Below are 71,142 nucleotides of genomic sequence, written 5' to 3' on the forward strand. Positions count from 1 at the left end.
GAAAGAGATATTTAGTTTCATCTTGATATGGCCAACTGCCTAGGAAACATCACTGCAGTGGGGGTGGGGAGCCATAGTCTTATTTTTAACCACTGAGTCCAGTTGGTTGCAGTTTTTGGTTGGTAGTTTTTGACATGAGAGCTGGCACTCTATAGCCTTGCTTGGCTTTGAATTCACTATGTAGACCAAGCTGGCCTCTAACTCACAAAAATCTTCCTGCCTCAGCCTCCCAAATACTGTTTATTAGTATGGGCCACTACATCTGGCTTGGTTGTATTTTATGCATTCAAACATATTGTTCTTAGGTTGGGTGTAGTGGCATATGTCTTTAATCCCAACACTGGGAGGCATAGGGGGATGGACCTCTGTGTGTCCATGACCAGCCTGGTTTACATAGTAAGTTCCATGACAGCCAGAGCTGTCTCAAAAAAGCCAAATGAAGCAAAATAAAAAGATATTTTTCTTGCTGGCATATGCTTATAATCTCAACACTTGGGAAGCTAAGCCAGAAGGGTTGCAAATTCAAGTCCAGCCCAAGTTGCATAGTAAGAAGCTGTCGAGAAGCAAAGCAGGGAGGGAAGTGGGAAGAGGGAAGAAAAGATCTTTAAAAATCTATAGGTTTCATCACATACCATGGGTCCATGGTTGTTTAGCAACTGCTAAGAACCGTTGCCTGAGGTCCATGGAGATCTTCACTGGGTTTGAAAGCAATAGGCTCATACTGAGGATTTGAGTGACCTACCACAAAATCAGTGAGGCCACATCCCATTGACAAAAACTTAAAAATCTAGCTTTCTCTGGCTACATGGGAACTCAAGAAACGCAAGCTGAGCATCTTGCAGAGAAAAGCTAGTTGGGTAAGTTTCTATCTAGCTCTGCCTCAGGGGCAAAGCCTATTTATAGTTTCCCTCTCATTCCTCTCACTCCAGGGATTTAGTGCAAAGGACTCTAAGCTCTTGCTCCCCTAAAGTACAAGCTGAGAAAGAAGAGCATTTCCTCTTTTCTTTCTCAATCTTCTGTGTCATATATCTCTTCCTTTCTGTGATATAACTTCACTGTTTAGGAATCACAGACTAAAGAAAATCTTCCTCAAAGTATGAAAGATCTAAGGATCTAAGTTGGCTAAAGTTGGCTGTAGTTATGAGGGTGGTGGCTTTCTATTAGGTAGAGATTGCCAAAGAGAAAACATTTCAGTTTAATATACACACACCAACAAGCATCCTGTTACACAAGCAAGACTCAAAGTAGTAAAGGTAGATTGTCATCTTTATAACTAGAAGAGTTTGGGCCTCATTGAAGATGGTGTAGTCTGCAGAACAATACTAGATTCCATTCTGATTGAGCTGGGAACTTATGGAATACATGGATATGTCCATTTCACAGTGTATAACAGATATTCAGAAAGAAGTCTTGAAATAGAAAATTGGGCGGGGTTGGTGGTGCATACTTTTAATCTCAGCCCTTGGGAGGTAGAGGCAGGTGGATTTCTATGAGTTCAAGGATAGCCTAGTCTACAGAGATAGTTTCAGGGTAGCCAGAGATACACAAAGAAACCCTGCCTTGAGTAAAACAAAAAAGAAAGGAAGAAAGAAAGGAAGGAAGGATGAAAGAAAAGTGAATTTGGGATCATGAGCATTTATAAGCTCATGTGGAAAATCCTAACACTAAATAATGTGTTTAGAGAATATTACTGTGTGACTGCTTGTTCAGGAAGGCTGGTGACTAGTTATATATGTACAGCATGATCAGATGAGTAAGGAAAGGACCACCAGCACAGAGTGAAAGCAGAGGCCATGCCTTTCTGATGCACATCACTATGGTCCATGCCACCAGTATGTCGATAAGATAAAAGGAAAGAAACAGGCAGAAAATAAACACAGAAAGCTGGGAAGGATGCTATCATGCCATGGAAGCTGAATGTGGGAGAAAAATGCCCACCTCACAGGGACAATGCCCTCCCTACTCCTGGGATGGGTAGATAAGTTACCACACAAAGGGGACTCTGCAGAGGCCTGGAGATGAGGCTGAGAGTATCTTAGTTGTTTGATTGGGCCCTGTACTTGTCATTCAAAAAGAGTGGGTCAAAAGGGATGTGAGGTCAGGACTTCAAGGATCAATGTTGGCTTTAAAGATGTAGGATGGAATCCACGAGCTAATGGGCATCAGAACTGCTAGCAGACAGGGTCACTTTTCATCTGACAGCCAGAAGGAAAACCCATCTTGGTTGTACAAATAAAGTTTTAAGAGTTGTCCAACAGCTGCCCAAGTAGAAAGGACTTTCCTCAAGTGCCTTCAGGAGGGACAGCTTGAATTCAGACTCGGGAGACCCAGTCAAGATTTATGACCTATAGACTATACTAAGAAGTGTCACATTTTACCAGTAAGTGTGTAGTAGCCTGTTATTGAGCAATAGAAAGCAAATAGAGCGTGTGAAAGAAGGTGAGGAGAGGTCACTAAGGTAATAGGGAGGCAACACTCATCTCACCATTGGTTTAAGGCTGATAGTTCCATAAGGCGGCCAGTGCCCTGAAGAAGGAATCATGGTCAATAAGAAAGCTCATGGGCATAGGAAAGCTTCCCACTGTGGGGAACTTTACATATCCTTAAAAGTGTCCTAGAAACCCAAATTAAATAAAAGATACTTGAAAACAGGAATTTTTTTTCTTAAAATTCAACATGGAAGATAAAAAGCCCCACAGCTTCTAATCTTTTTTTCATTAAAAATGTGTGTGAGTGTGTGTGTGTATGTGTGTGTGTGTGTGTGTGTGTGTGTGTGTGTGTGTGTGTGTGTGTGATGTGTAGGTGGTGTATGTGCTATGACATGTGCATGGAGGTCAAGACAACTTTGTGAAGTTATTTCTCTCCTTTACATGTATTTGGGTTCTGGGGTCAAACTCAGCTTACACAGCAAGTGTTTTTACCTCTGAGCCATCTCTCCCATCCATCCTGTACTCTTAAATTATATATTCTTCTCCATTTGGAATTACATCCTTACCACCTTAGAAAACAAAATAACAAGAGAAAGGAGGAAAATCTGTTATAAAGGTTTTGTTTGATATGCTATGTCTTCTGCACAAGCCGAACAGGAGAATTAAAGGGAGATATAGTGAAATAAGCTATGTGTGCTGCAGAGGGAGGGTGAGGGAATGGAGCTGCACAGGCCCTTTGGACCCTGGAGAGTGATGAGCAAGACCCAGATGTCAAGCATTGAACTTTTCACACTGTTAAATTTAGGTTTCTTTTTTCTTTTTTTATATGCATTTATATTATTACATATATATACAATAAACTACCTATACCAAGAGGAACCACGACACAATCAAGAATTATATAAATTCATAGTGTTTTGGATATTTGTATTTGGCAGTCTTAAAGAAAACATCTTTCCTATCTTGGTGTGTCTAAAATTCTGAATGTAAGTCAATATCTATCGTATCTCATCTTTATCAACTTAAAACATCTATCTGGACCTAAAAACATCTTAACCCCTAAACAATTAAGCTTAATTGTAAAAACTAAACTCTCTGGTCTTCAACCCCATCAGAGACTTGAGAAGGAATAAAATTAATTACCTGAGTGGACAGGAAGTGCAGGTTAGCAGCTTCCTAAATGAGAAAATGACAGAGAAAGTTTGCTGCCTGAACAGTCACCCAAAACTCTATAACATTGGAGCATCATTTTCAGCCTTCTGGCCCAATATATCTGACAGACATATTTGTGAAGCAGGAACTATTGAGGACTTGCTTACCCTGTCTTGGCAGAGTTTTGCCATCAACTGTGCCTGCATCCAAGCTTGCCCATTTTTAGGAAGAATTCTGTCTGTGGCCAAAATGAGAACATTTTGCCCAGTGGCTGGTTTGCCACATATGAAGCCATTGATATTCATCATCTTCTTTGAGGTAGACTGGGTGTTGCCAGGAGTTTGCTTTGATTTGGTTGTGACTATGCCTGATTCTTCCATCTTGTACTAAGAAAATATTTAACTTTTTAAAAACAAGAATTAAGAGAACGGATATTTTAGAGAGAGAGTTTAGATATTTTGTAGGAATTCTGAATATTTTAAACTTTAGATGTTTTAAAGAGGCTTTGAACTTTGGAAGAGAACTTAGATGTTTTGTGTAAAAAAAAAAAGGAATATTTTAAGTGTTTGAGTTTTTAAAAACTGTGAGACATTTGTTGCCATTCTTTTTTTTAACACATTTTATTGAAAAATAAAATAATTTATATTACATCTCATTTGCTATCCCATCCCCTGCATCCTCCCATCCCTCCCTCCCTCTCTCCCTCCCGCTTTCACCCCATTCCCCTTCCCTATGACTGTGACTGAGGGGGACATCCTCCCCCTGAATATGATGCTAGGGTATCAAGTCTTTTTTTTGGTAGTCTGCTATCCTTCCTCGAGTGCCATTGGGCCTCCCCAACAAGGGGACATGGCCAAATATGGGGCACCAGAGATTGTGTGAAAGTCAGTCCCCAGTCTCCACTTAACTGTGGAGAATGTTCTGTCCCTTGGCTAGATCTGGGTAGGGGTTTGATGATGACTGCACGTATTGTCCTTGGACTGTGAGACTTTTAAAAGTTAAAATTTTCACGTGCTAGTGATATTAAGATGTTTATGGTTTAGTAGGGGTGTGTTTCTGTGCCTATTGTGCTGGTAGGTTTATGTCCATTTAGCATAAGCTAGCGTCGTTGGCGAGGATTCTCAGTAGTGAATATGCTTTACCTTAGGTTGAACTCTAAGGCAGTCTGTGCAGCATTTTCTTGATTGGTGTGGGCTGTGACACCCTTGGGCAGGTGGTCCTGGGATGAGCAAGCCATGAGGTATAAATCAGTGAGCAGCATTCTGCTATGGCTTCTGTTTCAGCTCCTGCCTCTGTGTCCCGGCCATGCTTGAGTTCCGGCCATGATTTTATTCATCCATGGTATCTGACCTGAGACTTGTAAGATTAAAAATAAGCCATTTCCTCTCCAAGTTGATTTTGGCCATGGTGTTTTATCAAAGCAATAGAAATCCTAATTAAGATATACCTGACTCCCTGGCAACAGGCAAAGAGATGGCTTATTGGTGGTGGTGTTCTTATATCAGTCAGGGGCAGAGCAGATGGCAGCCCCTTGTTCATCCTAGTTTGATGCCTGGCCTGGTGGCCAAACCTGTCTTATCCCTAGGACTCATAGGATTCAAATCAAGTCAAATCCAGGCAGTGCAGCACAGGAGGAAGAGAAAGACAGACAGCCGTGCAGACCTCCATACTGCCCACAGGCCTGCCCTCCAGCTCAAGGCACAGGGTGACCACAGATATCCACTTGCTACCAAGCCAGGCAGCACAAACAGAGGACATCCTCCCAGGGGCCCTCCATCCTTGTGTTCAGCCTGTAGCAGGAGACATCAGAGTGTGAAGTATGTGGTGGTCAGATGAGAGAGAGTGAGAAGTGCAGCCGCCTTAGCATTATAGAGAGATGGAATTGGAGGCTTGGGGGTGGAGAGAAGTAGCCTGTTTGTGAGTCACCAGCCCCACCATTGCAGGCCATGATGAGGTCTCAGCCCAAGGTGCAGCTTTGGGCCATGTCTGGGTCTGTGGCTACACAGTGGCAGGAGTCCATGTTGATGTCTATGGCTCATGTTACCACTAGGAAACATGGAAATTTCCCTGGCCTGGATAGTCTCTGGGGACTATGTGAATGTCCAGGGGTTGTGTCCTGCCCCTCGCTGGATGCAGCACTCTGGAGAGCTGACCCCGTTTTTCACTAGCAGCACACTGTGCCTTGCCTGGGTAGCACAGCAGAGGTGGCCCTAATGGCCAGGGTTGTGAGCACAAGAGATCTGGCCCAGCCACTTATCTGGCACAGATGTGGAGGAGGTGCTTTCCGCCCCCCCCCCATTCTTTGCCCCTCACCACTCGAGGCAGAGAGAGGGAAAGCTGGCCACATTTCTCACCAGTGGAAGCCATTGTGAGAGCAGGCCCTGCAGCTCATCTGTGAAGCACAGTAGATCTAGCCCTGGTGGTGAGGGTGTAGGTGAGGCAGCCCCAAGGGCCCGAGTGCCAGAGAGCTGGCCCTGCACTGGTCTGCCTTGAGTTAGCCTAGAAAGGGTGGGAGGGTGGGAGATGTTCCTCACCACTTGAGGCAGTTGGGAGAGATGACACTGGAATCATGAGAAGAGGAGAACTGCCCCTCACTGGCTGTAGAACTTGGGAGAGCAAGCTCTGCATCTCACCTGGGCAGCACAGTAGTTGAGCCATCCTCAAGGACAGAGTGAGGGTGAGCTGGCCCTCAGGGCATGAGAGCATGCCTCCTGCCTGTGGTGGCATTGGGTGGCCTAGCAAGAGCAGTGCTGGAGAGCTTGCCCAGTTGGAGGAGATAAGGGAAAGCCAGTAAGGTGATCACCTCAGCTACCACCACCCAGGCCTCTGAATTGGCCCACCCCCAAATCTGTATCATCTGCAAATAGTGGGAATGTGTGAAAGGGCCAACCCTGCTGTTCCAAAGCTACAGGATCACCACGACACAGGGCAACAGCAGGATAACCAGGCGGAGTCCTGATGAGGATCCATCATTGATGATGTCACAGAAGCCAAAGATCTCAGACCAGACCAGTGGCTCATTGCAATGAACATGCACAAGTGAGGATGTGTAGACAGAGGGACAGCCAGCGGGACACACTGTGACACACTACAGCTTCCACAATGAGATATTTTCTATGCTTTGGTGGTGATGGTTGGTTGGTTGGTTGGTTGGTTGGTTGGTTGGGTTTACTTTTGTTTGGTTGTGTTTTGACTGACTTTTTGTTTGATTGATTATTTTGATGGAGAAATTCCAAGGGTAAAGGGCAGGTGTAAGAGGATGAGAAGATGGGTGGAACTGAGGTACATGGTGTGAAACACACACACACACACACACACACACACACACACACACACTAAAAAGCTTTTTAAAAAAGGTATACTTGGATTAATAATAATTGTAGAACATAAAAAAAAACTCATGATAGAATTCTATCTTGAAATATAATGATTTATTAGCAGATAAATCTTTACACTTTCCGTGTGGCTGTAGAAGGGTACTTAATTTCTCTCTGCCTCGGCATTTTCATTTTAAACCCAGGTAAGACAGATGAGTTGTGACAGATTCTATCTTGAAGCTTTTTCCAGCTTAAATATCTATGATTCAGAGGCTGCCTACAAACACCACCCCAGCCCACAACCCACAAATGCACAGTTATTGTTATTGCAGACTATGATCCTATTGCAGAGAACAACCATGGCAGAATTGCATGTAATATCATTAAAGATGGGTCAGCTGCTTGCAGCGTGGGTCTAAGGAGAGGAAATTGGGTTTACCCAAAACATCGCTTCCAACTAGTTGACTGAGGCTAGCCTGAGTCCTGTGGGAAGAAGAATTCTGAGGCCAATTCCAGGTTAAGCAAATCTCGTGCTTTAATATTACCCATCAAGCCGGCTGAGAGACGGAAGCATGAGAAACCAGAGGATGGCCATGTGAACCCCATATTTACTGTCTCTGCAATGTGATTTCAGAATGATAAGGAAGGAAAAGATCTGTCATTGACATTGTTTGCTATTTCCTGGAGGAGGAGACATTTGAACTGAGCCTTGAAATGAGGAAGTAAAGTTTCAGAGGAGGAACAAGAGGGAAGATGCTGGGAAGGTAGGAAGAGATGGGTGTTAAAAACCATGACTGGCCTCTCAGGCTCTGCCTACCCAATTATTACCTGCTTTCTGTTCTCCGAGACTTCTTTGCAGCTAGGGTTCTGTAATATGGAATAAATGGCATGCCTTATATTTGGTGTCGAAAACTAACGCGAAGGAGAGCCTGCTTTTATATCCCTGTGGCTCTTCACTGCCGGTGACAGGCTATGGAAATATGAATTTAGGAGAATTTTCCCTAAAAACACATTCTGGTGGTGGTGGTGGTGGTGGTGGTGGTTTTTGTTTTTGTTTCTTTTTTTGTTGTTGTTGTTTTATTTTGTTTTGTTTTGGGGTTTTGTTTTGCTTTGTTTTGTTAATTGGGTTTTTTTTTTCCTTCTGTCCTCAAACTTCTTTCCTTAAGAGCTGCAATGATGGCAGAAGCCTTGCGTCTCTGAGTTGGTGCGCTAGCCATGTGTCCCGTGCCTAGTCATTTATACCTCAGCTCCCCTGAGTCTCTTTCCAGCCTCTGACACTGAAAGTATCCAATCTCCCATATTAAATCTTTTTCTACCTAAAATATCCAAAATGATGTTTGATTGTTACACGAAGCCCTCATGTGGGTCGTGGCAAAATAATCCAAGATGTAGAAGTAGAGACTGTGGTGGGAGAACATGAAAGAAAGCACATGGGCTAAATAAACAAGACTAGGGACTGACGGGAAACAGGGATACGCCAGTGAACAGGGTTGAGGCCGATCCTAGAATCTTCAGTGCAGTCACATGGAGTCCAAAGTCATCTTCTGAGCAAGAACTGCCACCGGGAAAGTGTCTCCACAGAGCCCAGAGACTAGAGGTAGGAGGGCCATTGAAAGTATTGATTGTACAGCACTCGGGAGGCAGAGGCAGGTGGATCTCTGTAAGTTCGAGGCCAGCCTGGTCTACAAAATGAGTCCAGGACAGCCAAGGATACACAGAGAAACCCTGTCTCGAAAAAACAAAACCAAAACCAAAAAAAGAAATGAAAAGAAAATATTGATTGCAGTTCCACGATGCGAGGTGACCTGAGATTAAGCATTCAAGCTGGGCATGGAAAGATAAACCGTCAAGGTATAAAGAGAGGCTGAAGGTTGCTTCTAAAATACAAAGGATGCAGTATTACTTACTGTTAAAAGCTTATTTAGTTACAAATACTAGTTTGGGGCCTCCAGAGAGAGCTCAGTTAGTTTGTAAAGCCCTTGCCTCACATATGTGAAGACCTGACTTCAAATGCCCAGAAGCTACATGAAAGCTGGGTGCAGTGGTGCACACTTGAATTGCCAGCAGTGGTGTCATGTGAGATGGAAACAAGCTGATCTCTGAATACTTGCTGCCCATTAGTCTAGCCTATGATGCAAAGTTCAGGCATATTTAAAGGGGGGGAAAAAGCTGTCTCAAAGGCATGGGGGTGGGCTGGAGAGATGGCTCAGTGGGTAAGAGCCATGCCTGCTCTTTCAAAGGTCTTGAGTTCAATTCCCAGAAACCACAGGGTGGCTCACAACCATCTATAATGAGATCTGGTGCCCTCTTCTGGCATGCAGGGGTATATGCAGGTGTAACACTTTACACATAATAAATAAATCTTTAAAAAAAAAAAAAAGGCATGGGAGTGGGAGTGGGAGGGGGAGTAGGGCCTAGGAGGAGGAGGGGAGCTACCTAAGGACTGACACCTAACGTCATTCTCTGACCTCCACATATGCATATGTGCCCTCCGCCATCCCACAAAGCACCCAGACACTCCAATACACAAAACTACTAGTTTGTCACAAAGTAGTTATAGCTATGATTAGGCCAGTGTCACAGACACAGATGGAATCCCAAATGTTCTTAGTCCACTTGAAGTGAAAACTTGTGTTTTTCTCATTTTATTTCTTTCTTCACAGATGGTGGGCAGAAGATTTCGTAAAATTGTATTAGTCAAGGATCCTATGGCTCTATCCACTGACAGTTATCTCCCATGGCTGAACCAATGCAGTCTAAGGAAAATTATACTTCCAATAACAGGAATATTTCCCTAGCCCACAGAAGAAGGGACAAAAGTAAAGAAATGTCCCTGAAAAGAACCACTGTCAAGCTACCACAGTCCCTGCCCTAGTTCACAGGCCTAATTCCCTTGAACTATGGGAAGTTGTACTTTGTCTCTGAAATCTCTACTAGGCCCAAACACTAAGCAAAGAATGGAACATCTATTGTTTTATTTCACTCTTCTGATAGTCTTTTTGATATTTACTTAACATACAACAAACGAGAAGATGGCAGCTCTGAAAGTTTACAAACATCTCATCAGAATACTCAGCTGATGTATTTCATCACTTGAAAATTTGAAACCAGGATGAGTTATAATTGGAAAAGGGCAATCAGCACATCATTTGTCCTATCTATAACTCACCCAAGTCTGATATGTCAATGGGATGACATTTTTGTACAGTTTTAGAAAATAGGTGAGTGAAATATTGAGATGTTTTTATAACCTTAAAGTTTTTTTATAGATCATCATCATATTGTGAATGTTTGGGGTTGACAAGATGGCTCAGCAGGTAAGTGAATACATCACATAACTTGGCAAATGGAACGTTGATCCCTTTGGTCCACATGGTGAAAAGAGAGAACCAAGTCCTTCGGGTTGTCCTCTGACCTCCACATGCCCACCATGGCATTCACATATAGGAAACGAATAATGTTTGAACAATTTTTTAAGTTGAGTGTTCTTTTCTTATAACAAATTAATCTTGTCTTGTTAAGATAAAATGTTTAAATAATTTCACAGTACTTTTCTGCCAAATTCTTCTGGAATTGATTCTCACTCATTGCCATGACAATTATAAATTGAAAACAGGGAAGGGAGGATTCACAAACAAAGAAGAATTTTGCCATGTCTACCATTTCAGGACAGTGGTTCATTACTACGAACATTTATAGCCTCCTTTCTTAGGCTTACAATGGTCAAGGACGTTAAGAAAAGTACAGCCTCGCCTGGTCTTATAACTTTGTCTAGGTCAGCCCTGTTATCACCTTACTTGGTAAAAAATAAAAAATAAAAAGAACAGTAAGTTTCACTGCATCCAAGAAGCATTGGGCAGGTTAATTAATAGCTATAAAATGCTTTCAAAAGTGGAATGCTATATCTGTACATGCTAACATTTTCAATAATCACATTAATACCCTATTCACTTCACTGGTAATTGTATAGCACCATCATAATGCAATGATATGTGCCACGAGGAAGTCAGGTGAGATGATCTAACGATGCTGAGATGAAATGCTGTCAGGGCAAGTCTATAAAGAACACGTAACACTGTCAAAATGGAAAGGAGATTATGGCACTGTAAGTTCTACTACCATTAAAAGTTGTTACAAGGAGAGGGTTCCACAATCTGGGGCAATGTCTGTTATGACAGATCTGCTCAAGCTTCTTAGAAGACACACCGGCATTCCTCTTCTGATTTTCTTTATCCAAAGGGTTTTTATGAAATTCTCTGTTAATTTCCTCCACGAACATCATCAGCCCAGAATAGGACAATGATTCTCAACAGCAATTTATGTTTGAAATGTTCATTGTTCCTTGGGTATGTGGCCCAACGTTAATTGTACCAAATAATCATTTCTTTTGCAGGGGCAGAGAGTGCATTTTTAAAGTTTTATGAGAAAGGGTACATTTTGCTCTTTGAAGAAGCTTTGGCAGAAGAAGAGATCTTTGGTATAGAGGCTGTATTTCAAAGGAGAAGAGACACGTCTCTCTACTGTGGGACCAGTTTAGAGAGAAGCATTTATACCCTCTCTATATATATAGTAGATTTTTAAAATCTTTAAGAAAATTCAACCTGAAAAAGAAAATGAAGCATCTCAGTATAATGTGAGCACTTGGAAGCCTTGGGTTTCCAGTCTTTGAAATAGTTTTCTATTATATAAGGCGAATTGTTTTCAGCAAGTTTTAAAAATATGGAGACATAATTTGTGCTAAGACTATTACATGATAAGCATAGGAAGTAAGGGATATAAAATCAGCCCTTATGAAAAAGCTATACTCAGAGGTTCCACCCATGTGTCCTGAGAATAGAAACTCCATCACTGACCTGAGCACATGGCTATGTAAGAACAGTATTCTCCTTCATCAGAGCAAACATGTGCAGCACACAACCTGCACAACCATGGGTAATAGTTGTGACCTTCACTATCCTCATGGGTAACAGGACATGTAGGTCAGTCCCTCAGAATCTAGAAAACTCTGTGCACTGTCGACCAGATAAATTTGCTGTGTTACTAGACAGAACTCTGTGGTGTGGCCCCTTAAAGGACTAGCGTGTTAGAAGTATATCACAAAATCAAGACTTGGCCAAGCCCTTTCCAGCTACCTGACTTCTGCTGTCTTAGAGGAGCCAGTGCCATCTCCTCTTCACTTCTAAAAGTGACCTGGTTAAGACATTAAGTTCATTGTCAGCCAACATATAACTTTGATTAAAAAAAAAGTAATGTGAAAATTGTATTATTATAATGTCTACATACATGTGTGAGGAATGTGTGTGAGTGTGATGAGGACAAGGCAAGAAGAAACAGATGGGCGTCCTGGCCTCCAGCTCTCTGCATGTTGGTGTTGGAACAGTCCTAGAGACCAGTGGCTCATGATGCTTAACTCCAACCATGGAGCAAAGTTTTCTCTTCATAAATATGTTTTTAATTTTTTTTAATTGACACACTAATTGTACATATTTGTGGGATATCATGAGACATCTCAATCCATATACGTAATATGCAATTAACAGATCAGGATAATTGGCATTTCCATCACCTTAGACACGTATCACTTCTTTATACTGAGAACATTCAAACTCTATTTAGCTATTTTTAAATTCGTGGTTAATCATTGTCTATCATAGCTATCCTATTGTGCTGCAGAGCATAGGAAACTTTTCCACCATTCCAACTGCACCCTGTACCTAAGCCATCCTCAACTCAGCCTTTTGCCTTCTCAGATTCTGCTACCCATTAATGCTTTATCTGTCTTCTATCAGAGCATCTTCCCTCAGCTTTCGCTTGTTCAAATTCTATTGGTCCCACGGTCTAGATGCACAGCATTATATCAACTCTGCTTTTTCTTACCGTGTTTTTTGTTTGTTTGCTCTTTTGAGACAGGGTCTCCCAGTGTGGCCCTGGCTGTCATGTAATTTGCTCCACCAGGCCTAATCACACTCAGAGAGATTCACCTGCTTCTGTCTCCTGTGTGTTGCGATTAGAGGCGTGAGTTACAATGCTGGGTTCAATTCAGTGTCCTAATTCAGTGGATGCTAATATCCACCACTTTCATCCTAAAGAAAGAAATGAGAGTAAAGGAAAATGAAACTGTGGCCTTAAACAACCATTGTCAGCATATGCAGCTCTATTGTACGTGTTTAAGAGGAGAAGAGGAGATAAGCAACAGAAATGTTATTTTAGTGTCTAAGGATAGACACCCAGGATGTCAGAGACTTTTCATGCAATCAGCTTACTTGCAATGGACTCATAATTAAGTCTCTTGGCCTCTTTGTCTCTCATTCTTCTACAACATGGGATAGTGGGGACCTTGACTCTTATAATAGCAAAAAAAACAAAAAACAAAAAACAAAAAACCAAGAAAATAGTACATATCAATGCCTAATTGTGATCATTTTTTTTATATTTTAAAAAGGAGCGTTTTCTTCAGTCAATCTCTCTCTCTCTCTCTCTCTCTCTCTCTCTCTCTCTCTCTCTTTCTCTCTCATGTATGTACATACATGCTTGCGCACTTGGAGGTTTAAAGAAGACATCAGTTGTCATCCACTATTGTTCATTACCTTAATCCCTTTAGACAGAGTATCTCATTGAGCCTGGATCTCACTGTACCTAAGCAAATCCTCCTGTCTCACCACTGCTGCCAGTCCTGGAGTTACAGGTGTAACTTTTAGCAAGGTTGCTGGAGATCTGAACCCAGGTCCTTGTGGGTATGCATAGAGTGCTCTACTCTACTAAGCCATTTCCTCGCATATGTTATAGGGTTTTTAAAGGAAGTTTGAAATTCTAAGCAAATGCAGCTATAATTATTATTGAAATGCACTCTTTGGGCCTTGGTATATTAGTCAATCAGGTATTCAAGGGGTGCCTTTTAATCAAAATGAATGTGTTTGAGCAGGGCATAAAGGTACATTCCTATAATCCCAGCATTTTTGGACTGAGGTAGGATAATTGTGAATTCAAGGCAAACCTAAGCTACATAATGGAATATTTCAAACAAGAAAAAAAAAACCAACCAAACAAACAAACAAAAAACTCAAGAAACTTGGGGCTGGAGATGGCGCAGAGGTTAAGAGCACAGTGTGTTCTTCCAAAGATCCTGAGTTCAATTCCCAGCAACCATATGATGGCTCACAATCACCTATAATGAGGTCTAGTGCCCTCTTCTGATCTGTGGGTTCACATGCAGGCAGAGTATTATATAAATAATAAATACATTTTTAAAACAAAACCAAGAAACTTGAATGTGTATATCCAAGTGGTGAGGTGGTGGCACATGCCTTTAATTTCAGCAATATGGAGGCAGAGGCAGGTGGATCTCAAGGCTACAGGACAGCCATAGATATCCAGAGAAACCTTGTCTCAAAAAAACAAAAGAAAGCAAAGACCGAAGGAAGGAAGGAAGGAAGGAAGGAAGGAAGGAAGGAAGGAAGGAAGGAAGGAAGTGGGTAGAGAGATGTCTCAGAGGTTAAGAGCACTGTCTGGTGGGACTTTAAACCCTCTGTGTGGGTCTGCACCTGAGAGTGCAGTACTCTCAGAGGCCAGAAGAGGGTAGCGGTGTCACTGGAGCTTAAGTTATAAACTGCAGATGTGGGTTCTGGGAACGAAACTACGATGCCCTGCAAGGGCAATCAATGTTCAGTCTTAACTGCTGAGTCAGCCCTCCACCCCCCAGGGACACTTTTCTATGATTATTGAGAAAAGTAGATGAATCAGAATATCCTTGTTATGACATCTTGAAAATATTTTAAAGAGAATTAACTCCCGAGGCCTGTTAATTCTGCACAGAGCTGAGATACAGGTCAAGGTGGGAGTATCTAGTGATTAAAATCACCTTGTAAGTTTCCCCAGTTGAGATACAGATCAAGGTGAGAGTATCTAATGATTAAACTCACCTTGTAAGTTTCCAAGTTGGAGAGAAATGAAAGAGATTAGAAGCAAAATTAAAAGCAAAAAGCAGAGCCACCAAGCTCTCTGCCTGTGAGAATAATTACTGAAGTGATACACAAGAGATATCTGTCTTTCCAAAGCTCGTACTTGAGAGAGCATCTGTAAAGGATGTCGACATGGACTGGGCTGTGGATACTGATGCTGGATCGCTGCTAACATTTTGTTTTAAAGATTTCTTTATTTTATTTTGATATGCGTGAGTGATATGTGTGCACGTCTGTATGCGCGTCACATGTGTGCCTAGTGCCTGGTGTCTAGGAAGTCAGAAGAGGGTGTCGGGCCTTCTAGAACTGGAGTTATGGAAGGTTGTGAGCGTTCATGTGGCGCTGGGGACCAAACCCCAGTCCTCAGCAAGAGCAGCAAGTGCTCCTACCTTGCACCACATCACACACCAGTTTAGAAGACATGTTTCTTTTTTTTCTTTTCTTTTTTTTTTTCTATTAGAGCATCAGGCTCCATCTCTGTTCCTAGGCTTCTGAGGAACATCTGGAATGGCTTCTGAAGACTCTGCAGAGTTCAAGCGCTTTTACCCAAAACAGGTTTTGCTTCTATTCACATCTCCTTTCACAGTGGCCTTGAGAAGTAGCTGTGTTACTTGGGAGGCAGAGGCAGACGGATCTCTGATTTTGAGGCCAGCCTGATCTACAGACTGAGCTCCAGGACAGACAGAGCTATGCAGAGAAACCCCATCTTGAAAAACAAAAACAAAAACAAAAAAATTCAAAGTCCTGCCTCCTCTCCAGATTTACCATGCATGTTAACTTACTCCCACCCAGCAGAGAGTGGGATGCAGAGAGAAGAGTGTCTAATTTTTTTAATGGCGTGTGTGTGCATGCATGTGTGCATGCAGGCGTGTGTGTGTGTGTGTGTGTGTGTGTGTGTGTGTGTGTGTGTGTGTGTAGGGGACCCACTAAAATAGTCCACTCCAAAGCACTGAGACTGAAATAACAAAGAAAGTAATTAGGAAGTTATAGAGAAAATGCCCAACTCAGTAATATATCCTATTCTTCCAAATAAGAACATAAATGCTCTTGGCCATGTCTGTTATTTACTTCCTTGATTCGCTGGTCTACACACTGTTCAGATTTTCCAATAAGATTTAGTTTAACATCTATACATATTTGGTTGCTATCTGAAAATCAGGAGTTTCATAAGTATCTCCTATCTGGGGTTCCAAGAATTCCTGAAACTAGTAAGAAAAAAAAAATCCAGACATCTTTAAGTCTCATTTTGAACCAGCAGTGGTTTTTACAACACAGTAAGTTACCTACTTGAAAATCTCCAGCAGCAACTAAGTGTTCCTGAATTTTCTTGGTAGTTGATTGAAAAGCATACATTAAAGAGGAAGGGGATCCCTAATGCACAGACCCATGGGGTACATGTAATTAAGTATACATCAAAACTTAAGAATCAGTGTACATTGATAAAATGATGTGAATGTATATATTTATAAATGGTTTTTTTGCTAGCGTCACCAGAGACCCCACTCTCCTGATACAGTGGGGTAAAAACTACTGAAGATTTAATGTGGAAAAAGTAAATTTTGATTAACTGCTCTCCATGATAATTCCTTTCTGCCATGGATTGGTTTTAACTGTTCCCAGCCTCCAAGCAAGCACAACGTCATTATATAAAAGTGTGGGACCCCATTGTTAAGGTCGAAGTCTGGCATTTCTGGATAGTCTCTGAGCTCAGTATAAGGTGATAGACTTCTTTTGCACCTGGTTCCCTCTCTATCTGATCTGGGGAACCCGAGATCTTTTAAGGAGCATCACAGAGCCCTCAGGGAGATAACAAGCCTAGCCATTTCCTGGTTAGAAACCTGCTCAACTAGCACCTGGGGATTCTTGGAAACACCCATCCTATGCTAATGAGATGTCTTGGTGTCTTGGGTTTCAACCAATGACCTTTAACTGTACTTGGAGTTCTTTCCCCACCCATAGGATAATTAAGTAGCGCGGTCCCCCTTTTATGAGAGGACTGTGTTACTACATGTAAATCAAGTATCCTTAGGACCTCCAGCCCCAGCATATTAAACACATTCTATCTTGAAACCCCTCCCACTGCCCAAAGTTTATAAGTCCCTGATTTCACATGAAATAAACATGCTACCATCAGCTTTTCACTAAGACTACCTGAGATTCCTCATTTACTCTGGGGAAGGAAAGGCTCCCCTCTTCCCTGAAGAATTTGCTGCTGGACTCCCCAGATTTGGTTGCCAGGCGGGCCATCGTAGACGGTGCTCATCTGCAAAGAAGCAGCAGCAGCCATACCTGCATTTGGCATAGCACAGCAGTTTAACTGAAGGGCTCTAACACTGCCTTTGGAATACCTACATTTCCACTTCTGTCTGAATCTGGCAATCTCATTAAAAAGAGCTCACTGTAACACAGTGGAAAACTCATTTCCACACCTCTGTGAGACAGAGAGCCTTGCCTCGTGCATGGACCTTGCTCTGAATGCTCTAGCTGATCCTGAGAGAGAGAGAGAGAGAGAGAGAGAGAGAGAGAGAGAGAGAGAGAGAGAGAGAGAGATCTCAAGGCTCCTCTGTCCCTGCCCAAGGGCCAACGGCACCTAGACTGTCCCAATAAAATGTTTCTGGTGTCCAGCCTAGCAGCAGTGTCACTGGATGCAGAACCACATAAAAGTACATGATATTTGTGCACAATCCACCCGCCACCTCGCCAAACTCCTCAGATTAACTCTTGCAATGTAAATGTTATATGCATAGGCTGATGGGTACATCTTCATCCCACATAGTCTCGGAAACGCGCTCACTAGAAAGAAGGTTGGTTGGATCCAAGGATGTAGAAACTGCAGCTACCGAGAGTTGACTAAGTCAAGTGCTATTGGGAAGATTCTGGCAGCAAGACACCCATCTTCTCGCTCCCAGCTTCCAAGAGGGGGGCTCCAACACTGCAGGGTCAGCTGCACTGCCTTTGGGAAAGCTATTGGCTTTTCCTATCTGCTGCCTTCATTTTCTTCTGCAGGAACACAGAGGAACGTGAGTCCAGGTGGGCACTGTGCCTCCGCCTGATTATGTCGTGCAACACAGCAGGGGGACCTCTTATCTCAGACTGGGGTTGCCTGCTTCAGATTCTTTTCTTTATAACAGGTATAAGGCAATAAACACAGCTGTAGAAAAGGTTTTCTGTTTTCTTTTTGTTTGTTTTAGCCTATTAAAATGATATAATTAAGGAAGAGTGCAATAAAGTTCCATAAAATTATATCATCTGCCTTTAGGTCTTTTCTTGCTCAGCGAGTTTTACCCGGCTTACTGTGTTTGACTACTCTCAATGGATTTGACTTCAGAAATACTTTCCTACATCTTGGCATAATTGCCATATCATCAGAGGCTTCCAATCAGTGAGCTGTGTGTGCATGTGTGTGGTGTGCATGTGGTGTGTGTGTGTGTGTGTGTGTGTGTGTGTGTGTACCTGTGCAGAGGCCAGAGGTTAATAATGAGTGTTTGCTTCATTTGCCTCCTCACCTTTGTTTTGTGGTGTTTGAGTTGCTTTGTTTTAAGGCAAAATCTCTCATCGAACACTGAACTTGCAATTTGACTAGACCAGTCGGCCAACAAGCCCTTGTGACCTGCCTTTCTGTCTCCTCAGCACTGAGGACACTCCAGGTCTGTAAGTGGGTGCTCAGGATGTGAACTCAAGTCTTCACTCGTGCATGGCAAGCCTTTACCTGACCATTTACCTAGCCCCTGTGTTCTAAAATTCTAAATTAACCTTGGAATTGGTAAGCTACTGCAGATGACCCACACTTCCCAAATGTCACTGAATTTCCATCTAACAGTTCCTTTCCCCTTAACTAGATGAGGGGCATTTTTAATTGGAATATTTATGTTCACAGCCAAACCTTCCTTTCAGACAGATCATCTTCTGAAAAATATGCCTCAATTTTGGTTTGCAAAGACATATAGTAATGGGAACCATTTACTCCCTGCTTAGATAAACTTGAAGTGCTGTCAGCTGTGCAATGTCAATTCATCCTATATAGAATAGATTTGAGAGGATACTTGATGACTTTTCCTAAATAGTTATGTTTAAGCTAAATAAATAAACACTTTCATGTCTTAATTATAAAAAAGAAAATATGTATACACACTATCATTTGAAATAGACAGAAAATCTTATTAGGTTAGAATTAAGTGGAAAATAATTTTTGCCTCTGGGATTTTTTTATTTATTCAGAATATTTATATAATTACCTAATAGTGAGCCCTTTGAGGTTGTTTTGTTGGAGGTGATCTCTAACTCTAGAAAAATAAATTTTATCGAAGGTGTGAGGGTGTTGGAATTAGTTTGCACACAGAAGGAATTTTTCCTTTTGTTTTTCTATTAAGTCAGCAAGCTCTTTATTTTTTCCATATCCTTCCCAGAGTGAGTTCATTGTCAGTTCATATAGGCTTCTAAACATGTTGATGTGGGCTAATCTTCATATACATATAGCAAAAACTTTGCTCCTAGATGAGGAACTAAATAGTTTTGCTAACTCAGAAGAAGAGCTACCTCCGAAAGTCAGGTTTTTACCAGAGCAGGTGATACGCCCCATTCATTTGCATTGTCAAAACCAATGATTAGCAACTTGTAACATGGCATTTGCAATCACTACACTTATCTTATCATACCAATCCATGAAATATTTTAGAGCTATTACTTTCATAACTTGTTATTTTTTAAAATATTTATTTATTTATTTATTATGTATACAGTTATCTGTGTGTACATCTGAGGGCATCAGATCACATTATAGACGGGTATGAGTCATCATGTGGTTGCTGGGAATTGAACTCAGGACCCCTGGAAGAGCAGGCAGTGCTCTTAACCTCTGAGCCATCTCTCCAGCCCCATAACTTAAGTTATTAAACTACCTTAGTGCTCTATGACAAAGATAAATGTAATGTTATTGAAAATAAAATGTTTGCTCATTTCTGCCTTCACAGAGAATATGACTTAATCAGTCTTGGGCTTGAGATCTGTGGAAGTAAAAACATAACATGCCCTAGCCACACATTGTTAATTCCAGCACTCAGGAGGCAGAGGCAGGTGGATCTCTGAGTTTGAGGCCAGCCTGGTTGACAGAGTGAGTTCCAGAGCAGCCAGGACTACACAGAGAAACCCCTTGTTAAACAAACAAAAATACTTTCAATGACTCATGATCAATAAAGACATAACAGAGGACTTCTCTGCTAGCAGTTTTCAGTGGACAAGTAAAGAAAAAGCAATAGGTAAAACACTGAAAATACGTATCAGCCAAAGAACAAGACTTTTAAAAGACAGATGTGTCCCTGATATATATTTGTGACCAAGATAACCTTGCTTACATCAAGTTTTTTTGCATATGTAACACCAGTGTATAGCGTGCAGTCCTTTATTTTCTTGAGTTGTGTACATCTGAGTGCTGTGGAAAATGTAATAAAGTTCCCATATGAGGCATTTTTTATGTACATTAAAGTGAGTCTCACATCCAAAGTAAGGGATGATCTAATCCCATTTAAAGAGATTGCCAGCTGGGCCAGAAAGGGAAAAGAGGTTAATGGTTGGTATTAATTTATCTGACCTCTAGGGTAAGGGGTGGCTCAGCTGGTAGAGTTGGTTAGCAGAAGGCCTGAGTTAGACTACCAGGGCCGCCCCATCCTTCACTACATAGCAAGTTCGAGGTGAGCTTGGGACACGTGAATACATAAAATGACAAGCCCCCACAAACTCACCTTCCAAAACATTTACCCTGTCAACTCAAACCATTTTCCTCTTTTCTAGAACAGTGGGGGCCCAGAAGCCCCTCATTTGGATGGAAAGGGGTGAGGTTGTTTCTCAGTGTCTCCCAGTCACCCCCACAAATATGGAAGCAAGAAAGGGGAAAGCAAAGAGTATGGAAGAGAAAGGGTTTTATTGGAGGTTGCCACAACGCAGGACCACCTCATAATGGACCTTTCAGGTCCAGCACGCCTGAAAAGTCTCTGAGCTGGGGACGGTTGCACGTTGTTCCTGGAGGACACTGGGTGGCGCTCGAGGTAAAGGCTTGCAATTCTTTAGGGTCTCCCCCACCACACACCCTTTGCAACTTTCAACTACCCAAAGATGAAATTACAGGCTCCCTACGTGTCTCAGCGGGGAACACATTGTGGGTGGAGTGTGATGCCATGGGATTGTTTCTCCACAGTCCGGCCAGCTAGGATTTGAGAAGCAATAGTGTCCTGTCCCCAGCCTTGGTGTCAGAACCATTTCCACAGCAACAGCAAAAATGACAGCCCTGACAAGAGTAAACTCCAGACTATGGGTCTAAAGTGCTGACCAGACGCACAGCTGGGCCTGCAGCACACAGACCACAGGGTATATTTATGAAATGAAACGGCACTATATATTGTGAGCAGACTCCAGGCTGTCTATAGTGGCTGGCTGCGTTTAAGGAAAGGTTGAAAGGGAACAAAGCTCAACTCAGAAAAATCAGGCCAGAAAGTTGAGACTGGTAAATTCCAAAGAGGCACCAAGATTTGGTGATATCAGCCTGGATTGGACTCGATACAAGGGACTTACATCTGCATAAAGGCCAATATTTCAGCACCTCAGGCTACATGTAATACCATTGCATCCTTTTCTCCTTCCCCACTCTTTTTTTTTGTCATTTATAAAAAGCAATAAATATATATATGTGTGTGTGTGATATACCTATATGTATGTAATACAAACATATGTGTGAAATATATTCACAAATGTACAATCATGTATATGTGTGTGTGTGCATATGTGTGTATGTATATCTCTACTGAAAAGAGGAGGCAGCAAGTAGATTTTAGCAAAATCTGAAATTATCATACCACTATAACCTTGCCTTCAACCAGATCCTGAAGTATGTCTGCACTTTCTAGTACCAGTCTAATTGGGAAGCAAGGTGAGAGAGTGTTGCTAGACTCACCTTGATGATGATGACCATGGAGTGGGGGTGGGGACGGGGATGGGACCACCCATCTCTCTGCATCACTTTCCTTTACTTGTAAACACTTTGACCAGCCGCAGGCATTAGTTTGGAAGAAAGATCTGTGCAGTTAGGCTCAGTGTGTGTTAGGTGACTCCATGGGCTAAGTGAGCAGACCAAGATTACAACTCAGTAAGCTCAGCAGCGTGTTTGCTTCCTTGAAGACACAGCCTAAATCTAGAGTTTGGACAACTACATAAAAATCAACTACATGAGATCAGGGCCAAGGGACAGCAGGTGTGTATTAACCCTGCTCATCTGTGTCAGAAGGTAAATATAGACATACAAAGGCTTGGGGGAGGGAGCATGGGGGGGGGAGAGTGGGGAAGCATGGGAGGGAGCATGGGAGAGCGTGGAGGGCATGGGGTGAGCACTGGGGGATCATGGGGGTCTCCAGAAGAAGAGAGGAGTGGCCCTGCTGAATGCTAGCTCCCTCAGGTTCACAAAGATGAAGTTATCCAGCCAAGGAAAAGCGACAGTAGCTGTGGGTTTTATGGGGCCCAGGAGGGCAATGGCTGGAAATTGATGCATATGTTGCTGCTTCCAATTGGAACTCCAGAATCCAGTGGGACTGGCATCCTGCTTTCAGCTCTCTGACAGAGGTTTTGAGTCCTTGGTAGCTCTGAAGCCAAAAAAAAAAAAAAAGACCAAAGTAACATTAGACAAAACAAAACTTGAGTGCATTTTTACTTTCCATTAGCAGAGGGGTATGAGGAACCAGAAGATAGATCCATCCCTTAATATTCAACGAAACTCCCAGGTTCCTGGCCATGGACCCCCACCCCCAGAGAAAGAAAAAAAAAAGAGTCCAAAATAGGATAAAACTCATGGTGTTGCCTTTTTGAGGAGAGTGGAAATGGTGCATGAGTGAGAAGAATGCTACATTCCTAAAGCCCCACTCAGTCATAACTAGAGTAAAAACACATGATGACAAAATAAACTTCTTTTGGTGGCCTGTGCCAAATGCATGACTCTTGAACCCTGTCTCCCTTTGTATGTGAACTAAGATGTTCACTAGGCAGGAAATAAAGGGGGAATGGTACAGGAACCCAAACTAGGGCATTGAAATGGGGCTTGGTATGTACATAGGCAGTGAAAACGGGAGAGGGTCATCAGTGGTCATAACCCCACCTCCCAAGAGGACTTTGTTCCCTGTCTGCTCTGTGGTCTTCATATCCCATTTGGTCTAGAGGCGCCATAGGTCACATACCGGAATCACCTCACTTTTGCAGGAATCTGGCTACTGAGCTGAGACACTTCATTCTAGAAGCTTCCAAGGAGATGAGGATATTGAACAAAAGTAGGCTTCTCAGCTCTTCAGAAAAGCAAGCTGATAGAGCTTAGACAACGTCAAGTTATTCAGGGACAAGACATTGATTTTTAGCAGCCCTTGTAAAGATTTCAGTTGCAAGAACGCTGTCCCGGTCGGTCAGCTAAAGGGACATATGCATTCTTGAACATCTTTACGGACTCCTGAGAAGTGCTCTTCTGCAGAAGTGCTTGTCTTCCAATTTGCACAATTTCAACACAAATGGGTTACAACTTGTTTCCCAGCATCCCACTAAACAATACTGCTCTCGATTTACTCTTGCCTTCATCTAACACTTCCCCTTCTCCTAGGTGCACGTTCCCGTATCGGTGTTCAGTTGTACAGTCTGTATTGGTGGAGGAGGGTAGGACAGGTAGGCGTGGAGCAAGAAAAGAGCATCATGGGCCACATCCTCTGAATGTGTACTCTGGACACCGCTGATTGGAACACGTTGCCTTCAAACTGCACAGGCCTGGGTTCTGGAGCTGCTTTGGTTGTCTCTGCTGTTCTCGAAAAGCAGATCGACTGAGACCCTCCCCCAACAGGCAACAACATGTAGCCCCTCTCTCTCTCTCTCTCTCTCTCTCTCTCTCTCTCTCTCTCTCTCTCTCTCTCTCTCTCTCTCTCTCTCACACACACACACACACACACACACACACTCATTCCTTGTGCACCCCCCCCCTTCCTCCCCTTTTTTAAGCAATGCTTTGTTGTGCTAAAACTAGTTGGACGAGTTAGGGTGTAGCTCTGCTCCGGAGGCCCTGGCCAATGGAACCCGATCCACCCCGCTGTGCGTAAGCGCGCAATTAAGGATTTAACCAAGGCTGTGCTGCGCCTCAGCCAGCAGTCAGCCTGCGGGAGACAGAGCCTCCACGACTCCCAGCCTCCTCCTCCCCGCCGCCGCCTCCTCCTCTTCCTCCTCCTCCCTCACTCCCACAGCCATGTCTGCTTAGACCAGAGCAGCTCCACAGCCAATTCAGGCAGCAGCAGCCGCCGCCGCAGCAGAACAACCACCGTCGGGGAGCTATGACAGGAGTGTTTGACAGAAGAGTTCCCAGCATCCGATCCGGCGACTTCCAAGCTCCGTTCCCGACGTCTGCCGCCATGCACCATCCGTCTCAGGAATCGCCAACTTTGCCGGAGTCGTCGGCCACGGATTCTGACTACTACAGTCCCGCGGGGGCCGCCCCGCACGGCTACTGCTCTCCTACCTCTGCTTCCTACGGCAAAGCGCTCAACCCCTACCAGTACCAGTACCATGGAGTGAACGGCTCCGCAGCCGGCTATCCGGCCAAGGCTTATGCCGACTACGGCTACACTAGCCCCTATCACCAGTACAGCGGCGCCTACAACCGAGTCCCGAGTGCCACCAGCCAGCCAGGTAGGCGTGCGGGGGCGGGAGGCAGGTACCCAGGGCATCGTCACCCCGCGGGGGAGAAGTGGGGTGGTAGATGAGGGCCACGCTGTCCGCACCCGTAGTAGGGTGCTTCGCAGAAGGAAGTGGGGGACGGGACTGGAAAAGGGAAATCATCTCATACAGGCAATTTGGGGAGTTTAGTCGGGTGCTGCCCCTCTAGCGCCCCTCGGGGGGCTCCCTTCTTACCTAGATTCCTAACTTGCCTAGCCAGAAAGCCAACTAGATTGCAAAGAGGGTAGGGGTGAGGGGAAAGAATCAAGCAGCCCCAGTGGTGTTTGCGTAATAAAAGGAAAGTTGGTTGGAATTCTGGGTGAGCATGCTGAGTTAGTAAAATCTAGTCCGGATTAGCCTGAGAAGCGCCCCGAGGCCTCGCAGTGCGGGTGCCGCCAGTCACCGGGTGGCCTGCGGGCCCGGAGGGCTGCAGCCTGTAGTAGAAATGCGAGCTGGGAACTTTGCGGTTTATCCAAGGTATTTCTACATACAAAAAAGCCATTTAAAATAGCAGAGGGTTGCTAAGAGGTCACGTTGTTAGAGGAATCACGCCCCCCCAACTCTCTCCATAGGTGCTTTCCTCACGCCCCCCCCCTTTTTGTCCACCTTGAAACTTCCTAAGAGAGTTACAATGGGGTAGTGAGCTTGGGCGGTAAATAAGAGACGCGAGGTCTCCGTGGAGAAGTTTTACTGGTCGATTTTGATCTCTCCTCACTAACACATTAATAAAGCTGCTAATATTAGCATCCCCTACTCCAGTAGAGTGGAGACCACAGCCGTGCCTGAGCCTCCACCCTTCCTCTGGCAGCAACTTCACACACAGGCTCTCCCACTTCCAGGTCCTAGTAGGGGGAAGGGGCCATGTGGCCGAGGGGCATGTTTGCAAAACATTGGTTCACAGGACCCCAGCGGTGTACATTTATAACAGTCAAAATTCTACCAGGCTGCCGCCCCTTTACTACGAAAATACCTCCACTACAGATTCCTTTTCAATATATCTCTCATTGACTTTGAGTCTGTTCCTCTTGCTGTCTCTGTATTCGCGCGTAAGGGGAAGGTTTTTTTTTCTTCTTTTCTTTTCTTTTCTTTTCTTTTTTTTTTTTTTTTTTTTTTTTTTTTTTTTTTTTTTTTTTTTTTTTTTTTGCCAAGAACATATTAAGTCTATTTGTAAAAGAAACCAGACACATCTGTGCCCTCGCAGATCTGCAGTGAGATTATGGGGGCTGCATAATCGGCTCTCTGTCTGCTGCGGCCCTGGCCGACCGCTCGCCGCTGGTAGTGAAGGAACATAGTTTGCTTGTAGGTCTTTGAACTTTGGAGACCTTGGCTAGCGTCTTCCCTGCCCAAGCGTCTAGCCTCTGCGGGCGCCCGAACAGACGCCGACAGAAGCAGGGTCATGGCCCAGGGCCTCTCTCGCTTGACGCACTGGGAGTGGAGTGGCTATTCGCGTCCCAGAAACGCACAGGGTGAACGCAGGGAGGGGAAAAAAAATAATGAAGTAAGCATCGCTGAAGGGTTCCATCCCTTAAGCTAAGAAGCCGCTGGTGTGCACAAAGTGCCTCATGCGTGCTATCAACGGGGGATTCGGCGCCTCTTCTACGTATGATTTGGGGAAGGGACCGACTTCACTGGGGTTTGAAAAGCCAAGCTGGTGGTATTGGAAAAGAGTGGTGACTACATATTTAAAAACAAACAGAACTTCAGTGATTTAAGGGCCCCTTGCAAAAGAGCCATTGTCTGCCCGGAAGCTCTAACCTGGTCTGTTTTGATTGTTTAGAGAAAGAAGTGGCGGAGCCAGAGGTGAGGATGGTGAATGGTAAACCAAAGAAAGTTCGTAAACCCAGGACTATTTATTCCAGCTTTCAGCTGGCCGCATTACAGAGAAGGTTTCAGAAGACACAGTACCTCGCCCTGCCAGAACGCGCGGAGTTGGCCGCCTCTCTAGGACTGACTCAAACACAGGTAAATCCGGCCGCCGCCGGGTACCGGCCCCGCCACGCCTGCAAGCCAGGCTGGGCTGCAAGGTTCGGTGCCGACTGGCTGGAGCCGATTCTCTAAGCACTTTGCAAAAACTTAACAGCTAGAAAGACACTAGCCCTTGCATCCTTCCCTTCATGAGTCAGGCCTGCTGTTAATGACACAGGGCTGTGGGCGCGAGATTCGTCGTTTGCCTTCCTGCTTTAGGCACCAAGGGCTGGGGACCAACGTTCCAGAGTGAAAACAAGGGGAGGAGTATTTCAGGGGTGGGGTGGGGTGGGCATCTCTCTCGCGTTCTTGAGAAATGTCTGGGTGTCTTCACAATGAGTAGCTTGCTAGGTACTACTGGCCTGGTGGTGGGCTTAGGCCGTGCAAAGGCCTGGATCGTCGCGCCCTGTCGTGTCCTGCCCCTGAGGTAGCAGCCAGAGGGTCGCGAGGTGGGGGGCGCTGTTGCACGAGGAAACCCTCCTGGGTTGTCGGCTTCTTTTTCCGCCCATTCCAACCCAGTGGGGCCTAGAGTAAAGAATGTTCTAGTCGCCGCCCAGAGCTTCTGGCAGAGTCTGGCCTTCCAGTGCTAGGGGCGGGGAGGTGGGGTGTGGGGTGCACTGAAGAGAGTCAGACCAACAGGAGATTGGGAAGTCGCTCCTTTCCCTTGGCACATTGCGCCTTCAGTCCAGCTCACGCCCCTTCCCCCCCCCCCGCCCCCGGAGGTGTTGGGGGGGGGGCTGAGGCTCTGGCCTTTGAGAAGAAGAAGGTGGCCTCCCGGTACACTGACGTACAGGCCCACGCGTGCGACCAGATCTAGAGCTAATAAAAGACAAAGCTTTGGGGTCGCACTCTTCCTGAAGGCAGTGCCGGCTGTGCTGGCCAGGGCTCCCTCTGTGGATCCTTCTCCTTGCAGCGGCTGGGAGATACCAGGCAGGGTAGCCTAGGAGCCAGAAGAGCCTTCATTCATCGCCCAGGGAAAGGCGCGGGCAACCTCTGAGTGTCCCGGTAACGTGTGCCTTTGTTCCCCCACCCAGGTGAAAATCTGGTTTCAGAACAAAAGATCCAAGATCAAGAAGATCATGAAAAACGGGGAGATGCCCCCGGAGCACAGTCCCAGCTCCAGCGACCCTATGGCGTGTAACTCCCCACAGTCACCAGCGGTGTGGGAGCCCCAGGGCTCATCCCGCTCTCTCAGCCACCACCCTCATGCCCACCCTCCGACCTCCAACCAGTCCCCCGCGTCCAGCTATCTGGAGAACTCGGCTTCCTGGTACCCAAGCGCAGCCAGCTCAATCAATTCCCACCTGCCGCCACCGGGCTCCTTGCAGCACCCGCTGGCACTGGCCTCCGGGACGCTCTATTAAATGGGCTGCTCTCTCTTGCTCATTTTTGGGACTACAGTGTTTTTGCTGTTTTAGAAATCTGAAAGAAAGGAATTCATACGGGGATGTTTGGAGAATGGAGACAATAATATTCACGTGTAAAGCTCTTTTTTTTTTTTTTGCATGTAAGTTATTGCATTTCAAAAGACCCCGCCCCCTTTTTTACGAAAAGAACTTTTTTTTTTTTTGCGCAACTGTGGACACTATCAATGGTGCCTTGAAATCTATGACCTCAACTTTTCAAAAGACTTTTTTCAATGTTATTTTAACCGTGTAAATAAGTGTAGATAGAGGAATTAAACTGTATATTCTGGATAAATAAAATTATTTCGACCATGAAAAAAAAAACGGTTCCTTTTTGGCCCCTTGATAACTAGCTAATGGGGTTGTATGCAGACGATTAAGAACAGACAAATTCTCCAGAAATCCAACAATGCAAAGCAAAAGTCAGGAGCTGCGTGGTAACAGAAGTACGTTTGTGTTGGATGCTGGCTTTTATGTATCTGCATATGTGGCCTGTTTATAGTACTGTCATGTTTTGGGGTTTCCCTCCCCCTAACCACGAAACCATTTAAATGATATTAAATATAACTCCAGTTGTTTTGGGTAGAAAAGAATATTAAAATTAAATATATTTATCCTACCGCGTGTGAGTAAGAAGGCAACAGAAATCCCCCAGTAACTTGGAATTCTCAGCTCAAAGTGATTCTGGTGGGGAGTCCCCTCCCCGTCCACATGTGCATTGCAATTAGACAAATTACAGTCCTTTTGAAAGAACTGTCTCAAGATGAGGAAGGAAAAGAAAAGGAAATCTGCTCTCATTTCTATTATATTTTTCAAAAATATGAAATTTTTGGGACATAGCATGTCTTAGCTTATGCCTTGGACTCCTAATGGCTATATGCCGCCAGACTCTTTCAGTCAAGAAAATATCAAAGGGATTGAGAACAACTGTGATCCTAAAACAATAGGCCAAGCAAGGAGTATGGAGGCATAGAACAGCCCTTTAAAAAAGAAAGAAAGAGAAAGAAAGAAAAAAAGGAAAGAGGGAGAGGAAAGGGGGGTGTGAGGCCCTATATTGATTTCATTTCATGTGAGATAATGTTCTTATCATAGTCATCTTTCACTGTCATCTGTATTTCATGGTTTTTTTTTTCTGAAGCAGCCCCCTACTTCCATCTACTTTTACATAGAACAGTGGCAAAGCTCGTTCTAAACTGTAGGAATTGGGATGTTCGCTGGGGTTTCTTTGTGAAGCCATCTTTAAGGCAAGCATGTAGGCATTGCAGCAAGCTGGCCCCTGGCTTGTCCTCCCTTACATCTGCCTATAGACATCAAAAGCTACAGCCTGAGTCCAGAGCTGTGCCCTCAGGCCTGAATTATAGGCCTCCTTGTGGCTGGCTGTCCTGTAGTCCACCTAAGTCTATTTCTTGATGAAACTAAAGGAATATGCAGGGTTGGAAATTACTAGATTTATGGGAAATATTCCACAGCTAGGAAATCAGTTGAAATAAATGCGACAAGAAAAAAAAAAGAGCCCTCTTGGGGAAGGGGGATTAGAACATAAAAATTACATCGTGTCATCTGAGGCTATCAGAGAGAACCCTTCCAGCAGTGAGAGCTGAGAAGGCAAGCTGTGTGCCCTTGGGCCATTTACTGTCTCTGTCTCTCCAATCTTTTCCCATTCCTTCCTTCCCACCAAACTTCTATCTCCATTTCTTCTCGTTTCTCTTTCTTTTCCACAAGTAATACCAAGCCCACGCTAGACCCGGGGGGTGGCAAAATTACATTTCCAGGCAGCCTGGGCTAGTGAGCCCTGCATAAGCATGAATGCATGTCCAATATTTATTTGTTTGTTTGTTTGTTTATTTATGCCCTGTCCTCACTCCACTTCATCTGTGGGGAGTGATGATGTTAGGGGAGGCCCCAGCCTCATTTTATTTTACTGCAGTGGCACAGCGTAGAGTAGGGAAAGAGATGTGTGTGTGTCTATTTTCTGCTTTTCTTTGTAGTTTCCATTACATTAAAAAAAAAAAAAAAAAAAAAAAAAAAAAGCTCAGAGCTCTCTAAAGGCTTGGTCTTGATTTCCAGGACCTGGCTTTCAGATGGCCACGGTCCTGGTCCTGTCCCCACCCCAGGGCGTGTTTGGGAAGGTTGGGGGAGTGTGACGCATCCACCCCCCCCCCCAGTATTTCCCTCCCACTGGTACCCAGGAGTGTCCAAAGTGTGCTTGGAACAAGCTCTACCTTGCTCCCATTCCTGGTGGAGAAGGGTTTGTGTGTAGTTTCTTCACTAGCTCCAACCCCCAGACCCAGCCAAGCGGAGGGAAGGGCGGATCCAGACTCTACTCAGGGAAAAAGAGTGATGCTCTTTAATCACCACCCTTCATTCCAATCTGGGGCACTGCGAGTTGTTAAGGACACCACAGCCAATTGCTACGGGACCAAAAGCCTAGTACAGCAGCGAGGATGGGGGAACTTGGTTTTAGGGTTCCTTCCCCTGTGCGAAGCTCACTTACTCCACTAGCAATGGTCTCTTGTCTTGCGATTAAAAAAAAAATCTTGCTTGGGGAGCGGTGAATAAAAATATTCTGGCAAGTGAGTCGCAACGGGCTTTCCTGGCACCGCGGGGATTCTCCCCAGGGAATTTAACTCCCTACAGTCCTGCGCCCAAGGATGTAAAAATAACAGATCTCAGCAAAGTCTAAAAATATCGGTTTCTCTTGCCCTCCCTCTCACCTTCCTTTTCTTTCCATTGTTTCTTCCTCTATGTAACAAGCATATCCTTCCACACAGTACTTTGACTCTGGCAGACCCCATTTGCCCTGGACTTAAAGTAGGAGTCACGTGCGCCTGTTCATTCTGTTCCGCTCTTGTGTAGTTCCCTGCCTCAAGCCCACAAGATGAATCAAGCCGACTTCGGGATTAATTTTCTTTACAGCGGACCCCCACCTCCCGCCCCAATACTTTCAATCTTCATCTTGATACCTCCCTGCAAAGCCCAGGAGCCCAGGGCGTGTTGGCAGGATTTGAGTGATTTCTTCGGTGCCCTGCCCAACTCCCGGGCCCTCCTGAAGAAGATCAGATAAATTGGCCTTTGTTTGAGACTTGGGTTGGGCTAGGCGGGTTTCTACCCCCTTTCTCCCCCTTTTTTCCTGGCGGCCACCTCCTTGTGGGACAAGAGGCAGCCTGGGGATCCGAGGGAAGCAGCATTCCTGTGGGTGCCAGGCGGCTCCAGTGCTGAGCCACAGGGCCTGAGACACACACACACTGAAGAACCCGCAGACCTCGCTACCCTTGATCTCACACTCTCGCTTGCTCGCTCTTTCCCTCTCGTTGGGCACCTTCCCGGGGAGTCAGTCCACTCCCTCTCGGATCCACCCCAGGCCTCGGCCTTGCATAGGAGAGCTTTGACCTACACAAAGATGTGTACGCAGTCCCTCCCAGGGACACTGGCTAGATCAGCATCTCTCCGCCTAAGGACAACCCTCTTTCTCCCGCCCCTTATCCCACAACCCAAGGCGCGCCTGCCAGCCTCCTAGGACTCCTTTGATCGCTCAGTACGCCCAGCGGCTCGCGGTATCCCCGCTGTCGTTTTCAGAGTCACCCACAGCGTGCCTGTGCCAGGCATTATTGCGCACTGCCGCCTCCACAGTTCAGTACCGAGCACTCTCCACCTCGAATTGCCCTAGACGCCTGCTGAAAACAGCTCTGCACTCCCCCCCCCCTTACTTCCTGTTGTTCCCAAAGAGGAACCTTGAGGACTATTCAGCCACCTCCTCCTCCAGGCCCCATCTCCTCCACCTCCTGAATCCAGCGCCTCCCACTGGCCACTGGGATTTGGCCAACCTTGAGCTCCTCAGCCCTGGAGAAGGCTCACCCAGAGGGCAGTAGCTCCGAGACGCGGCTGAGAAGTGCAATCAGTCTGAGGTCACCCATCTCCTCCACTTTCAACCAACCCCTCGCCACCTGTTGGGTGCAGGCTCCCACCGGCTTGGGGGAGGAGGCTTTTCGGCTCGCTTCGCCCCCGGGTTCCAGGCTCCCCTCCACTGCTTTACTGGTTGACCGCAGACCTTACATATTTTCGACCCAGTTCCAGTCCAAGCGAAATTTAGGCCTCGATAATAAACTAAATCTCTGTGGTATACGTGGTATTGGTTAAGTCTTCTTTCTTTACTCAGCCTGTAGCGGCTACACGCAGCCCTTACTTCAGATTTCTTAGAGGTGCGAGGCAAAAGGTACACAACGTGTCTACTGCTCCAGGTATGAGGGATGGAGGACTCTTCCCCTTCAGTCATCGAGGGCTGCCCGCCGTAATGAAATAACCTGCTTTATACTTTGAGATATATACTTTTAGTATATACTTTATACCTTGAAGATAGAGGCTGAGAAGTTACGCGAATCTCTCTTTAAAGGAGAGGGAGTCGATTTTTACAGCAATTAAATGTTTCTGCACTCTTGTTCTCTTGGAATTCTGATTTATGGGGTTCCGAAAAGATAGGTATCTTTGCCAGAAGCACATGTATTATTGAGTCTGCTCCACATCCTAAACCAAGATTTATATAAAACCGTGAAATGCTACACATTATGACCTTTCACCACGGGGGGGGGGGGGGACAAAAGACTTCATGACCTACATGGCACCTCTCTCTCTCTCTCTCTCTCTCTCTCTCCTCCCTCCCTTCCCCCCCCCTCGTTTCAGTACCAGTTCTCTGTGGAATCCACCATACCATACACGATCTACTGTTTTTTTTTTTTAAGAAGTGGGTGGGAGTGAGGGATGGTAAACAGTACCCAAGCTATGATTTATTTTAAAGCATTTTTTTCCTTGAAAGGCGTGAAAACAGAGACTACCACTGGAAGGTTATTGTCGTCCTAGGACTATTTCTGCCACATACCATTTGCAAGGTGGAGGGCGCTTGCTGGATATGGACTCAACTTTCATCTATAAACAGGGGTCACTAAACAGGGGACATTTCATTATTGCCCTTAAATTCACAGGAGCTAGGGAGCCTGCTTGCCACCCTGCAGGGTGGCCCAGGCTGGGCAGCTTGTAGGTCTGTAAGGTATTCTTGAGAGGAAGGAAAATCAACACAATTGGCCTAAAGACTGGAGAAGAAGGCCAGGAAATCCTCTGTGGTCAACATGGAAAACCTGACCTCCTGATATAACAAGGTCATTGGGTACCTCTGACTGGGACTCTGGAGCAGGATTTACTGCAGAGAGGGCATGAGGTATATACTACTGGAGGCAATAGAATCCTCGGAGGGTTTGACTCTGGCTCCAGCAAGAGTCTCCCAACCTCTCTCCAGCTCTCTCACTCTGACTCCCCGACCGCTTTCCATTTTGTCCTCTCCTGCTTGAAGGTGCTGAAGAACCTTGCCCTGTTAGGCATATTGTGACGTAGAAGCAGCCAGATTGATTTATTTGGGAAGGTTTTAATTAATAAAGCTAATGATGAAATTAAAACAAATAGTCAAACCAAGTGAAGATGGCAGCCTCCCAGTTGGGTATATTTAATTAATGCCAATTAATACGCGTTCACCTAATATCCTCTAGGACACGCTATAGCTTTCCTCGTTGTAAAAAGAGAGCCAAGATGGAGGGCAGAGACACTTCTTAAGCAGCCAGGGCATTTTTGCTTTGGTGACAAGAGCAATTGCAAATTCATTTAAGAATATGTTCATAAACAAGTGACAGGCACATTCTGGGATGGAAACAATGGTGAAACTGACAAACGTTCTTTGCTGTGGGGGAGGGGCTGAGAAAGGAAGGGCACCTTTAAAAGTAGGGAAATGCTTTGGTGGGGGGAAGAAAGACAAGAATATCTTTAAAAGAAGAAAGGATTAGTTGAGACTGTAGGCAGCAGCAGCAGCCCCTGCAAATGTTTCAGCTCTGCACTGTTGAAGACTTGGACACATAATACTTCAGACCACTGATTTGCTATTTTCTTAATTCTGGCTCTTCTTTTTCCATATGAATCAAACAGTCTTTTGTCCTTCAGGGTTTGATTTGATCGCTACTGTTCACATTTCACTTTTGTATTTTCCTCTTCCTATACCATTACTCATTGAGTGCCCCGTGAAATTACAATCGTACATTTTCAACTCAGCAACCCATTTGCAGTGCAAAAAAATAGGGTCTAAATAATGGCTGAATTAGCCCTACTGGACAGTTTCAGATGTAACACTCTGTAATAATTATATTGCAGGCTGGATTAGGATGCTATTATCATAATCTGGACGTTTACAATTATCTGTAATTTGCAAAGATGCGCCAGGTCTTGATTACAGCAGCTTTTTTTTTTTTTTTTGTATCACGCTAACCATCACTAAACAGTGACAGTAATAACAGCTAATTTTGCTGGCAATATAAGAGGTGCTGGGGTGTGCAAACAATTTCACACCTGGATGTGCTCACTCAACCAAGAATATAGAGACAGAGCTTCTGCCCTGAGACTCAGAAAAATACTCTCCTGTGCCTCGGCTCAGTATAGATTTCTAGAGCCTGATCACTGCTTAAGAGATATTCACTGGGGTAAGTTTTTATTTCTGGCATACTTCTAGGCACCGTTTTTCATTCCTTGTCTCACACTCTCCAAGCTGTGTATAATGTATTGCTGTGGTTTACTTGAACTGAAACTTTGTTTTCCGGGTTTTGGTTCTGACAGTTTATTTTCCTTTAACAGTAAAATAGTTGATGTGATGCAAATGGTATCCTTAAGAACCTGATTTGCCTGTCTGGCTTCTGTGCAGCTGATGTGTTTGATGTAGTTTGTGACTGGAGACAGGAAAGGAACAGTTTTCTGAGAGGTATGGAAGGAGCCTGAGACTCCAAGCTAAAAAAAATCTGTCTGAAAATTGTTACTTACAATTGATCTTAGGTAAATACATTGAGGTTTTTACATGCGGCCATGGTTTTGGGTTTTGAGGTATCAGGAGATCAAACAGAACTGGCTGTGTGGCTTGCTTCTTTGCAGTCAGGTATGCGGAAGGATGTTAGCAAAAAGCAGGTGTGCCTGAATCTCTGGGCTTTGCAGCCCTTTGGACATCTTCTCTCCAGCTGGAGGAAAGTTTGTAGAATAAGTGGGATCTGAAGCCCTTCAAGGCTGTTCCTTAGGGCCTTGCTTAGAGCAGAGCTATCGTGTGTGTGTGTGTGTGTGTGTGTGTGTGTGTGTGTGTGTGTGTGTGTGATGGGGGAGGGGAAAGGTATCCAAATCTTGGGGCTTATTGCCTGCTGAACCCAAATGCTGTGACCCTGGGGTTAAAAGGGCTGATGGGTTGAGACACAGAACTGACAACATATTAAGTCAAGGAACCAGTCTAGTCTATGTACCAAGAAAGATACCGGCAAGAAGCTGTGCTGTTCTAGCTACAGATGACACTATTTCCTGAGCCGGGAGATTTTATAAGCAGCTAGAAATGTGTAGTGCAGGATGCCACAATGTCTTTGATTTCCCCACCCCGCAGAGAGAAAAGCTTTTCTTCTGCGGTGGCAAGAACATTTGCACTAAGTTGTGTCCAGAGATATCAAGGTGCTTATTTATTAGTGAGGAGGAGAAATTGTCTCTCTCCTATACCTCTACCCAATAGCTATGCTCCCCGCCCCCACCCCCACCCCCTTAGACTAGTCAGAACAGGGCTTTGGAACCCAAACTCTACAGCCTAGTAGGAAGTTTGAACGTGGGGAGGCGCAGTAGACACCTCAATTGGCAATGCCTGTCATCCATGCCCCTCCTACCAATCCCTCCAGGAGGAATCAGTTTCCTGGGTGGGTTTGGGGGGAGGTCAATACATTATAAAAGAGAGAAAGTATTAACCCATGAAGTTCAGGGGATCCAGTGGGAGCCCATTTCCAAGGAGAGTTCCAGGGGGCCTATCTGACAGAATCTGTGTAAATAAGCTCATGTTAAGTAAGAGATAGAGATGAATGCAGAAACATAGTCACCCCACCTACAACACAGTACCATACATTTTCTGGATTTCAGAATTCTACACACTCACAGTGGTTTGGCATATATTTGGTGAATTTTTTTTTTAAAGAAAAATTAGTGTTGGTTTCGATATATGGTAGCTTTCTCTCTAACATAATTTGAATAATTCAGCAAAGCCCCACTACCAGCTGTACGTCTGCAGCCTCTTCCATTCTTTTTCAGCATTATAATTTTGGTTAATTTTCAATTTTAGGTCCTACGTCTCTGCAATTTGTGTATGAATAACAGAATAATTTCCCTCTTTTGTTTCGCCTTTCCTGTTCCTGAATCTAAATAAAGATGGCTTTTTAGTATTAAAAGTGGAAGAAAATTACAGGTAATTATCTTTGACGGTAAAAACGCTGTAATCAGCGGGCTACATGAAAAATTACTCTAATTATGGCTGCATTTAAGAGAATGGAAAAAAACCTTCTTGTGGATAAAAACCTTAAATTGTCCCCAATGTCTGCTTCAAATTGGATGGCACTGCAGCTGGAGGCTTTGTTCAGAATTGATCCTGGGGAGCTACGAACCCAAAGTTTCACAGTAGGAAGGGGGAAAAAAGAAAAGAAAACATTTTTCCTAATGTAACAATGCGAATGCTAGAAAATGACAAGACTGATCGGTTTTAAGCCATTCTGAAGACTGACTGAGCGTGGAAGTTGCTCAACAAAAAAAGGAACGGGTATATTGGTAAGTAGTCTTTGCTTTGTGTCTAATTATAGTGACTGTCCTTTTGCACGACTGTATGTCGCTGTCATTATATGGAGCACTCTGAGTATCTCTATTGACTTCTGATAAATGGCTCAGTGGTTTCAAGGTTCATAATTTGAAGGATGCCCAGGTCTGTAGCCATTAATTCTCACAGTATGGGGCTTCCTGCTTGTATGACGAAAGGACTTTTCATTTTCATTATTTCTTTGCTTTCCACGAGATCGGAAGGACGTGTTTCTTGCAGGATAGTGCATTTTTCTACCTCGATAGCTTGCTACAGGTTTTCAACATTAAGTAGTCAAAATTGTGCACTGTGCTTTCTGAATTTGTTATTCTTTCCTCTTTTTACTTAAAAAAAAATGCTTCCAAAGGCAAATATAGCTGTACTATTTTAGCTGGGAAAAGGAAAAGGAGAATATTCAGATACAGTACTGGAAATGGCTGCATGTCTAGAATTTAACCTGGGAATGGGTTATTCTAATGTTGTAAATACAAAAATGCGTATGAATCACAACAAAATTAAAATGAAAGGCCGAGAAAACATCCACAGTTCACACAACCACGCCTGTGTGAGCAAGCTGAAATCTCTTCAGGCATTTGATAAGTATGTATAGAGACCCCATATTAGGAAACAAAAATTATTTTAAGAGACATAGAAAATATAATGGAAAGGGAGGAAAAATGGAAAACACATGGAGAAATAGAGGACACTCCCAACATTTTGTGGCTTTTACTCCATATATGAAAGAAGACAAAAACATACAAAGTATATATACAACTAAAATTCAACAATATATACAGAAATGTTTCTTGATATAAACGTCCCTATTAGCTTAGTGAATGCCACTATTCACCTAGGAAAGGCGTCAAAGCAATAGAATGGTGGTTTTGGTTGTTTCCTTGGTCTTTCTTGATTCCATTTCAGAGTTTGGAGGTGGGTTATGCAAAGGGCATTTTTCTTGTTGCTGTTACTGTTTGTATTTAGTTGAGTCATCATTCCTGGTCATTGCATTTTGATAAGACATGCAGTGATTCCTTTGTGGCAATGTTCTAATTTTTCAGCCAAATTTTCTTCTTTCTTTGGAGAAGGAATATTGAGGGGGGGTTCCTTCCATTCTCCTCCTCCTCCTCCTCCTCTTCTTCTTCTCCTCCTCCTCCTCCTCCTCCTTTTTTATTTCAGTCTTGGATTGGTAAATAAAAATTCAGGAATCCAAAATCCTTGCCTTTCATCACATAATGTCTTAAACTCATTAAACAAGTAAAAATGCTGCCATGTTTGTGCAGATTCTTCTGCCGGTGGAGAATATCTGTTTTTTTTAAAGGTCGTTTGGGTGGGGAATCCCAAAGAGGAGGCTCTGGGCCTTGGATCCCCCTGTGTGATGGGAAAACATCCTTGTAGTGATGGGTTCCCAGAACATTGGCCCATAAGCCAGCCTCCTCCTTCTCCTCTCTCTCTCTCTCTCTCTCTCTCTCTCTCTCTCTCTCTCTCTCTCTCTCTGTGTGTGTGTGTGTGTTACAAAGTTACTTATTAAGGTTCCTGAAGACAGGAGATCGCAGAAAGGGAGGGAATGGAGAGAAGAAAGGGAGGAGGAAAGGAAAAGGGAAAGAAGAGAGGAAAGAAATAAAGCTAGGAAATAAGAAAAAAATTAAAGGAAATAAACACAAAGAAGAAGATGAGACAGAGAGAAAAGAAGGAAAGAGAGGACGGGGGGGGGGGGGGGGGAGGGCAGGTGTCCAGGTCACAGGGACAGTTCCTCTGAGTTCATTGCTTAGGCTGTTTGGCAGATGCAGTTCTGGATCCTCCTTGCATCCTCCAGAATCTTCCCTAGCTTGTTCCCCCAGACAAGTCACATCATCTGCGGTCTCTGCATGGTGTCCTGGTGTGGTGAGGAATACCAGTGCGAATAGCCAGGCATGTAGCTGTTGGGAGGCATACTGACACCCTTGGCGGAGGCAGAAACGTCCCACACTGGAGGCAGGGCTGGCGAGCGAGGTGACAGGGCTGCTGAACCTGGGAGAGGGTCGCTTTCATGTGGGTTGCTGCCCTGCTTCAGCAATTTCTTAAACTTAGAGCGCTTATTCTGAAACCATATCTTCACCTGCAAGACATGTAGCAACCATTAGGCCAGATAACCGAGAAACTGGTACCTTTAATGGTCATCCTCAGCTTGAGAACTAATATAAAAATAAACATGAAGAAAACAACCATTGCAAGACCAAAAAGCCCACCCTCAACTCTTTCCAGCCATCTCTGTACCTCCACTCTGGGCCCATCACACATCTTGTTAGGATACCTACAGTCCTTGTGATTCTTCAGTTGAGTCCTAGCCTGGGTTTTAAAGCATCAGGAAAAAAAATTTTTAAGAAAGAAATCAAATGAGATCAGTGGGCCCAAGATTGTATAAAGGACTTTTAAATGGAGCAGATTTTGGCTCACAATCGCATAACTGAATTTACCTTTTCTGGTTTATTCAGTTTTTATATTTACCAACCCCCAAGCTCATAATGCTATGCACAGCAAGTAGAAAATAACTATGAATTGATTAAAGGCTGTATGTTCACAACAAAACACCTTGAACATATCTATGCATATTGTGCACATGCCAGGGGATATGCCTGGGATATCTTTCTCCAACTATAAATACTCTCCAGTCCTAAGGGATTTAGAAATGCACCCCCCCCATTCCCCACCTTGTATGTTGCTTAAGCAAACAGAGGTCATCAATCATCACATGATTGTTGGGATAGCTACCAAAAGTCAAAAGGCTTCTGAAAACTACAGAATCCGGAATCTGTGTTGGCAGCTCGGTTAGTCAACAACCCAAATCTTTTAATGAAAGAAAACCTATGATGTAGCCATTTACCTTTAAAATCCCTGAATCTGTTTTTCCAAGAATAATAAGAGTCTCGGAGCGTCTAGAGTCCTTTCATAGCAAACCTCAAAAATGTTCAGTGACAACAGGGCAATAGGGACCAGGCTGGCTGAAAAGAGCTCAGGGAAATGGCCTGAAGACACCCTCCTGCAAGGTCTTGGCAACTGTCTCCTTAGGCCTGAAGGACCCTTGCTAGATGACGATGCACATCAAAAGAGAGGCCTATGCACATCAGAAGCGAGGCCTCAGCACCCCGTGCAGTTGGCTTAACTGCTGGCTTTTGAGAGCAGCCTGATATACTCACCTCTAGGACCCTTTCTTTGAAAGCTGAAATGTCCAGCACCGCTTTCAAGTCAGCAGGGCTGTTTATCTGTGGTGTCCCAGGCCATGGCTTGGGGGCATATTCTCTCTGTTTCTCAATTCTGTCAAGTTCTGTGCTCCAGGGAGGTACCTCAACCTTCACTATAGGTACCAGGATGATTTAACCACCGAGCTTAAAGCAGTCTCCAGAAAACCCTCTCTTACACACCCTGCGGTGAATAGCTTGCGCATGGACACCTTTATTAAGCTACTGGAAAATATGTCTAGTTAACTTTTGCTGCTGGTCTCGGCTCCTAAGTTTTCTTCCTATGACAGTGAGTTGAAACTCTTATTAGTTCCTAGGGCCCAGGAAAGGGTCCTTAAGAAAGGTCTTGTTATTTTGCTTCCTAGCTGGACACCTCCCCCAACACACACACACACACACAAACACACACACAAGCACACACACTCGAGGGCACACGCACTTGTTCTACTTCATGTTATTCTGCTTTGATTGAATTTGTTCACCAAAAGATGCTAGGCTCAGCTGGGGTCGCAGAGGGCAGAGGGTTGGTGTATGCAAATCCAATCCAGCATTCAATACCGTGTCATTTGCTCCAAACTGTGATCTCAGGAAAATGCGCAACTGGAGCACAGGCATTTGTCATTTTAGCTCCTTCCATCCTTGGTTGACTAGGCCAAGAATTCCTCCTGGTGTGTGTGCTCTCTGCACGGTTTGCAAGCGGGGCCAGCATTTCAAGGGGGCTACTCGGGCTTCTCGGGAATTACCTGTGTTTGTGTCAGTCCTAAGGAAGCAGCCAGTTCGGCTCTCTCGGGAAGGGCCAGGTATTGAGTTTGCTGAAAGCGATGGTTTAAAGCCTGGAGCTGCAGGCTGGAATAAATGGTCCGAGGCTTCCGAATCTTTTTCCCCTTTCCGTTGAACCTGATTTCCCCGTTTTCAATCACTGTAGTTTTTTGTTGATCTGTAAGCAAATGACACAGAGGAGCGGTCACCTGTGAGGCCACTGCTGCCGTCTCCCCCTCATGTGAAAAGGCCTTCAAGGAGTTTCCCCTAAGTTTAAAAAGGGTTCCTCGTAGTATCCCCGCTAATATCCTGAACTCCTTGGGTCCACTGTGGCCGAGTGTCCACAGAGGCTCTGGAAGCTTCCCTCTGATCGTGTTTCTAGCCCTAACAATAATGCATGGTAGTGGTCGAACCTAGGAAGCTCGCGACATAAAAGCGGCGCTCCCGCTGCAGCGGAGACAGCGCGGGCGGCTTTCTTGAGACCGCTGCGCTGAGAGGCTTCTGATCTCTGGGCCGAGAGTGGCTTCTTGGCCTGCTTTTTTTTTTTTTTTTAAACAATGCCTGGAGCTGTATCTGAGCCACCCGGGGGTTTACGTAGCCAGTTCGTTTGGTGTCACCCAGCTGCAAGCTTGGTGCGTTAAGCCCCTTCCGTATATTCGAAATGATTCTGCTCAAGTGGCTCAAACCCAGAAACAAAACACAGGCAGGAGCTCAGAGCAGCCCAAGGCAGACTGCGGCTCTGGACAACAGAGAGCTACCAAGACCAAGCCTTCTGCTTCGCCTCCAAGAACAAAGGAGAGGCCAAAATCGAAAACCCAGAGAGAGGGGGCCGGGTTACGGTGGGGGGCAGGGACACCTCAAAGCTCACCGGGGAAGGAAAAACCCCAATTGTCATTAGTTTAAGTGTATCTATCGGCCGCACCAGCTTCGTTCCAAGTACCAGGGCGCACCAGATGCCCCACTCAAAGTAGGCCACTGCTTGCCCAGCGTGAGGTGGGGGAAGCTTTAACTAGCCCTTGAGTCGTGGTCCAGAATTGTCCCCAGTCTTGGCAAACGTAGGTTACATCGAGAGGGAAAGGGACCAGGCAGAGGGCGCACAGACCCACTGGGCTGGAGGGCGCAGTGAGGAAGGACCATAGAGAGAGGGTAGTGCTCAGCCCGTGGGCGCAGTTGGGAACCGCGTACAGTAGGCGGAGGAGCCAGGCCGGCCGCAAGGCGAACCAGCCGGGGGTCCATGCGGCGGGAAGGGGCCCGGCTGGGAGAGGCCGGCAGCCAGGCGCCAGGCGAGCGGGAGAGCTCGGGGCCCGGCTGGGGGCGCGCGGGGCCGCCCGCAGGAGGGGGCCGGCGGAGGGCCCGGCGTGGAGGAAGTGAGAGGGGCGGGAGGGGTTGGAGGCAGTGGGGAGGCGGGCGAAGCTAGCTGCCTAGGCGGCCTCTCACCTGTGTCGTCCCCGCGCGTCTGGGCGGCCGCGCTGCTGTTGTGGTAGGACTGGAGGTAAGGGCTGTGCTGCGAGTGGCTCATGTAGGGGTAGGCGGCGAGCGATCGGTGGTTGTAGGAGTTGCCTCCGCTCGATGCGTAGGGCGAGCCGTGGTGGTGGTGCTGGTGGTGGTGATGGTGGGAGCCGGCCGCCGCCGCCGCCGCCGCGGCCGAATGCAAGCAATGCAGAGGATAATGCGCGCCTGCCATGGCCGGGGAGGTCTGCTGCGAGTGCGGCTGCGGCGGTGGCGGCGGCGGTGGCGGCGGCGGCTGCTGTTGCTGCTGTTGCTGCTGCTGTTGCTGCTGTTGCTGCTGCTGTTGCTGCTGCCCGAACTCCATGAAGGCGGATTTGGACGAGTCCTGGCCTTCCAAGCCGTCAGCCATCGTAGTCATGGTCATCATCAAAACTTTGGGGGCTGGAGAAAGCCTTCTCCCGGGTTTCCTTCACCCTCCCCCACTTGGCTCGCGCGGCTCTCCCCTTTGCAGCCACCTTAGCTCTCGGGATCCTTGCAAAATTTTTTTTAAAAAATTTAAAAAGGAGGGGGCGGAGGTGATTCTCTTCCTCGCTCTTCTCTAATATATATATATTTAATATAAAGAGATATAGTGAGCAGGGCCTTGTTAACCCAAAGGGAGGAGGAAGGGGGAGGGATGGGAGAGGAGAGGGGGGAGGGGGGAATCTGCTCTCTTCTCCCCCCCTTGTTTCCCCCCTTGGATTTTTTGGGGGCTGGTGCAGTTTAAGGCAGAGATTTTAAGGTGGATTCTGCGAAAGTTGCGCGTCTGCTTTCAGACTTGATGCAGACGCCACGAGTCGAATGGTTTGTCTCCAAAGGGCAGCGCCTCCCTATTGGTCAGTCGCACCCTGACGTCACAGGCGCACCGCTTCTACTGGCGTGTGCGCTGCTTGCGGAGTTCTTCGCCTACCTTAAGCAACTACAATCTCAGTCCAGAGCTGCAACCTGGGGCCGCCTGGAGCTAAAGGGGAGCAGCGGCGGAGGGAGGCGCCCGGTAGGCTGCCGACGCATCCCATCGAAGCTCCAACCCCATACCCTGGAGCCCTTGTTTCCAGGATTGGAAACTTGGAACAGGCTGCCTGGGGGCTGATCATTTTCAATTCACTTGCACCCTTTCAGGCTGCCATGCCTGTGCTCAGAAGCAGTGGCCCTAGCATTTAAAGCCAGACCTCCCCCTCCCTCACTTAACCTTCCCCCTCCCTCAGGACCCCAACCCTATTCTATTCCCAAGGGAGCGCCTTGGCATTGTGGGCTTTTCTAGAAGTGCTCAACTGAAACCAAAGAGGGGAGAAGAACCCCCTCATGTGGGGGAGGGTAGTAAAAAAGAAAAGTCAGACCCTGCTCTGGCGAGATTCCTGCTGTTTCAGGCCCTATTTCCTGCATATTGACTCCCCCAAAAGGAGAATGAACACCTCCCACCCTCATAATACATCAGCCTGATCAGAAAGAGAATCGTTGGAGGGCTGACAGTAATGCATTTTTTTCCCTATTGAAAACAGAAGCTACTGTAATGCTTTCAAATATATGCAAATGATACATGCGGTTAGTGGTTTGGCAAATCTTGATTACAATATAAACTACCCAAGTAAAAGTGCCTTCGTCCTAAATTTGTCTCTCGATTACAATTCCAATTGATTTTATTTTATTGTCAACATTGTTAATGATAAAAATAGAGTCGTTTTACAGTTATTTTTACTTCTGGAAGGAGGCAATTAGAGTTCTAATCAGGAATACACAAAAATCTCCCATGATTAACTGCAGTACTTTGTTCAAATTGCTGCTATAAAATTCAGAACAATTTGCCTGTAATGATTATGGACTGGGTTTATTTTGGGAGGTGGAATAAAAGTGGATATAGCATAAATTATCCTCTAATTATACACCAGTGTCGCCTCAATTATCCTCTTATCAAAATGGTTGTCTAACTGCCGCATTTAGTTTCAATTCTCTCCCTTTTTTTCTATAAAAAGAACTTCATACCTTGTTATTATTAATCCATTTATTATTTGCAAGGGGGTTTATATCCGCACATCCAGGTGGTAGAACCACTTCTGTTTCAAAGATGGACTGGGGAAAGACATTAAGTTTGGAGCAGCTCAGGGCTACGGATCTAGCCTTTCTCCCTCGGGTCTCCAGATTCACTTAGGTCCAAGCTGCGGAGCAGGGACAGCGGAACCCAGGCGGCCTCCTTCAGGCTCAGCCACCAGGTAGGAGAACCGAGCTCAATTATAGGCTCTGGGAATGGCAAGGCAGGCCGCATCGGGGTCGGGTCCTGGGGCGGCAGGTAGGCTCCGGGATTCCGCATGGCCAGACGGTGGTGACCGGGTGGGTGAAATCTGAGGACCTCACTCTACCCACTGGGCTCAGTGCGGGCTTTCAGTGGGAGCAGGGAACTAACTGCGAGCTTTTAGCCACAATGAGAAATGTGCGGGGTAGCAAGCCGGTGTGGCGATGTCTGGCGGTTGCCGGGACTAGTCTGCCTTTTTGGAAAAACTACTGGGATATCTTAGCACATTTTTTGTCTGTAGCCCGTAAGCTACATGACCCAAGGAACCCTAGAATAGATAATTTAGTGGTGCTGCTTGTCACTGGAACTCCAGGTAAGGGTGATAGCAGACACAGCCGCTCAGTTTCCAGGTTGAGCCGGAGTCGCCCACTGCAGCTTATGCTAATTGGTTTTCCCAGCTACCTGCCGGGGTCTTGAAGCGCCCGCAGGCCAGTTTGCCCTTTTCTTTCCTTTCCTTTTTTAATTTTATCAGAAGACCAGTTTTCTTCACAGTTTCGCCAGCGTTACACACGCTCCCGCTTAACTTCTTGAGTACCGGGAGCCGGTTCAGTAACTCTGAATTCATTTTTAAGTGGCTCTCTTGTTCGTTCCCCTTTGACAAGAGGTCCAGTTTAACCACGCGAACATGTAACGCGATCGGTGCCGTTTACATATCGGCAGTGAATTAAAGCATCTTCTAGGAAAATGAAAGATGGGCTGGGTAAGGGACTGATGGAGTGCGGAAAGGGAAGTCCGGGAAAGAGAAGCACCCCCCACCCCCCACCCCGGGTGGTGCGCCTGGGCTGCGCGCCCAGCTTGTAATATCCTCAAAGCCAGCAGGTAGACATGGCAGTTTTATTACTCTATACCCTGCAGCTTGCTGTTAACACGATGAAGGCGTTTCTTCCCCTTTACGTTTCTGTGTGTCTCCCGTAATGTTCGTAATGTTCACTGTTCTGTTCGTAATGTTCGCAACGTGCACTGCTTTGCCCACTGACTGCCCATAACCCTGATAGCACCAGGAAATGTCCTCTCGCCACTAAAGCGCCAGATCTAAGGCGCGCAGTGTCTGTTTACAAAGGGATTTCCCCTTCGTTTGTTTAAATTATGAGGAAGCCGGGCAGGTTGGAAGTGTCCGTTCAGGTGTCCTGTATGGGCTATTATCTCTTCCTCCCTAGATAGTGGATAAAATCCCATCTTTCTGTTCCTGGGGTGCAAGTGTGCAGCTAAGGGGTAGTTATATATGGTTTTGTTGAGATTTGTTTGGTGGCCCAGGCGGGCTCTGAGAGTGTAGTGAGAGCACAGGGGGCTCACCATGCTGGACAGCGGTCTTGGAATCTTAGGAATGACCATTCCCACTGTCCCACCAGTCCAGGGCATAGAAGGTAGAAGACTATTGTGGCCCAAGGGTGGGCGGTTAGTGCCTGCCACAGTGTGGTCTTGCAACTGGCAAAAGTGCAGCGTTCTTCGCACAGACTTTCTGGAGCCCAAGTGGCTTTGCTCCAACTGAACTTGGGCAGTTCCGACCCTCGCTCCTCGCTGGAGTAGCTTGGTTAAACTGAGACCAGAAACAGCAGAAGTCACCCTTTCTTCATCCTAGTGTAACCTACTGCCAATCTCTTGGGCTAGAGGCAAAACTTCGGGCTTTTCAGAGCCTTGCAAAAAAGGCGCACACCTCAGGGGCCCTCGGCCCGGCGCCTCCCGCGCAGCCCTGGCTCCTTCCTTTTTGTTTAGCCCTCCGGGGAACCTCGCCAACTCTTGTCAGTGGGAGGGGAAGGAGGGCTAGTTAGGCCACTGAAGCCTTTATCATTCAAAATGCAAGTAAACGTAGAAATGTGGAGGCCTAAGCTTTTTTTTTGGGGGGGGGGGATATGTTCCTGCAAGATTAGAATAACATTCATTAAAGTTTTAGAGGGGCAGGATTGGAAGCCTAAACTGCATTTTACTACTTAAGGTGCTGAGGTGTTGAGATGTTGTGGACTACTGTCCGCCATAGGTAGAAGGAAAAACTAGCTCGCTGCGGTCTGAACCCCTTCTGCTTCTATCTTGAAAGGGTAGGTGTGTAGGAACAGGTTCGCTGGGTCTGAGAATCGTCCCAGTTTGGTTCCGTAGGATGTTTGCATACACACGTGCAAGGCTTGGGTCTCCCAGGAAGGTTTCCAGTCTTGGCGGGGGCTGTGGCAGTATATTCAAGCCGTCCAGGACTTGGCTGGGTTTGGTTGCTAAGTTGGGCTCAGTTATCACGTTAATTCTAAAGAAATTAGACCTGGATAAATGGCCTTTGAATTCAAAGAAATAACTCGGTGTTGATTTACATAGCCGCATTAAGAAGCCCTTCTCTATGGGAGACATTGCTGGAAAAAGAATTCCTGCTGGTGCTTTCCTCATTTAACATAAAATTCTCTCTCTCTCTCTCTCTCTCTCTCTCTCTCTCTCTCTCTCTCTCTCTCTCCCCCCGTGTGTGTGTGTGTGTGTGTGTGTGTGTGTGTGTGTGCATAAGGAAAGGGTGCCAGATATTCTAGAGACTCAAGAACCTTCTTTCCTCCCCCAACACACACACACACACACACACACACACACACACACACACACACGGAAAAGTCTCCAGGACAGGAGAGAGAACACTATCCCTTTCCAATCATTGGCCCTGGCCAATGATGGTACTTTTAGGGTTAGCCCAAAGAACCAACCTAGGCAAGAAAATCCTGAGACTTTGGTGGTATTTTCTCTAGCAACAACGTTGTAATAATGCCTGTGTTTATATCTTCCCCTCCTACGTTCTCTTAGTTTAAAAAATGGGCTTATGTATTATCTGTCCGAAAGGAAGATTCACTGGTGTTTGGGGATATAACCCTGAGTCCCAAGAACAGGCACCCAGAAAACCCCAACCTGGCACTGACCTCCAGGAGAGTTCATCAGGGTTTTCAAAAGTGATCATTTGAAGAATACCAACTAAGCACACCCTCAAGCTAGAGGCTCCACTGTAGACCTTCTGGAATTTCATGGTGTTAAGAAGTACGTAGCTAACCAAGTCCTTACACTCACCATCATTGATTTAACTTCTCCCTAAATTCATTTCCAGATGGGTTTGCACCCAAAGGTTTTTTACTTGAAAGAACTCAGTGGCAATAAGGTTGAAAGCAGCTTGGTTCCTCACCTCTTCGTTGTTTTGGGATTGTGCATGAAAACCTGTTTGCCTACTTTCCCTCTCTTTTTCTTCCTCCTTCCCTTCCTTCTCTTTTACAGTCTTTTTGGCTCTTCTCTTTCAGCAAACACTAGACCCTAATCCCCTATACATAAACATTTTTTTTTCCTACTCAGCTCAAGGGAGAAGAGAGTGGAAGAAATCTCCAATGGTTAAACAGTTAGTTTTAAACAAGATACATGCAAGATGTTTTGTCTTTTCAATATCTAGGCTAAACCAATGCTGACCTCCCTCTGCCCCATATTTGTTGTGCTGAGAAGTGTAGCAGGGTAAAGGAAGACTTGAAGGAATTCTATAAGTCAGTTTTCATTTACCAGTCTTTGGGAAAAAAAAGGACCCCTGACCATGGCAGAGTAAATGAAGCCCTAGAGTGGCAGGGAACAGGCAGCAACAGGAAACTACAGACTATTTTTAGACTTAATGAGGAGTTAATATAGCTGCCCAGTGTCTCCCTAAATGCCTGGAAGCATCTTCTGTTTAATTCTTTCATCTCTTCATCAGCAGTAACAATAATATAGTCATAGCAAATGTCTCTGTATTAAATGAGAGCCAGGCTTGGGGCATTTTACAGGGAAACCTGGATGAAAAGCATCGTTTTGATCCTTTTGTTATAATGGAAACAGAAATCTAGGTGAAAACCCCTTTTACTAGTGAGAAAATTAGCATGTTGTGTCCAACCAACATATATATTCTATGATATATATTTTTCTATGATATATATCATCTATATGTATATATACATTCTATTATTTTCATATTTGTTTACAGACACTTATTTCTTATTTTTGGGATATCACAATAAATGGGAAGACAGTTTATTACTTATTCTTTTTTAATAGAACTTTCCCTAGATTACCATAGATTTGCCAGCCCTTGGAAATTGGGATTTAAAAAAAAAAAACTTCAAATCACTACTGTGCCATTTCTATTTTCTTTTGTTTGCATCATCATCATCATCATCATAATAATAATAATAATTCTTTATTCAAATCTAGGAGCAAGGAAATTTTCCTTTCTACTCTAGGGAGAAAATATTTTACATGTTCTTCTAAATAATTTTATGCACAAAAAGGTTGCTTGACATCTTTAAGCCATGAAGTGGGGTTCCTTCCCTAGGAAACTCAAAGTCCCTGGTTCTTTAGACACACTGAGGCACTTGACAAGCTAGCATTTGATCTTCTCATCCTTTGGGGTCAGGGAGTAAAAATAAATAAATAAATAAATAAATAAATAGTGGGCATTTTTGTTTGTTTGTTTTAGTTAAGAGCATAGTGGGCAACTTGCTTGAGGATAGTGTGAACTTGCTTTTGTTATTATGCGTGGCTTGTAGGTTTTCTTGTTCGCTGGGTACCACAGCACTTTATGTTAGTTCCACAACAAATTAACAAAATTAAAACTAACAAAGGCAGTCCGGTTTGCCGGACCTGCAGTGGTGCGCATTTACTCCTGGAGTGAGGGGGTGGGGTGGAGGTGGGTGGGCTAGACCTGCCAAACCAGCGCTCCAGTCGCTAGTCTTTTACTCTTACGCCCCCCACCTCCACCCTATTCCTCAGCCTGCTCTTTTCTCATCACACTGACCACTTCCGCAAGGTTGTAATAAGAAAACCCACCCAAAAATTACAAGAAGCCACCTCTCCTGGACAAAACGAACCATTCTTTAATAACAAGATTGTGAAGCTCCAAAGTGTTGGGCCCAACAATTAAAAAAGCAAGGGTAGCAATTCAGGATGCCAGTCCAGCAGTCCCAAGCAGACAGGCTGGCATCCCGGAGTATCTGTGGGTCTGGGTTGAAGGAAGGGGCGAGGGGCAGGAGCCGAGAAGGCGGAACGGCCCTGATCCCGCAGCTGGCTCCCACGCGCCGGCGTCTGCGGAAAGCCAGGGGCAGGATAATGGAATTCATCAGGCAGGGATCCTCAGAGAGCCAGCCACTGTCTTGTACAGATTTGTAGAGAAACCCTCACTGTAATTAAAACCGTACAGTCAGATTAATTCAATGTGTTGCTCGGCAGCATTTTTAATAGTAAAAATCCGCTTTAAAATTGAATTAGGGTCGAATAAATTTTCTGCGAGACTCGCCGGATTTGCCAGCTTTCATTGAAGCCAGCTAGGGTGGATTTAGACTGTGGCGTCCCCCCCCTCCTCCCCAGTTGGAGTTGGGGTAGAGGTTAGAGGCGGGTGTTGATCAACCAGGGGGCCAGTTTGGTCCCTAGACCGGGCGGCAGGAGCCAGGCCGAGGGGGGCCTCACTGCCTGGGGCTCACCCCTCTGATCTCTGGGGGGCAAGGTACAGACTTCTGACACCCAAGGCCTCCCCCATTCTTTACCACCCTCTCTGAGTAGTTCGTGGCTTTTGAGAGATGAAGGGGGTGGGGGAGAAAAGAGAGCCCTACTGTGTCTTGAAGCAATTTCTCAACGTGTGTTTCCGCGTGTGCTGGAGGTTGGAGCCCTCTCTGGCCGCCTGAGTGGCAGACAAGAGAAAGTCGTGGCTCTCACCTCCCCCCCCCCGCCCCGCCCCAACCCCCTTCTTGAAAATCTTCCAAAAATTAAGGGTAATATTTCAAGTGTGCTGTCAAAATGTCTCCTAAGCTTTGATTTGGCTGGCTGCCCCCCTCTTCCCTTCCCTCCCAACACCAAGCCTTCGCGTTTCAGCTCTTGGCGTGGTAGTGAAATGGATGTTAGCACTGTAATGTCCACTCCCCACCCCTCTTCCCCCTCCCCCGCCCGCTCCCCAAGGTTAGATACAGCAGAATTTAAGAGTCGCTTAAAGTTCTTGCAAGAAAGGCCGGAGCGCTAATGGGGAGGCACTCACTTGAAACAGGCCCCGGGTGGGAGACATGGGTGGAGAACAAAATCCTTAAAGCTAAATGGGTTTTTAGGGTCCGAGAAACAGCCCGAAGCTCCCCAACCCCTTTCCCCTAAAGATCAAGACATAGACAGGCTTCTTCATACACACACACACACACACACACACACACACACACACACACACGTACGCATCCCCCACAAATACACACGTACGCACTCCCCACAAACACACACACACATGCACGCACGCACGCACATACGAATGCACGCATACAGGAGCACGCCGCCGGGTGCAAACCTGGATCGCAAATTCCCTAACAAGTTAGTCACATCATCAGGCCTGGGAAAACAAAAACCTCTGTGGGTCCCTGTTCCTCAGGCAACAGCGCGCAGACGCTTTAATTGCTGCAAATTGTCACTCTGTCCCCTTTTCATTTTCTCACTCCTCCGTTTATTTTTAGTACACTTCAAATGCCTACACACTTTCCTAGTAAGGAGAGCAGAGCAATTATTGCCTTTGCCTTCAGGGCCTGCTTTGCCAATCATTGAACGCGGATGGAGTAAACAAGGCGAAGAGCCAGGCGCGTTATTGGTCTTGCTTATTTCAGGTGGAGGGTGGTAAATAACTCTCCCTACTGCGTCACCCCCTCCCTCCCTCCATCCCCCCGCCCCCCCCGCCCGCCTTTGGTTCTTGGGTGCCAATTACCTGGAAGAAAGGAGCTGTGCACCCCTCCCTTGTGCTCCTCATCACATCCACTTCGTGCACACCAAGTTTTTACTCTCCAATCCTGCGATCCCGTCAGAATTGGCTGGTTCCACAGAGAGTTGTTAGGAAAAAACGAATTCTGTGGAGACCCAGATCTTACTCCTGTCCTTGAATAGAAAGATACATCCTGAGAAGGAGAGCAGGCATCTTCCCTGTCAACCCCCCACTCTGGGAAGCAGGGCCCCTCGCCTCCTACTTCTATGTGGGGGCACAGTACAAAGTCTCCAAGATATAAAGGGATAATTCAGGGGAGCTTTACAAGCCAAGGCAAGCTTTTAGATTGACCTGGAGCATTTCGGACACTGCCAGTTTGACTTTTTTTTTTTTTCTTTCTTTCTATTAGCTAGGAGTTCTTTTTAAAAGAACTTTGAATTTGGAGGTGTGTATTGCCTTGGATTCTGAGTGTGTACCAAAGCCCGGGTCTACTATCCTAGGTTAGGGATGGGAAAGGAGGCAGGTGTCTATAGCCCACAGCAGCCTAGGGGGGGTATCCGGCATCCTGCGGATGGATCCGAAACAAATCAGTGCAGGATTAACTTGTCTGTCTGTTGAATTGTCTCCAACCCCTAAAGCTGCGTGGGCGCACCTGCCAGGGCGGCTTCGGATTACTAGCTGGTGCTGAGGTAGAGGCCTTGTCCTAGCTCCTGACAGAGGAGGCTGACGACTTGTCAGGGTGCCGAGGTTTGCTGGCTGGACATCTTAAAGGAACACAGCGAGTATAAACTGCACCATTCTCACACACACCCAACCCCTCCTATTTCTTTCTTCCTTTTTGTAAAAACATTTACAAGGAACCTAATTTCAGATTGTGGAAGTAAATTTCATGGTAGGATATATTTTACAAAACATGTAATCTTTCCAGGCCGGAAGACTTTTAATTAAAACCATACTTTGACAAGTTGAGTTTCAAAGCAAAGTCACACCAGCACGGAAGGCTAATTCATATTCAAGATACAGTCTGTAATTCAAGCTGTTTGAAAAACGCGGCCAGTCGGAACAATAGGCTGCTGGGCTGGTTACCTGGCCAAGGGTTTGAGGACTCCAGAGTCCATAATGGAACAGAATAGAGCATCTAAGTGCCCATCCTAGGTTCAGCTGCTCCCCTTTGGACTAGATTTGCAGAAAGAGAGAGGGGGGAGGGAGGGAGGGAGGGAGAGAGGGAGAGAGGGAGAGAGAGAGGGGGGGGAGAGGGAGGGAGGGAGGGAGGGAGGTGGGAGAGAGAACATTTTAGCCTTTAAAGTCCATAGGAAAGGACTCCAGAGGGAAGTTATGGGAACCCTAGGCACACCAGACGCCCATGGAGAGCAGTTGCCTTCCCCACCCCAGAGGGGAGACTTATGAGAGGCCCCCTATCTTCCTTGGTTCTACTGATGAGTTCTAGACAAAAGGAATCCCCCATAGTGCTCCATTCCTGATGGCCCCAAACCTGAGGTTGGTGCTTTGTCCGTCTAGCTGATTAATGGGCATAGCCCTCAAAGTCATCATGGACTGAGACTCTGAATGGAACTGCATTTTTTAAAGTAATTTTCCTCAACAATCTTCAGAAATTAATCAAGTCAGAGTGAGTTAGCTCCTCAGAGGGAAGGAAATCTCCCTCCCCTCTTCTCTCTCCCTCCCAACTCTCACCAAGCTTTCTTGTAGATAGCTATACAAGGGAAAAGAACTGTAGGTAGTTGGGGGTCCACACACATGAGACAAAGATTTTGTAGGGCTCTGTATATTAGAAGGGAGGTCCCGGGGAAGAGCAGTTTTAGAGAATGAAGCTGTGGTCGATTCTGGGTTTTTTGGTTCTGATCTGGAGCCCACACCTCAAGTGTCCCTCACCAGTTGCTGGAGAACCTACCTTAGAAAGAGGCCAGGCTGTGGGTTTTCGACTTGTGTTGGTTTAATTATCCTTGAAATACCAGGAAAATCTCTTCACTTATCCCAGCCACCCATAGCACTAGGGAGAGGGGGTTGTGCTTCAATTGGTAGCAATAATATAATTGATTGGATGATAGGCTATTTTTCTTCCCCTATATTTCATTTCAAACACACTATTCTTTTTGTATTTCTTAAAGGACAAATGTAAGTCTTTTACATGAAGAACACCCCAAGTCTAAAGAGTCCATGGAATGTTTTAGGCTAGGGTTATAGAGTACATGCCAGGTCTTTAATTCAGTCTTAATCTTATATGGCTGAAGTTAGCATCCTGGTTTTATTGGTCTGGTTATTTATCAAGAAAGCTTAATGTTTTGCAAAGACAACCACAAAGCACAAGTGTGAAAGGGGTAGTTGTGGACAGAAGTTTCAAGAAAGCATTTCTGAAGACTGAGTGGCATCCCCCTTTTTTGAAATTAGACGCAACTTTTGAATGATATACGCTATACACTGACCTAACAGTGGCCAAATACAAAATAATAGTGGATTTCTATGAACAGGTAAAACCTAGAAGTCACCTTTCTGTGCCTCACTTTTGGAAAGTTGTAATCACACTTTAATTCTGTCACTTTTTTTTTTTTTTAAATAAAAGGCATGTTGTAATTGAGCTTAATTGAGGGTGGGAAAACAGAGGCACTTCTGGCACTGGTCTAAGCAGCACACTGTGTGAGCTGAACATAAGATCCTATGTACCCGGCCATCTTCATCTTAACCCTCTGCTGGAACTTGGGAGTTACACAGAAAGGGGGAAAGTGCACATACCGATGCCCACCTGTTTTGTTACAACCTCAAGAACAAGCAGTTTTCTTGTCTTGGGGTTAGAGGCCCATTTTAGGCAGCAAATTCTGGAAGGATAATATGGTGGGCAGAGGATGAAGAAGAAGGCTCGCCGTGGCCCGCAAGGCTTACAACCAGGACAGACAGCAGCTCTGCTGTGCAGAAGGGGTGGGCAGTAATTCTTCCCAGCTGGCCCACCCCTTTGGTAGCCCCAGGAACCAACCTCATCACTCCTAACTTGGAAGCAGTCAGGAGAGGCCCAGGCAGGGTGGAAATCAGGCCACTTACCTACCTTTCTAGTCCTCGGCCTTTCTATAATCAGCCCCATTTTACAGATGTGAAAGATAGCATATGGGTCTAAGCCCACAGACCTCTCTGGTGTCTGGGCAAAGGTGAGGAATGGAATGTTCCAGCTTCCTATCACCCTGATACCCATGTGTGCCTGGGATAGTGTTGGGGGAACACTGGGCTTTGAGACTCTTTTTCTAAGACAGGTACATAGAGGTAATGTTTCCGGTTTTTTGTGAGGTTCACTTGTTCAATAAAGGAGATGTGAGTTTTCATGACAGATGAAGCATAAACAGCCCAAACTCCAGAAAAGGAAGGCAGCAATCCCAGGCTTTTGGGTCAGGCTCTAAGAGAGCTTCTTCTCTTCTGCCTTTAACTTTTCCTCAAATTCTGAATACTTTAACCCTTGGTTGTAGTAAATGTATTTATAGTTCTAAGATGCATCTCCCACAGAGAGCTTCACTATCTAGGTGGTGGTCGATACTAAAACACTCTTTTTATTTTTAAAGTGGGTTTTAAAGTCCTATTGTGGAGGAAATAAGCTGTCAATGTGACCCCGAGGCTCAGGGAAAGCGGGATTCTATTGGTGGCAGTGCCTGGGCTGCGCAGGAGTTTACCTTTGCATGCAAATCTAAGGCATGCGCGGTGTGCTCTTCTGGTACCCACTTCTCTAGTGTTCGCGATCAAGGACTTCCAAATGCGCAATAATTAGGTTTCCGGTTAAAAAAAGGTTCCCCCACCTAGTTTCTTGTTAGTCGTAGGCCCCTCCCGCCTCTGTCTCCGTGTCTGTCTCTCTCTGTTTGTGTCTCTCTGTCTCTGTGTCTGTCTCTGTCTGTCTGTCTCCCTCCCCCCGACGCGTTCACCTACATCATCTCCCAATGGATCAATTTCAGAGAAGGGTGTCAAAACCACTGCTCCTCAAACTCCAAACCATTGCGTCATATCCCCCCCCCCCCTCCAACTTCCCAGGCAGTGTTGATTTAAGTTCATGGCACAGGGCATGATGGACCAAGGACAGAAGAAGCCCCCGGGTGGTCACCGGCCAAACACAGTCCAATCACCTGTGGGCAAGGGCAAGATGCCTAGCTGGAGTCAGCTGCCCCCTGTGGGTGCATGGGTGATGCTATTAGTCCCCCGGTGTCCCTGGCCTCTTGATACAGGACTTAAGGAACACCACTGGAGTGTCCAACACCCCACAGCGGGGGCACAAAGACTTCAGAGATCCCTGGCCTGGAGTAGAAGAATGACCTTTGTAGAATGGCACATCCCTTCATGAGAACTAACCACCAGTGCATTCGAAGCCTCCCGCAGGAACTCTGGGGCTTTTGATGGAGCTGAGTCGGGGCCTGGATAGCGCCTACGACCTCGGGGCCTCTCAGTTAGCTCTTTCTTCCAGGTAGATGCAAGTGTCGCTCCTCTGGCGGTCAATGACTCTCGGCTTACCTGCAGAGCCAACAATGGGGTTATGTTTTTCTACCAGAAACTTCCTACTTCTGTGTCCCTCTTCCCCCCACCCCCAACCCCCCTCGCCCAACCTTTCCTAGAAGGGCGAGATAGGGATTCGATTCTCTGATATGACACGAATAATTGTTGCACCATGTAACTTCCTACATCTTGGTTTTAATTTTCACTGAACCAAACAAAGATATTTGCAATTTTAAAATAAGCACTCGATTTAATAAATGGGAACATTGTACAGAGAAGACTATGCGCCCCCTCCGCCCCCTTCAGCAGACGTTATTAGCTCTGACAGCATGCCGCTCAGGTTTGCGAGAGGATTTTGTAAAGGGATGACAGACAGGAAGGCCAGCAATCATGGACTCCTTGGCTGAAGCGTTCTTTCTTTCTTTCTCTCTTTCTTTTTTTCTTTTTCTTTCTTTCTTTCTTTTTTTTTTTTTTAGAATGTTCTGTTCGATGCCATTTATCCTTGATGATAGAAAATTGCGCTGTTGCCAGGACGCTGCCGCCGCAGCTGAAATAGAGGGCAGGAGCCGCGGTTCCATTTTCCGGCTTGAAAGCTATTCAAATGAATTTGCAGAGTGGGGGGAATGTCTAGCGATAAACAAATGAGAATAAATCGAGTTCCCCTTTCCATTCTCTTCTTTAAATGGGAAGTTCTTCATTTCTCATAGAAAGAGTTTTGTTCATCGTCAGTGTTTAGGAGTACCCGGGAGATCATCATGGAAGCCAAAGCAGGATTTATTTTGATATTCTTTAAGTGACTAGCTGCACAAACATTTAAAAAGAAGTGTGAGTCTAAATATATATATGAAGTATAAAAAGTATATATACATAGATTACATACACACCTATCTTTACATAACTCCAAGTCCAATGCTAGGTAAACCCACTAGCATTTCAATGAAATATAATTTGCAAGCAACACTTCTTCTTACGCATATGTACCTCTCTCTAGTTACATATCTGTGAATGTTGTTAGATGGGGAAAGATTTAGAGCCCTCTCTACCATGTTATGTATTTCAGGATGCTGTGCTTTTTGGGGGGGGGGCAGGGAGGAGGTGGTACATCTTAGCTGCTTTAAATGTTTCTCTCTCTAAACAAAGTTCAACAGATAAAAGTCATTCTGCCATGTGTTTTGTAGTTAATTTTTGAAATGCATCTTCATAGTCTTTTTCTAAATTCGGAACTACAAGTTGAAAAGAATTGGTCCAAAGAATGTGCTGTGTGTGCCTCTAAAAGATTTAACAAAGAGACTGAAGCCTGCACTTGCCTGATTTAAAATTTGGATACTTTTGCTAGTTTCAAAAGATCACGTACTGAAACTCAAGGAATCATCATCAAAAGGTGAAATTTTAAAGATGAAAATTTAAGAAATATAACACTCAACCAACCCCACTCTTTTCCTCCTTTCCACCCCGTGTTCCTCACTATGTCCCTCCTCACTCCCCCATGAGGGACCCTTACTGTGTTTTAGCGATAGGATAACTTTCATTGAATTTTAACTGATGTTTTTCAGTAATATAGGAGGTTAAAGAAATCCCAGCAATATAAAGGTCTTTAAAATGCAACACCTAGTCCTACTTGAGAGTCAGCCGGTATTAAGAAACAAATCCCACGTCTTAGATCTTCTCATTTTAAAAATGTGTGCAGGCTCTGTCTTTTAGACTACTGTGATTTTTGGGCACACAGCTGTTTCTGGTGACAGTGCAAAGTCGGGCAAACCAGGCGTGCACAGAGTGGGAAAAGGTGATAATGGTGTTTTGAACCTTTTCACTAGGGTGTTCCAGGCAGCTGTGATGTCTAGTTACAGACCGCGGAACAACTCAAGTTCAGCTGAAAGAAATTACCTTTAAACACATTAGCATAATAATGAGAAAAGTACGCTGCCGGGGTAAAGCCAAATAAAACTAGGAACTGACCCTATAAAGTAGGATGTGCTTGCGTTTTATTGTAGGGGAAATCGGCTAGAGGAGAGCGGAGAGTGTTCAGTTGTGGGGAGTCCTTCTCCCAAAATCATGGTCTAATAATTGTGCTCAGAATGAAGAGCCCCACTTGGCAGTAGTTTTCCAACCTGTGACAACTCAAACGGTTCTTAGGAGGGGAATTTCTCCTCCAGAGACTAACCTGGGGCTTGCAGAGAGAATCTGGCGCCTCAGAGCTCAAGGAGTTGGCAAGGGTGCTACAAAGCCTGGGACCCCTTTATCATCCTCTCTCTGCACCCCTTGCGTTGAAAACACACAGGCTGGGAGCTCTCGAGCCCCTGTGGGGGGCCTCAGGAAGGACATTCAATTGGAAGTGAAATCTCCTAGGGTACCCAGGCCTGTCCTTTACGGCTTATCCCCTTGTAGGTTCGTGCCTTAACTTTATTTCTGGTCAATTCTGAGGTATCTTCTCAAGACACGTTCTAGGCTATGGCTAGGGAGCTCCAGTCATCTTTGGTGTGAGGTCTCCAGGTAGCGGGAGGTAGAAAGTGGTTGAAGGGAAAGTTAGGTCCTGGACGCTAACCTAAGGAAGTCTGTGGGAGGCAGAGTTCCACTAGTGGGCTGGTGGGACCTTATGTAGGCATTGGCACCTCTTGCTAAGTGGGTGTCTTGGTGCACCTAGGGCAGCAGAGCTCCGGAAAAGTTTAGCACTGAAACTGTGTAGCAGAGACCTTGGGATCTCGTCCTAGGTTTAGAGAACCCCCATGCCCCATTCCCGAAATCCTTTTCTACTGGGAGTTACTGAGCCCACATACAATCGCTTGTTTGAGCTACTAAAATCAGTCAGGTTTGGAGGAGGGAAGTGCTCCCCACCCCCACCCCAAGTGGTGTGTAAGCTAAGCATTACAAATGAAAATTTTTCTTCACCTTCTGAGATCCCAGGAATATGGACTTGCCTTTTTCTTCAACAAAAGAACAAGCAATTCTGAAAGGCTGCAGAACCACTCACCCTTTAGGGGTTCCAGTATCCAGGAATGTCCCATGCGGTGGAAACACAAAAGCTCAACATTTTGATATTTTAAGAGATTTTTCTCCCCTTTTAAATCCTTCTTGTAAATGCCTGGTTGTAGCTACGTGAGAGTGCTTTCCTGTGAAAACATGCAGCAGGGATCTCTTTCCTTTTCATGTGTACCAGCAGCGGCAAAAACATTCCAAATGAGCTACAAGGTCATTATGGAGACTATGAAGACTCAACTAGGCAAAAGTCTTGCCCCCCAAAAGGGGGGGGGAGAGAAAAAAAAAGCAACTGTGTTGAAAAGGTGCTTTAAGTTCTGCATTTTCCTCCAAAATAACTTTACAGTTCCATAACCCTTATGCCCACCTCACTGAAGCTTCACTACACCTCTGCTCTGGGACTGCACTTGTGCTTATTGCCTAACTCTCCAGAGCTTTGAGATGTAAAAATAGTAGAGTCACACTAGTCCTGTTTTGATCTCAGAAAGAGGTCACAGCGGACATGAGGCCACCACTCAGGCACTATTGGGGAAAAAACCCACAAAACACCACCACCACCACCACCACCACCACCACCAACACCAACACCAGGAGGGTCCCCACTTACTTTTCTTTCTTTTCCTTCCTCCCTCCCTCCCTTCCTTCTTTCCATCCTCCCTTCCTCCCTCCCTCCTTTCTTTCCTTCCTCCTTCCCTCCCTTTCCCCTCCCTCCCTCCCTCCCTTCCTTCCTTCCTGTTATCTTGCTTGGATATAGAACATCCACCCCAAGCTGACCAACTAAAAACTATGACTGTTCCTATGGCTAACGCGCTGTCAAAGCAGGATAATAAAGGCCAGATGGAGCCACTCTTTGCCCTGCAGATGTAGAGAATAGAGTTGGTGAATTCGTATTTGCCTTGTCTACCTGGTTTTCTATATAAATACATGCTCCTAACATATGTCCCCCATACAACCTCCACAAGAACTTACTGCTTGAACATGAAGAATTGTGGTTTCTTTCTTTGTTTTTTAACCCCCAAGTCCTGTAAGCATAGAATAATGATAGGTAATCTTCTTAGATAATTTAAGACTTAAAGATTAGCAGACAATATTGACAATTTCAAATTTCAATTTGGCTTGCAATGCTTCGGAGATGACAGATGTAATAAAAGAACTGCCAAAAAAAAAAAAAGTCTCTATAAAGCCAAAAAGTGTGGTTGTCTGATTGTGTATGTGTCTTTGAAAGAAATGATGGTTACAAAATCCATTCAACCAAATTATGTCCTTAAACAAACAACTACAGGAGTCTTTTATACTATGTGATATTTATATAGACAGTACTGTGTGTTCCCTGTGCTTATACGTACACATATACAGGTAAATTTTATAGCATGGTTCAACCTAGCTCATTCATATGATACACAGACACACAGAGTCAGTCAGTTGCTAGAGTTAAATATGGCTGAGCTACATACACACTCAAGTGATGTGTAATCATAAGTATTTGTGCCATGCTCATATCCCACTTCTCACTTCCTAATTTTCTCTCATCACCTCAGCATCATACTACAAGAAGCTGTTTCTGAAGTCAAGTTACCATAACCTTCCTTTGGACTTTGCAGCATAGAAGGAATATGTGCAGATCTGTTTTGTGTGTGTTTTTTTAAAGTGAGATTTTGCTGCAAATCCTCATTATTAAGTTGCTTTTCATCTAACCAAAATGGGCCAGTCTGGACCACAGCCCAAATCACTAACACCCAAGCTGCTCAAACCTTTTTACAAGCAGGGCAAAGTACATTAAATTGCTGTGAATCAAATATGCTCTTTGTCCACTGGTTTGGGAACAAAGCTTGGGAAACGGTCTAAAGTAGAAAGAGAGAATTCAGGGAGGAAGAAAGTGAAAAGGAGAGAACAGTACTTGTAGTTACTTAGGTGGAGTATTGGTTTTTTGTGGGGGCAGCGGAGGGGGGGAGCTATCATGTGTCTCCTGAATTGTTGAAGATATGGCCAGATTCAGTGTTTGCTCTCATCTTAGTCTTCTTTCTGTCTTTTATGCATGAATTTTTCTAAATTTGGGTCTAGAGAACATGGTAGTGTACATGATCAAGATATTCCTCTATGAGATGTAGGGACATTTTATTTAAATGCAAAGACAAGAGTGGTGCATGAAGCATCACAGAAGCACTCATTTGGGTGATGTATAGGTGAGGATATCTTGTTTCTATGACTTGACTGGGTCAGTGTCTTCACTTATGGCTTAACACAGCTGTGAGCTCACTTTATAACTTAAGTGTACACGAAACCTGAAGTTAAAATTTTCTCTATGGAAAGGCAACAAATGTTGGTTACTTGTTGGTCATTAAACATGGCACTAAACATTCCACCTTAATTATATTTTGAGTTTTGTTGGGAATGGCAGTCTTTTCAGTCTGCTCTCACTGTCTCCCTTTCTCAACCAGAAGAGTCTCATGTGTATGAGAAGAAAGAATAGAGCTCCTTGTCTTCTTAATTAAAGTTTACACAGCGTGAAGAAAGTAGTAATTTTCTAGAAAATTCAGTCATTTTACATCAGTGTAGTTCAACCCTTCTGCCTTTTACATGGTTCTAAGCAAATCTTACCCCTTAAAACCATCAATTATGAGGCAAAGTTGGCTAGAGACATCTGAACTGAAGATATCAAGGTTTAGGAATTTGATTCTGCCTTTATGAGACTAGATATAATAATGGAGTCCACTATTTATGTGCGGTGTGGCAACCATGTTGGATTTTGTATGGTGTGTCAGAGTGACACAAGACAGTTCACATTCCTGGAAATCACATCACTGTTTCTTTTATCTCTTCTGGGAGTTGTGATTCATGTGGGTAAAGCGCTCTCTCTCTCTCTCTCTCTCTCTCTCTCTCTCTCTCTCTCTCTCTCTCTCTCTTCCTCCCTCCCTCCCTCCCTTCCTCTCTCCCTCCCTTATTTTCAAATTACGTATTCATTTTTTATCATATATATATATATATATGTGTGTGTGTGTGTGTGTGTGTGTGTGTGTGTGCATGCGCCATGTGCCTGCATGGTGCCCTGGCCATCGTGTCTCCCTAGTACCATGTCCGTTGTGCCCTGGGAAGCCAGAGTTATAGATGGCAGTGGGCTCTGTTGTACAAGCTAAAAACTGAACCTGGCTCCTCTGCAAGAGCAAAAAATGCTCTTAACCACTAAGCCATCTCTTAAATTCTAGCAAAGGTGGGAATCAAATTTAGTTAGTGGTAATCAAGTATTGATCCAAAGGATGAAAACAATTGCCAAAGTGCTGGGTGCGGCGATGCACACCTTTAGTCCCAGCACTCAGGAGGCAAAGGTAGGCAGACACTGTGAGTTTGAGGCAAGCCTGGTCTACAAAGTGAATCCTGGACAGCCGGAGCTATTATACAGAGAAACTCTGTGTTGAAAAAGCAAAACAAGCAAAACAAACAAACAACAAAGAAACAAAAAGCCAAAGAATAGAAATCATTTCTCTAAGACCAAAAACCTGGTAATGCTAACTTTTCGGAGACTTACATAAAATGTTTAGTGGCTCCAGGAGAAAGCAGCCCCTTATTCTAGAATCCCTGGGAGGTTTTAGAGTGTTCTGCGTGTGTGGACTATGGAGCCTAACTGCAAGGTAAGAGTGATGAACAAGTTATGTCACATCTTTGAGCCACAGTTTCCTTTTGGAACAACTGGGGTACTCACAGTTGGAATAGAACCCACTGACACCGTGGCTGTGAAGTTAGACAAAAGAAATGCCTGGAAAGCCAGTTGTTAGCAAGGTGCAGTGTGGGAAGGGAGTGCTCAGAGAGCACAAGCTAGTGCTTGACGTCATCATCAAGTACAGTTTTACCAAGATGTTTATGCTTGCACATTCTGTCCCCTCATCTAGCTTATCACCCCTTCAACTCAGCTCAAGTGACAAGAGCCCTGAAAAATCTTCTGATACTTAAAATTCAGTCCTTGCTTCCAAGCCTGCCTGATACCCATTGCTTGCTTCTTTTATAGCATTTCACAGGTTTTGTTGTAATTACTGTCTTCTTTGTCTCCTTTCCTGGAATATAAATTACAGCATTTTTCTTTGTTAGAGCTCACAACGGAGTCTGATGAGTAGTAAACACTGTGAAACACTCAGCCTTCCACTTTCTGCTTCACATATGTTTATAAATCAGGTGTAATTGGGTGGAGTCTTCTAGATTTAATTTTTTCTACATAGAAAATGCCATTGATCCTTTAGGGGGAGAGGTAAATGGAACATATCTCCCATAAGTCATTTTGTGCAAGAGTTTTGATTGTGGCTCTGTCGTAAACCAGTGTTTTCAGAACAAACTATCTTTGGAGAATTACCTATTTTAATTGAAGACCTTGTGAACAAGCTGGGTTACCCGTGAACTCCTCAGGCACATGGCTCAGATGCATGGTGGTTGCAGTGATCTACATGAGTGTTATTAGTTATGTTTTAGCTTTATAATGCCCTGGCCAGTTGGGCTCCCAACAAATTGGACTAAGTCATAGCCTTGAGTAAAAGTCCCATTCATTTATAATAGTAGTTAATAGAAGAGCTTCCCCTGTGGGTCCCCCCCCCCACATCTCATGGCACAGGCTGCAGGGGGACTCATGGTGTGGCCTAGACTGACTAAAAATGTGAAATTTAGCTCCTGCTCCTGAATGTGGGAATTACAGGACAGGTGTGGGCCACCGTAAATATTTCCAAAGACAAATATCTAATCTCCCCTCACTGCTCCTTGAGTTTAGATAACTCAAACAGACACACAAGAAAGATTCAGTCATCTGGAAGGCTTAACCAAGGACAGACAAGGATAAAAGTGCATGTATGTGTAAATTGTAGACCACCAGGTGGGTGTGCTGGCTAATGCCTGTAACCCTAGCACTTGTGGTGGCCGAGACAGAAGGATTGGCAAATGTCTGAAGGCACCCTGGGCTACATAGTGAATTTCAGGCCAGCTAGGGTTCCACTGTGAGACTTTGTCTCAAAAAATCAAACCAAAGCAATTCAAAACAAAAACAAAAGCATGGGATGTTGTTATTTGTAGTCCAGGACTCATTTCTACTAGCCAGGGGCAAAGGCTCTTTGTATAGCATTCTTCACTGGTCTTCTTCATAGATTGGCCAGGACTCTTGGTGATTATTTCATTAATCGCCAGAAACAGTGGATACTGGAGTCTTTGAAAGCAGTTTGTTTTCTTAAGAAGATTAATCACCCCCTGCAAGGCTAATTTAATTAGATTGTAAACTCTCTTTCTTCTGTCAGAGGAACAGTTCAACCAATTCCCCATCTTGGATTATTAAGTGTGTCAAAGGCCTAAGGTCCACATCAACGAGCTTTCAAAATAACTTATAAATATTTGCATTCAGTGGTGAAAAGGATGATTCTTCCTGTTGTGGTCATGTAAACTATAAGGAGTGTTTATGATCTTCTTCCAAAAAAAAAAAAAGGATTTAGCATAAAATCATGAAAAAAGAAATTTAAAAGAAATTTTATTTTCTTGTGATAAAGTAGAAGTTTTCATGGTCAATGAAGAAATTTTGAACTCCTTAGACAAAACGAAGTAGATGTTTGTTTGGTTGTATGTCCAAAGAGTAGGCCACACAGAAACCTATAAAACAAGCTTAGGGAGGGCATTGCAGTCCACTCTCAAGCCCTCCACTGAGGCATTTCCGTTATCTTCGCCATACACAGTGATCCAAGAAAGGAAGGGAGTGGTGAAACAGGGATCCTGTTTTGAACTGGGCTTTGAGATCCTGAGATTAAGAGTGATAAATAGCAAACAAAGAAACAAACAAACAAGCAAAACCCAACCGGCAAGGTTTGCCACACACGCCTGTGGAATCTCCATTTCCGTCTCCTCTTTTGTGACATCTCCTATTTCTTTATACTCCCCACCTTTCTATAAATGGTTTGAAGTGGGTTTAATAACAGACACGTAGTAGAAACAAACACTGCCCACTCTCGCCTCAGATTCAAGGCACGGAGTTGCTCTCAGCAGGCTGACCAAGACTTTTCTGTGGACGGAACACTCACTAGTGAGTTCCGTTATGAACACGACAGCATGCACAAAACTCTCTGTGCTTTTCCTTCACCGTGTAGACAATTGGGTCAGAAAAAGACGACTTTCTTACCTCAACATCAGTTTTTGTCACATAAATATAGCTCACCTGGTCCATCTCAGAATCCTGCTGAAGACACTCAAACAAGCTGTGTAGCCTCCCTTGGCGGCCTACCCCTGTGTGGTTACTGAAAATACACTGTGAAAATGTTTTATTGTTTCAGGTTGGACCTCCCAAGCTTGTCTCTGAATTTTTATGCCTGAATACCTAAAAAAAGAACTCCAAGAAAAATACAACTCAAACCACCACATTCTGCTTGCTTTCAGCTTCAAACCCTATAAAACCACCACATTTTGTATGGTTTCCACCCCAAACTGTAAGTTGGCATGAGATGTTGCTAGATGCTCTACAAAGCATGAACCAACCTTGACAAGCTTTGTGTGTGTGTGTGTGTGTGTGTGTGTGTGCGCGCGTGCTTGCGCGCGCGCGCATTTAGCAATGACTTGGAACATAGGTAACACAGGTTGAATTCTTAGTAATAGTTTGTTAATTTGAGTCCCACTGAACTCACCCACCACCCAGCTTGGAACATGGAGTTACACTGTTGTTTTGGTTCCTCACTCTTAGTTACTTTCTCTCTAACATCTTACTCTTTATGTGCTTTATCTTGGATCCTTTGCAACTCCCTTCTCAGAATTTACCCTTCCTTGTATCATTCCCTCAGGCTGTGCACTTTGAGGTGAGTCAGATGGATCTTTTAAATATGCACAGGACACTAGATTGTAAGTTTCTTCTAGGCAGGCATGGTGTCTCACTAACAGTTTAGAGTTTCTGACAAAAATGCAGAATTTTCATTCTGTGAAGATCACACTCCATGGCCATTGCATCTTCATCTTTTAGTGGCTCCCACATATAGCAGTATGCATTGATCAAAACTCAATGCATGGAGCAACTAGACCTAGGTCTGTGTCATTTGATCTCTATGAGAGCTGCCTCACTCTGTCAGCAGCAACATAATCCCAGGCCCCTGACTGTGGGGATTTTGGTTTTGTTTGTTTGTTGAGATAGTTTCTATGCATAGCCTTGGCTGTCCTGGAACTCACTCGGTAGACCAGGCTGGCCTCAAATTCAGAGATCTGTCTGCCTCTGCTGGGATTAAAGGCCACCGCACTGGGCTGTGGCTGTGGTTGCTGTTTTTGATGGGGATCAGAGCAGTCATAATCAGAATTTTTTCATCCATGATTTTACATGTGGCGATTATGTAGCAAAGCATCCACAGGGGCAAGGGAGGGATACTGTTGTTAGCTCCTAACTCACTAAGGGAGGAACAGTCCTGAAATTGAACTGTCGGGAAGCTATGAGTGAACGGAGAAGGTAAACACTTAGATTCTGCTGTTATACTTTGCTCACCAGAAATGGAAACTCCTTTGATAACTGCAAGCAGGAGGCTCCTGGGTGTTGAGAGGAGACATAGGATAGCAATTTGAGTCAACTAGAAATTTTTTTTTTGTCCTAATGCCCCAAAGTCATGAGAACTCTTAAGGCCTCCATGAAAGGAGAAAATTGTATATATATGCTATATACACATATATGCTATTTATATAATATGTTAAATTATCAATTTCATTTATTATCGCTACTAAATAAAATAATAAGTGTTCCTACTTTAAGATCTAGGGACCATTTTGTACTGTTGACTTTATTCTCATTGATTACATCAATTGTTTTCTTTACAAAGTTCTCAGAATTTTCCTGGTACATTTTTTATGCTTCTACTTGGCTCAAGTCCCTATCTCTCAGAACAGTGATTCATGGAAAACTCAGAACTAAGTGGATGATATTAGCACCGTACTATGCTAGTATTTATCTATTGGGAGCTGTGACTGAAGTCATGGTGGATATGTTCAGTGTCTTTATTTTTTTTTTAAATCTTTTATTTATTTTGATTAGCGTTCATGTTTGCTTGCATGCTGTGTGGGTGGGTGTGTTTCCCATGGTGTGCATACAGAGGTCAACGGATAGTTTTCTGGATTCCATTCTTTCTTTCCACCCTTATGTGGCTTCTGGAGATCAAACCAAGGTCACCAGGATTGCAGAAAAAGAGTCTTTCTGTGCTGACTCATCTTGTGTCGCCCCTCCCACTCCATCTTTTGGCTGCCCATGGAAGGGAAAAGAGATGCTTCAGCCCTGAGAAAAGTCAGCTGTAGGGGGAGTCAAGAATGCACATTCACATACCCGCCCCTCTCCAACCCTGTTTCCAAAGTGGATTATCTCTGCCACTTGCTTATCTGATTTCTTCAATCTGCTTCCAGCCTCAGGCACCTTGACAAAACAGAGGTAAACTATGTGCCCTCCTGCTACTCAATTCTACTCCTTAACCGAACAAGGTCAAAGATCCTTAAAGTCCTATCCAGGAAGGATGTTTTCAAAGGTATAGGATTTTGGTTTCTGTACAATTTGGCCAAACGTGCAATGGATTAACTTTACCTGTTTTAAATTCTGCATCTGTCTTTTCAGTAGGTGGAATTGAGTCTTTTACCTTTCCATGTTTCCATTGTATAGTTTGCAAATGAGAGATAACTATACTCTCTATTGCATTGGGTGGTTGTTAGGATTAAGTAACCTATTACACAGATTGTAGCAAATGACAGTCATTATTGATTGTTCATATCCAAGACTAGAACAGATGATCTTTTTTAGACAGAATTTCTCAATGTTTCTTCAACAAACACTATTAGATGGCTCTGATCCGGCTCAGAAGCAATGATAGGAACTGTGGCAGCGATGACCCTAAACCTGGCTAGTCACATTGCTGCTTCCTCCTCTGAATGTCCAGGTTCTGGTTTAACTGGAAAGTGGGACTTAGAATTAGGACATTCTGGAACCTTCTAACAATGTAGCCTGGGTGAAAGTATGGTGGAAGATGAGTGACATCTGCCTGGAACCAACTCAAGGTGCCTCTGATCTCCTCAGCTGCCCCTCCAACACACCCTTCTAGGGATGGCAGTAGAGGGCATGGGCTTCTAGCATTGCACAGGTAGTGGTTGTGCCTCCTGCCTGAGGCTTTGCTGAGTTTCTGGCCCTGCCCCCAAACTTCCAGTGCTCTTCAGGCTCAACCAGAAGTTCAGGTGTGAGATGGACCTAGTGGTATGTGTTGACCTGGAAGAGTGGGTGGGGTAGGATGGAAAACACTTGAGCAATGAATGAAGAGTCCCTGGGAATGTGTGTGTCTGTTGTTGTTGTTGTTTTGGTTTTGTAGGTGAGACTTTACTTCTTATCATTTTATCCCTTTAAAACTTTTCAATAGACTCAATTCCTCCAGGATAATGAGGGCTAAGCTGTGGGGAAGGAAGGGAAGAATTCCAAGGGGGCTCTTTCCTTTAGCAGGCTCTCTCCTCCATTGCCCCTTTCCTTTCAGCCTTTCTAGAACACACAGCCCTTTCTGGCTCTCACGTAAAGAGAAGCTGAGAGGCATAGGTTGAGAAGCTATGATCTCTTGCTCTCTTAATCTTTTCCCCTGTTTTAAAATCCACCCCTTTCACCTTAGAGCATAGAAAATGGGAGCTTTAAAATCTATACTTGAGTTTTTGAGCTTAGCCATTTTGATAGGTGTAAGATGGAATCTCAGAGTCATTTTCGTTTGCAGGTCTCTGATGACTAAGGATGATGAATATTTCTTTAAGTGTTTCTCAGCCATTCAATATTCCTCTGTTGAGAATTCTCTGTTCAGTTTTGTACTTCATTTTTTAAATGGGTCATTTGGTTTGGTGGTGTTTAATTTCTTGAGTTCTTTATATATTTTGGATATTAGTCCTTTGTCAGATGAAGAGAATCTAGACCCTCTGCTCAGATATAGCTAACCAATAGCTCATTCTCCCTGTGGGGAAGCAGGGGGTGGGAGGTGGGGAGTAGGAGACAGCCTCTGACATGAACTCTGGTGCCCCAAAATTTGATCACTGCCCTGGGTGGAGAGCCCTGTGGGAACACAGAGGAATGGAACACAGGCTGTCCAGGTGAGACCTGATGGGCTGTGGTCAGATGGTGGGGGAGGAGGACCCTACCTGTCAGAAGGGAGGAGAAAAGGGCAGAAGAGAGAGAGAGGGTGGGAAAAGGAAGATAAGAAAGAAGGGATTACAGCTAGAATGTAATGGGAATAAAATATAATAAAAAATATACAGTCTAAAAAAATAAAATAAAATTAATACTCAAAACATGGGGGCAGGGAATGTCCAGAAGGAAATAACAGAGAGAAAAGCATGGCTATAAAGGAAATACCATGGAAAGGGGGGCAAATGAAGAAGAGTTAATTAACCCCTGAATTGCAAACAGGAAGCTCAAATCAGTACGAAGCAGGTAGAGTCTTTTCTTCTGAAGTTCATAAAGTACTTGCTGGAGACTGGAAGGCAGATGGGAAGGGCACATAAGAAGGGATAAGGGAACATTTAGGGATGGAACCTCTGAAGCCTGTTGAGGATGTTGGTCAACTCAGTGATGTGGAACTCTGCAGGCAGGACCCATGCCGGCAAATCAGAACAACTGGATTATATCCAGATATTGGTAATAATGATTAATATTTTACTAATACTGCAAATATTTAATTCCAGATACTTTTCTTGGTGATGGCTGTAAAGTTGTTTTAAACATGAATTCACTCTATAGGTCTGCTATTAAACAGGCCTTGTTTTTGAAGTGTTACTTCAGTGTAACTCCCTTGCTTATTTTTTTAGCATATTGACAAGATATGCTAATTCTAGATGTGTCATGGGAAAATGAAAAGTGGGTTGTTGATATGTAGGGAAGTTATAAATGAAGGGGGAAACACCCCAAATATACAAAGCCAGTGAACTGACTTGTAATTAAGAAAAGCAGGTTTTTCTTTTGTAGATTGGTAGTGTTTATACAGTGTGTATGGTCCACTTTCTAAATGTTGTGGCAGCAGGGAAAAGCTGCTTTAGAGAGCCTCCTGGTTTCTACCATCATGATGGTCCCCATGGCCAGAGTTCTCTCATTCTCTCTCTCGTTCTCTCTCTCTCTCTCTCTCTCTCTCTCTCTCTCTCTCTCTCTCTCTCTCTCTCTCTCTCTCGTACTGCTAGAGGGATACCAATGTTTCTGATGCCAAACTAAACTGAGGTGGAGGATAATGTAGGAAAATTCTCAAAAAAAAAAAATCTGGCTTAGAAACCCACTTTGATTTTTCTTCTAATATTAAGTGTCCTGATAATTGAAATTAGATATCTTTGTCCCCTTGCTCCATTAGGTTCTTCTGTGTCCTGCCCTTACATTTCCTGGGTGTTCAGGCCTCCTCACAGGTGATATCACTTCATATGCACACAGCTCAGTGATGGGCTAGCCTAAATCTGTTACACATTGGCCTCTGGAGCATTGCCAGGATCCGAAATATCGCAAACAATGGTAGCAACAGCTGTGAGAGGAATCCATGGACCAATTTGTTGGAATAAAGCAAAACAGGGCTTTGCCATATGGGAGATCTATCTAAGATGGGTTTATTAGATGGAGGATGCTTGTAGCCTAAGGGCTTTCTGGAGGGAAATTGAAATCTTTTCATTATGCCTACATCATTACCAGATGTGGGTACAGTGAAAATAGACCGACCACTGCCCCCACTTCGTTGTGTGTATGTATGTGTATGTGTGTGTGTGTGTGTGTGTGTGTGTGTGTGTGTGTGTGTGTATACATATACTCATGATTGTTTGTATGTAAAGATGGAAAATTTCAGTTCATATATAGACTTTCAGTATAACTCATATTCATTTTCTTATTCAAGAATTTTATGCCAAGCTTTCTAAATATTTAGCAAAACTCACCTCTTGTGTCTGAGTAAACTCACGTCCACCAATATGTAAAAACAATGGTAGCAAAATAATGATAAAGCGTTTATTTAATAAATAACCGTAGCTTTATGCTCCAGTGGTAGGATGAAATGCTGTGCTTCACAGAACTTAAAAATTCACAATGATTATTGACACCATTAATCAGAATTTGCCATGTGAGCAGCTCGGGGATCTGTTCTATTAAGCTGTCATGTGGTTGCAATCATACCTTTTAGCTGCCCTCAGAGGTAACTGTCAGCAACGTGGTATCTGCTCTCCAGTCCCCCAGGGTTCCGTCCTGAGTCCAGGGCGATTTGTATGGTACACTAATGACCTGCTGATTGTCTGCACAAAAGCGAAATCATACGCTGTTCAGGCAACACAGTGATTCCACACAAAAGTGAAGGACTGTCTAGTGTCAAAATAATACTGTACTCCAACTTTGATAAAGGTTTTTAAACTGACTGCAAGGTACTATTCGGCGCTAAAGCAATGATGGCAGAAATGATGTTTATTTAAATAACTAACGAGTTGGCAGCAGGTAAATTTCAAAGTGTGTGTGTGTATGAAAAGATGTTGTTTAGATATTTCTGCCGTTTTCGGTTCTAATTTTGAAACGTATAGGAACTAGCCAAATACCTTTGTTTCAGTTGGGCATTTATTCATTGCTGCTATTGGTATATACCTGAAGTAATATGCCACCAAAGAGTTTTCTTAATAGATTCTGAAAGTATGTAGTGGATACTGATGGA

The 71,142-nt window shown here is 44.8% G+C and overlaps 2 protein-coding genes across 3 annotated transcripts; one reads left to right on the forward strand and one right to left on the reverse strand.

The window, feature by feature from the left end:
• Window positions 1–23,638: 23,638 nt before the first annotated feature.
• Window positions 23,639–28,155, forward strand: DLX5 (distal-less homeobox 5). 2 transcript variants are annotated; one of them, XM_084787251.1, is made up of 3 exons: window positions 23,979–24,549; window positions 26,354–26,538; window positions 27,576–28,155. In XM_084787251.1, the coding sequence occupies exons 1-3, from the start codon at window positions 24,195–24,197 to the stop codon at window positions 27,903–27,905; spliced, it is 870 nt and encodes a 289-aa protein (XP_084643377.1). In that variant the 5' UTR covers window positions 23,979–24,194; the 3' UTR covers window positions 27,906–28,155. The 2 variants fall into 2 exon arrangements, with proteins under 2 accessions (XP_084643378.1, XP_084643377.1); XM_084787252.1 differs by lacking the exon at window positions 27,576–28,155 and having other exon boundaries at window positions 23,639–24,549; window positions 26,436–26,528.
• A 9,154-nt stretch (window positions 28,156–37,309) lies between these two features.
• DLX6 (distal-less homeobox 6) lies at window positions 37,310–42,838 on the reverse strand. The gene is made up of 3 exons (XM_084788053.1): window positions 42,024–42,838; window positions 40,571–40,764; window positions 37,310–38,707 (listed from the first exon to the last, which is right to left on the reverse strand). The coding sequence occupies exons 1-3, from the start codon at window positions 42,460–42,462 to the stop codon at window positions 38,456–38,458; spliced, it is 885 nt and encodes a 294-aa protein (XP_084644179.1). The 5' UTR covers window positions 42,463–42,838; the 3' UTR covers window positions 37,310–38,455.
• Between the last annotated feature and the right edge of the window lie 28,304 nt (window positions 42,839–71,142).

The sequence above is a fragment of the Acomys minous genome (assembly GCF_964271855.1).
Source record: "Acomys minous genome assembly, chromosome: 6".
In the NCBI taxonomy this organism is placed as follows: Eukaryota; Metazoa; Chordata; class Mammalia; order Rodentia; family Muridae; genus Acomys; species Acomys minous.

Coding starts and splice junctions, on each gene's coding strand:
- DLX5 (XM_084787251.1), top strand. CDS start 24,195: ATGACAGGAGTGTTTGACAGAAGAGTTCCCAGCATCCGATCCGGCGAC. Junction 24,550..26,353: donor GAGTGCCACCAGCCAGCCAG/GTAGGCGTGCGG, acceptor TTGATTGTTTAG/AGAAAGAAGTGGCGGAGCCA. Junction 26,539..27,575: donor TAGGACTGACTCAAACACAG/GTAAATCCGGCC, acceptor TCCCCCACCCAG/GTGAAAATCTGGTTTCAGAA.
- DLX6 (XM_084788053.1), bottom strand. CDS start 42,462: ATGATGACCATGACTACGATGGCTGACGGCTTGGAAGGCCAGGACTCG. Junction 40,765..42,023: donor GACGCGCGGGGACGACACAG/GTGAGAGGCCGC, acceptor ATTTGCTTACAG/ATCAACAAAAAACTACAGTG. Junction 38,708..40,570: donor TAGGACTGACACAAACACAG/GTAATTCCCGAG, acceptor CATGTCTTGCAG/GTGAAGATATGGTTTCAGAA.